The sequence below is a fragment of the Mobula hypostoma genome, chromosome 3 (assembly GCF_963921235.1).
Source record: "Mobula hypostoma chromosome 3, sMobHyp1.1, whole genome shotgun sequence".
In the NCBI taxonomy this organism is placed as follows: Eukaryota; Metazoa; Chordata; class Chondrichthyes; order Myliobatiformes; family Myliobatidae; genus Mobula; species Mobula hypostoma.
The window spans coordinates 180,533,428-180,597,269 of record NC_086099.1 but is presented as its reverse complement, the minus strand read 5'-3'; the positions used below and the strand labels follow the sequence as shown (position 1 = coordinate 180,597,269).

Below are 63,842 nucleotides of genomic sequence, written 5' to 3'. Positions count from 1 at the left end.
CCAATTAAAAGGGGGACAAAATCAAAAAGGACAATAAATACCAAACTGAAATGTTATATTTGAATGCACACAGTATACAGAATAAGGCAGATTAACATGTAGAACAGTTACAGATTGGCATCACTGAATCGTGGCTGAAAGAAGATTATTGCTGGGAGCTTAACATCCAAGAATCAGGGCCGGATTAAGCTAGTGCGGGGCCTGTAGCATATGTTATAAAGTGGCCCTAAATTTAAAAAATGCACATAAGTATTAAAACATAAATTATTCACTTGCATAGTAAAGTAATTCAATTTTTTCATTTGCTATACAGCCAGATAATACGACAAATGTCTGACACTTCAGTAATAGTATTACTTACATGTGGGTATCAATTTCAAATGTCAAAAGTAACAAAACTGCAATTTAAAAGTTAGATTTTCTAGATTTAGCATGAGCAAATTTGTTGATGATACTGGAAATGTCTATTTCACACAGAAGTTCATGTTCAATTGGAGTGAGGTTGTTCAATCTGTTTTGACCCATGGTGCTCCTTAGTTCGTTTTTTAATCCTTTTTAGTTTTGAAAATGAGCGTTCTCCACTGCAGTTGGTAACCATGAGTGACAAATAGATGCGCAAGGCATTTTCTACATTTGGGAAACATGACTCCAAAGAATTGTCTGTTATCAAGCGGTACAACTGTAACTCTACAAGGTCTTGTTTGGTGCCCATATGAGAAGCAAGATCAGTTTTCAACAGTTCAGTAAACTGCACAAATTCTTCATTCAGACTTTCTTCCAGATCTTCCAGATATGATTTAATAAGATTTAATGACCTCTTTACATCTCTTCAGGTGTAAACGACTGCAACTGATGAAGGAATCCAAAAACACCATTCACCTTTAGATAAGCTTTCTGCCTTTTTGACAGGGCAGAAAGCAAGCTCTCAATAATGGCAAGAAATGTTCGGCTTTTAAACTTCTGAGAAGGTGCTTGAGATTCAACAAGTGTATCAAGAGTGCTGGAACCACAGAAATCATCATACATGCGATTTTGCTTGTGTTTTCTTCGAGCTTGCTGTTGCTGATCTTCACACTTAGTCAGATCCTTGGCTTTTTGCTCAATGTCTGAAAATGTAGACCGCATAGCTTGAACATATCCCTCCAAGGATTCATAGAGTGCACAAGCTGTGTTCAAGTCTTGGCCAGAAGATTGCAAAGAAGCACTGGTCATTTGAAAATGCTGTAATACTTGATCCCACAATATGACCATTATTCCTGTTTCCAACTTCATCGTGGTTGAAAGTAGTCCACGAGCCTGTTGTCGACACTCTGCCTTCTGATCATTGTTATTTGAAATGTCATCCAAGACTTGTTTTATTGCAGAAAAGCTGTGTAAAAATGCTTTTGTTGCATCTGCATGAGCTGACCTCCTGGTATCTGACATTCTTTTCACAATGGGAAAATGAGCCATCAGAAAATGCAGCAGAAAGGAGATCCCACCGATAAGTAGAGGCAGAAAAAAATGTGTACAGGCTTTCTACAAATTGAAAGAAAATTAATGCTTCTTGACAACATTCAGCAGCACATTTTCCAACTAAATTTAGTGAATGTGCAAAACATGGAATGTAATCCGCAAACTCATTCAGCTCTTTAATTCATGCTTGTAATCCACTATACTTGCCACTTATGTTGCTAGCATTGTCATAACTTTGACCACGGCAGTCTTTTATAACAAAGTCATTTTCCTTTAAAAAGTCAAGTAAACTTTGAGCAACCTGTTCAGCACTATGACCTTCCATATCCAAAAACTTCACAAATCTTTCAACTGGTCTAGACGGCAAAACATAGCGCACAGTCAAAGTTGGCTGGTCCACATTAGATATATCTGGAATAGAATCCAATAAAACAGAATAATACTTGTATTTCTTCACTTCACCGATAATGTGATCCAGTATGCTGGATCCAATCAGATTGATGAATTCCTCACATGTTGTTTTAGATAGGTATGATTTATGTCCCCTTCCTTGGTTTGCATGAGCATTTATACCACGACACAGCAAGGAGCCAACACACGCCTGCCCACACATACTGTACCATGCAGCATGCAGCTATCCTGACATGAAAACAACAGCGTTGCCAGATCGTCGTTGTTGTGGTGTGGATGAAATCACAGAGCATTGCATTACTGGTAGGAACAAGACAGTTTCTTTATTCGACAAAACAAGGTTGCAGCAGGCAGAGACCCCTGGCAGAACAGGTCTAACTGCCTTGTGATTGAGGTTCAATATTTATTTGCTAAACGCAAAGGACAGTTCATAGTTACAAGTATAGCAATTCTTTGAAGTTTTCACATCTTTTGATTAAATTCATTCTACCGGCGCCAGTATGACTAAGCTGGCATTCATGGCCTTTAGGAATGCAAGTTAAAATCCATAATACATTATTTGGTATGTTACCTGCTAACATAGAGGAGAATTCATATTCAAAAAGCATAGATATGGTGTCTTCACAACTACCTGTAAACTTAGCATTCTTGCCTCAGTGGTGCCAGAGATGCATTGTTACAAATGAAACTGGGTTCACAGCTTTTAGGAAATTCATTGTTATGAACTCAATCCACAGTACTTTGTCAAAGAACAGAAGACTGATGGCTGAAGTCATTTATTTAAGTGTAAATTAATTGTCTACCCAAAGCTCACTCAAACAGTTGTGAGAATACAGTGAAATGCCGATTTCACCAGACTGCAGCTTGCAAGCATTTAGTGTGGGTGGAGCCCTAGAAAATTCGGGGCCCGTAGCATATGCTACTTTTGCTACTAGGTTAATCCGGCCCTGCCAAGAATACATTTTGTACTGAAAGTACAGGCAGGTAGGCAGGGGTGGGGAGGGTTGGAAGTGGTGGAGTGGCTCTATTGGTAAAAAATGAAATCAAATCCTTTAGAAAGAGATGATATAGGATCGGAAGGCGATGAATTGTTGTAGGTAGAGCTAAGAAAATGCAAGATTAAAAAAAGTCTGATGGGGGTTATATATAAACCTCAGAACAGTAACTAACATTAGCAATTACAAAAGAGATAGAAAATGCATGTCAAAAGGGCAAAGTTAAGATAGTGATGGTGGATTTCAATATGCAGGTAGATCGGGAAAATCAGGTTCGTGCTGCGTCACAAGAAGGAGAGTGTGTAGAATGCTTGCGAGATAGCTACTTAGAGCAGCTTGTGGTTGAGCTCACTTGGGGAACAGCTATTCTGGATTGGGGGTTGTGAATTGGAATTGATTAGAGAGCTTAAAATAACAGAACCCTGAGAGAACAGTGATCATTACATGGAGGCATTCATCCTGCAATTTAAGAAGGAGAATCTAAAGTCAGATGGATCAGTGTTACAGTGGTGTGAGTTGATTTACAGAGGTATGAGAGGATTGAAAGGCATTGATGGCTCAGGTTCTGATGGAAATGATGAGCGTTTCATGGCTCTGGGTCTGTACTCACTGGAATTTAGAAGAATGAGAGAGGATCTCATTGAGTCCTATCGAATGTTGGAATTCCTCGATAGAGTGGATGTGGAGAAGGTGTTTTCTGTGGTGCAGGAGCGTAATACCAGAGGAGCATAATACCTCAAAATAGAGGTATGTCCCTTTAGAATGGAGATGAGGAGGAATTTCTTTAGACAGATAGTGGTGAATCTGTGGAATTAATTGCAACATGTGGTTGTGTAGGCCAAGTCATTGAGTATATTTAAGGTAGAGATTGATAGATCCTTGATTAGACAGGGCATGAAAGGATTCAGGGACAAGGCATGATTTTGGGGCTGACAGAGAAATGGGTCAACCATCATGAAATGGAGCAACAGACTCGATGGGCCAAATGGTCTAATTCTGCTTGTATTGTCCTTAAGGCATTTATTTAATTTATTAAATTTCCACTTTAAATAATTCGTTTGTAACTATTGTCTAGTTAAAGTCAAAGGTTGATAAGTAAGTTACAGTTTAACAGAAGGTAAAATTTATTGTTTATGATATATCACGGCATGTGATGACGTCACTTCCGGTTTCGCCACATCTTGTCAGTAACTTCCAATTTGTAGAAAGCAACAGAAGCAAGGCTTACGCATGCAGCATGATTGTGAAAGACTCAATTTCCATCCCCAAAGAAACATTATAGAGGCAATGCAATAAGTTTATATGACAGTAGACATGTTGAAGTAAATATATTAACGCGGATTCTGTTAAAAGAAACGACGTTGATGAGGTTTTATTTACAAGTATTTACAATGCAAATGTGGTGTTCAGAATGAAACAGACAGAATATGTTTTGTATTATCTTATCAACAGTTTTCACCATACGATGTTAATATGGAAGAGTGAACAGTAAGTGGTTAACCTTACTACGTCTCTGCCTTCATTGGCTCCGGTTTAACTTGGTGTTTAGTCAGAGTTTCACACATTGCACGAGAACACAACACTGCTCCTATATCTTATGGTCAATTATCTCTGTCCTCTTTCCAAACAGAAATGTGGTGTGTTTTTTTTTAACTCAGCCGTCTTGCTGCACCAGGTAGGTAGTCATCTCAAGTTCCATAGATAATACTTTTCTTCCCACCCATTGCATCTGCTTTTGTACACTCCAATCCTCAATTAGGAATATCCTAAATCACTCTGCTTCTTTCTGTAATGAAGATCTGACCAATTTCCCACGACCAGCATTTTCAAGTATCAGGATGAACATGTTCTTATCCTGAACAAATTCTCTTGTGATTAATCCATTTCTCAGACCTGCTCTCACTCCTCCTTCCAAACAGAACTGAAATAGAATTCCCTTACTCATCACGTTTCACTCCCCATCTTGCAATCTAACATATCATCCTTTGTCATTTTTGCTTATTACAATGGGATTCTACCACGAGCCATATCTTCCCCTTCTTACCACTTTCTGCCTTTTACAGGTTCATTCCCTCTTGTGTTCCCTTGCCCACTCATCCCTCTCCACTCAACCCACCCTAACTCCTGGAAAACTTGCCTGTAATCACAGGAGGTGCAACACTTGCCCTTGCACTGTCATCGTGATCCAAAAACCCAAACAGATCTTTCAGGTAAGGTAAAGTTTTGTGGTCTCCTTGGCAATATGAAGCACAGAATTGGACACTTATTCACAGAGAGCTTACTCTCCCTCCACATTGGCCATCCCATCTGCCCAACTTCTTGTCATTTCAACTCCGCTCTCATTTCCACCTGTCTGTTCTCAGCCTTCTCCATTGCCAGAGTGAGATCCAACTAACTAGAACAACACCTCATATTCTGCCTAGTTGGTCTACAACTCAATGGAATGAGCAATGAGTTTTCCAATTTTAAGTCACCCTTATCTCCTGTATTCCCTCTCTGTCCCTTTCCCATATCCACCCTCTCTAGACATCCAAACTCTGATGCAGATCTTGATTTGAAGCATCACTAGCCCTCATCCCTCCGCCCTGACAGAAGATGTTCCACTCGGTAATTTCCTCCAGCAGTTTGTTTTATTTTGCTCCAGATTCCAGCACCTGAGGTATCTTGTGTCTCCATTTGGGTTAACCACCTATTTCTTTATTTATGAGCACATAGAAACACAAGCAATCCAGAGATGATAATACAGTAATGGATATTTTGCACTTTGATCTATAGTCTAACCCTTTAAATACTTATTGTCGGACCTCATTATTTTATTTTAAGACCTATGTCATGTTCCAATCTGAACTATAACCTCTGGATATTTATCCCTTTTTAGAATTCCTGCTGCAGCTCTGAGCCACCCTGACCTAGCACCAGGGAAGGAACATACTATTGAAGAGGGACAAGAGACTGCAGGTGTCAGAAACTGAAGCAATGCGCAAAGCACTGGGGAAGTTCAGCAGGTTGAGCTGCAGCTATGGAGGAAAATGAGCAATCAGCATCTTGGGTTGTGACCTTTCATCTGGACAGGAAAGAAAGAGAGGAGATGTATAAAAAAAGTGGATGGAAGTAAGAGCTGGTTGGTGATTGGTTGATGTTAGTGGGGAGGATAAAGGACCGTTGCCGGAAACACCTAACTGTTCCTCCTAATCTGTCCACAATGGCACTCGGAGTCTTCTCTCCTTCCCTGGAGTGCAGATTCTAACATCTGCAATCTCTTGTGTCTCTAAGGTATGAATATTCATCGATTATTTTTCCTAGCACTCGTACTTTAAAATCCAGTGCAAATTCTCTTCCCCATTTTTGTCCACTCATCGGCTCCAACTCAGCCAACTGATTTTAATTGACTTCAAGTGAAAAGATCACAATTACAAAAAGGGGTCCTCACTTTAGGTACCTTGTTCTTATACTTTTGTCCACCACGAAGTGTGGAAGACGTTGGAATACATGGTTCTGGAGTATGCAAGCATCCATGAAACAGCAGATATATTTAAAAAGGGAGGGTGTCTGGTTGTTCTATACAGTATAGGTGCAAGGAGGTGCTCTTGGTGTTAGATCAATACATAATATTTTAGATATTGAACTATAAATTTTCCGCATAGGCAATGAACAGGGTAAAGAAGGACTGACAAAATTTATGGCAAAGAATGAGGAAAATTGTTTTTTATTTGTTTTTCCAGTGGTTAATTAAAGTCAACTTGCTATTTTGCACTGTATTATAAACATGTCAAAGCACAGTCTGGAATGAGAAAAATGCATATGTAACTGATATTAGTTAAAGAAATAATATAAGAATCTATAAAAGAAATGGTCAATGGGCAAATAAAATTGTTGAATAATTGGTTTTGCCAATACAAATGTAATAAAAATGCTATATTTATTAGTACAGCACATAGAGGTAAAAACAGATTTACATAGTGCTAAAGCATATGAGGGGTGATTGATAAGTTCATGGCGTAAGGTCACGAGTTAATTTTAGAAAACCTAGCACATTTATTTTTCAACATAGTCCCCTTCTACATGTACACACTTAGTCCAGCGGTCGTGGAGCATATGGACCCCTTTGTAGAAGCGGTCCACAGCAGGGGTGATTGATAAGTTTGTGGCCTAAGGTAGAAGGAGATGAACTATTAACTTCAAACTTTTTGCATTATCACTCAGAGGTGAACTGCACAAGCATGTAATGAGAGTGTCTTGGACCTCCAGGTGGTCCACAGCAGGGGTGATTGATAAATTCGTGGCCTTAGGTAGATGGAGATGAGTTATACAGCTCTTGTTACAACTTATCAATCACCCCTTGTACTTGAAGTACACAAGCTCCCTTTACCACTGTGCAATTTAATTAATTCATGACTGAGCATGTTTCTTTATGATGGGATTTGATGTTCTGACTTCAGCCTTTGTCTCTGCTGTCGTCGGATCTGGTAAGTTTGGTGTCGGGAAGTATTTGTAGTCAGCCCTTTCATACTTGAGTTTGTTGCAAGGTTGCAATTGTGAGTTGTCTTCCCCAGGTGGACGCGATGCAATGAAGCTCCCCTGTGATTTCACACGAGATGGGACGCCAACAGGCAATTATAGAGAGGGAGAATGATTCTGCAGGTCAATTTGAGATTGGACATATTCGCTGGTGCGTTCCAATTTGGCCCTTCCTAACATAGATTTTCCAATTTCATCTAGAACGTGCATTTCTTCAGCGTTTTCCAACACTTCTGCTTCCACCACGGCCGCATCAGCTTCTCGTTGTAGCATCAGCACTTCTAACTCTGTATCTATCCTTGCCTTTTCTAACTTGTTTTGCACATCTCTTGTGATACTTTCCGCTTCTCTGGCAGCCTTTTTCATCTTCAGTTTAGCCTCTTGGTTAGCATATGACACTTGCACCTTGGGGGCTTCTGCTTTAGCTTTTGCGAAGGCAGTCACAATTGCCGATGTCCTACTGTTCTTGGTGCTAGATGCAGACGACTTGGTGTTTGATCGCGAAGCTATCGTACCACTTGTCGAAACATCTAGTGATTTTGCCTTTACATCACTCACCATTAGGGAAGATTTACCAAAGTACTTGTCAATTATAACCCCTTTCAAAAAATAAATCCTAAAAAGTGACTTCCACAGAGGATTTTTCACATTGACCAACTTGCAATTTCACAACCCCTTTCATGTGAAGCAGTAGTAGTTTGTAAAATTCATTAGGAAATGAGTGAACTGCCTTTGGCATTTTATTATCAAAGTAATGATGGAGCAACTGGTTTCCATGTACATCTTTAGAGAAGGGCCAGAACCCATATACCCAGACCTCTTCACACATTTCCAATGCTGCACTTAATATTATGAGACCAGTAGAAAGAGACATTTCTCTTATACCTTGATCTTTCCAGAATTGAATAAGTGATTTCAGGTATGATGGATTTAAAAATATCGTCTGTTGTTTTGCTCCAAAATCTTGCAGTGCGAAGGACACTTTAAATGAAATTGAAGTATTATATGAATAAGAAAATGCAGGCAGCAGAATCAATGCTTTTTCATAGATGGATACGTAGTCCATAAATGGCTTTCGCCTTGAATCCAGACTTTGAAATCTGTAATATAAATAGTATTGTTTATAGGAATACTATCAGTCTGTCAGAGTAACTTTAATAGTCAACACAACCTAAAGGAATTGCGGAGGCAGTCTGGGGCTAAATAAACTGGGTGATCTCAATACTGGCCATGAAACAGGTGTTGATAATATCATCCACAGTTTCAGAATGCAATTCCATCTTGGCAAAAATAATTCTGGAATCTATTAATTTGTATGACTTCTTGTTACTGGACGTGTGAATCCGGGGTTCTGGAATAATGAATCCAGAATGTTAACTGGGATCCCCATATCAGCCAAATTTAAATTTAAATGTAACCGGGTGACCATCGAATCTTATTCATTATCGTTAAAAGTGTACTTAGGCATCCATCCGGGTAATGCTAGAATAGTTGTCTGTGCCTTTAAGTGGAGACAGTGATGTCATTACGCATGCACGGGATAGTGGGGAGACCATTTTTGTTTTCTGCAGAAGAAGCTGGTGGGGCTTTGGGATTAAGTTCCTCCCAGAGATACTGGGCATGGTGAGGAAAGGTGAGTATTAATTGACGATATTCATGTGAATTCGTATATGCTTGTTGGTGAATCAAGAATATCGCTAATTTGACATGTTTTACATGTGGATGCTTTAGATTTTCACGGGTGAAGGCATCGGCGCTGGATAGTATGGCTTGTGCAAAGTTCCTTACCGGCCAAGTAGGTCAGTCTTCTTGTAATTTAACTACCAGGCAATAGCTTGTAAAAGTTGTGTTAAAGTGTACCTTTCATCTAACTTTATTGTATCAGGACTGATTGTGAATAACAGCGTAATGTGAATGTTTAGTCTCTGGAAGTTCAGCACGTGTGTACTAAAAGGGAGTCGACGTCTTAGATGAGATGTCTTCGCTTACATTTTTGCTGCTATATATAAGGTACAGGGTTGGTGGGATTCTAATGTTGTTTGTATTGTGTTCCTTCAGAATTACCACTACCGTATCAGTTTTGTATTTTTATACTGCATACGCAATTCGTCGACATACAAAGGTGTGGATTGAAAATTAAACTGAGATTGTAATGGCAGGAACTAGTCGTAAATTCATTCGTTTTGTTTTGGGACCCTCTTCCGGCACTAAAGCATCTAAAACAGATAAAGGAATTAAAACCCGCAAAAGTATTTGTTGTCCTGAGTATGTCCTTTTTCCCCAGACTACACAACTTGGTACCAGGAGTGGGGTTAATTCCAAGCCAGTTTAGAGTGTTTGATTGTTGTATGCAGTATAATATACAATCCCTCATAAGGCAGTGGTGAAGACAGGACCACTGTTCCCTTCGGGTGGGATTCGAATGTTGTTTGTATTGTGTTCCTTCAGTATTGCCACTACCGTGTTAGTTTTGTATTAGTTTTGTGCGGTTTGCTTTATGTATTTTTATACTGCATACGCAATTTGTCAGTAAACAAGGGTGTATCGAAAGTTAAACTGAGATTGTAATGGCAGGAACTGGTTGTAAATTCATTCGTTTGTTTTGAGACCCTCTTCCGGCACTAAAACATCTAAAACAGATAAAGGAATTAAAACCCGAAAAAGTATTTGTTGTCCTGAGTGTGTACTTTTCCCCAGCCTACAAAATAAATATTAAATTTAGTTAATTGACACAAATGCAAAGTTAACATTGACATTCAAAAATCAGGTAAAACTGAAGATGATGGATATCTGGAACAAAAACAGAAAGCATTGTAAATATTCAACAGACAAGATAGCACACTGGATAGAGAGACTATTTCCTCACTTTTCTAGTTCTGATAAAGGATGTTTGACCTGAAATGTTAATATTGTTTCTTCCTCCACAGCTGTGGCTTGACCTGTTGAGTGTTTCATGCATTAACTGTTTTGCTTTTTAACCAGTGTCAGCAGACATGGTATTGATAAAAATATTGGTTTACTAATGCCCATTAAAGAAAGATATCTACCATCCTCACCCAGAATGATCACACATCCACAGCAATGTGACCCATTCCCATCTGCCCTGTCTCCTCTTTGAAGTGGTCTTCTGCTGTTTACGATATCAAAGAGTGACCACTTTACAGCCCCAGTGGACACAAAATTACGTTCTCAAAGCAAACACATACCTTGTTGAAATGTGTGGTACTATCATTCTGTTAGCAGCAGCAAAATTGCTTCCTTACCAAAATTGGAAACATGATTAAATCCTTTACAAATTTGCCTGCATTTTTCAATTTTCCCTATCTCAGTATCGCTTCATAATTTAATGTTTCCATGATTCCAATATTCAAGATATCACCAGACTTGGATACATTCCATAATCAGTTGTAACTACAGTATTTGTGGCCCCAGCATAGCTCTCTGCAGGATACCAAAGTCAACTTGAGTATTTCTTCATTTCCTTACCCTCTGTCTCCTGATGTTCAGCGAATTTCCTCATGAAGTGAATAACATGCCTTCAATTTCAAGAGTGCCAACTTCAGCTGATGATCTCTTATGAAGAATTTCACTGAGTGCCCTCTGGAAGACTATAGATATTGCCCTGCCCATTACTCTAGCCACATCTCATCAGACATGAAGGACTCTTTCCTTATTTAAGATATCATTTGAAGACTATCATAGTGGGCAGTCACTTTGTCTTTAATTTGCTAAATTGTATTAACTCATATAAAACACCCTGATTTTCCTCTTGCACATTTTGCAATCTAAAGGAATGATTCCTAATTTAAGAGATAATAATAATTAGAGAAGCTGCAATTTCAGAATCAGAATCAGGTATCATGTCACTGGCATATTTTGTGAAATTAGTTATTGCGTGGCAGCGGTACATTGCAACACACAACAATAAAAATATAGATTACAGTAAGTATATATAGAAAAGAAAATTAAATAAGTGGTGCAAAAGAGAGGAAAGAATACTAAGGTAGTGTTCCTGGGTTTATTTTCCATTCAGAAATCTGATAGCAGAGGAGAAGATACTGTTCCTGAAACTCTGCGTGTGTGCCTTCACATCAAGGAGGCTTATGTACATCCACCTTGATGGCAGCAATGAGAAGAGGGTATGTTCTGAGTGATGGGGTGGGGGGGGGCTGGCGGTGGTCTTTGTTTTCTTAACAACTTCCTTTAAAAGATAGAACAGCACAGAATAAGAACAGGTCTTTTGGACCATTGTATCATGAGCTGACCTTGGTCTAAATCACTTCATTTTTGCCTATTCATGTGCTGTTCTCAATGCCTCTTAGGCATTGTTTTAGTAAAAGGAATGGAATATCTCTGACACCAGCATTTGTCACTGCACGAATGGTATTTACTTCTTAATGCTTATTTTGCTCTACTAGTGCTGGCTAGACCCCAAAGTTCAAAGTAAATTGATTATCAAAGTACATATATAACATGTTACCATATTCAACTCTGAGATTCAGGTACTTGCGGGCATTATCAAATCCATACTGGAATAATAACCATAATAGAATCAATGATAGATGGCAGCAACTTGGGCATTCAATCGGTGTATAAAAAGTAACAAACTGTGCAAATACAAAAATAAATTAATCACAATCATAAATAAATAAACAAAAATATCGAGAAGAGATGAAAAGTCCTTGAAAGTGAGTCCATAGGTTGTGTGAATATTTCAGTGATGGGGCAAGTGAAGTTGAGTGAAGTTATCTCCTTTGGTTCAAGAGCCTGATGGTTGAGAGATATTAACTATTCCTGAACCTGGTTGTGTCAGTCCTGAGGCTTCTGTACCTTCTTCCTGATGGCAGCAGTGAGACAAGAGCATAACCTGGGTGATGGGGGTCCCTGATGATGGATGTTGCTTCCTGTGACAACATTTCATGTAGATGTGCTCAATGGTGAGGAGGGCTTCACCCGTCATGGACTGGGCCATATCCCTGACATTTTGTAGGATTTTTCATTCAGGGGCATTGCTGTTTCATACCAGACTGTAATGCAGCCAGTCAATATATTACCCACCACACATCTATAGAAGTTTGCCAAAGTTTTAGATGTCATACCAAATCTTTGCAAACTCCTAAGTAAGTAGAGGTGCTGGGCCCAGGACAGATCGTCTGAAATGTTAACACTGAGAAATTTAAATTTGCTGATGACCCTTTCCATCTCTGATCCTCTGATGAGGACTGGCTCACGGAGCTTCTGGTTTCCTCCTCCTGAAGTCAATAATCAGCTCCTGGTTTTGCTGACATTGAATGAGAGGTTGTTGTTGTGGCACCACTCAGCCAGATTTTCAATCTCCCTCCTATATGCTCATTCATCAGCACCTTTGATTCTGCCTGGACAACAGTGGTGTCATTATCAAACTTGAACATGTCATTGGCCACACAGTCATAAGTGTAAATTGAGTCGAGCAGCGGACTAAACAAATAGCCTTGTGGTGCACCTTTGCCGATGGAGATTATGGAGGAGATGTTCTTGTCAATTCAAACTGACTGGGGTCTGCCAGTGAGGAAACTGAGGATCCAACCAAACAAGGAGGTATTGAGGCCAAGATCTTGAAGCTTATGGATTGGTTTTGGGGGATGATGGTGTTGAATGCCGAGCTGTGGTTGATAAAGAACATCCTGACATATGCACTTTCGTTGTCCAGGTGTTCTCGGGTTGAATGAAGAGCAAATGAGATGGCATCTGTTGTGTAGCTGTTGTGCCAACAGGCAAATTGGAGTGGATCCAAGATGCTTCTCAGGCGAGCATTGATATGCTTCATCACCAACCTCAAAACTCATCATCACTGTGGATGTAAATGCCAGTGGACAATAGTCATTGAGGCAGGGCACCAAGCTTTTCCCAGCCACCAGTATAAGTGAAGTTTGCTTGAAGCAGGTGGGTACTCAAGACTGCCGAAGCGAGAGGTTAAGGATCTTAGTGAACACTCCAGCCAGTTGATCAGCGCAGGTTCCTTGGCCAGGTATACCATCTGGACCGGATACTCTTTGTAGGTTCATCCTGTTGAAGAATACTCACATGTCAGCCTCAGAGACTGAAACAACAGAATTATTGGGGCTGAGTGAATTTCTGATGGTTCCTCTATGTTTTTACGGTCATAGCGAGCACAGGCATTGAGCTCTTTTGGAAGTGAAGCCCTGCTGTCACTTATGTTGCTTGATTTTACTTTATAAGAGGTGAGAGCATTCAAGCCCTACCACAACTGTCTTGTTTCTGTCATTGATTAAAGTTTGGTCCAGGAATGCTACTTTGCCCATGCAATGGCTTTCTGAAGATTGTACCTGGATCTCTTGTAACTTCATTGGTCACAAAACTTGAATGCATCTGTTCTGGTGCTCAGCAGATTGTGAATCTCATAGTTCATCCGGGGCTTCTAGTTGGGGATGACTCTGAAAGTTTTTGTGGGGACACACTCATCTACAACTGTTTTAATAATGTCCCTGACAACTACGGTGTATTCATTCAGATCCACAGATGAGTCCTTGATCAGAGCCCAGTCCACTGACTCAAAGCAATCCCATAGCTGTTCCTCTGTCCCAATGACCACCTCTTGCCCTCATCTCTGGAGCTCTCTGCTTGTACACAGGTAGGAGGACAGCCAAGTGATCAGGTTTACCAAAATACACTTCAGCATGGAATAGTAGGCATTCTTTATCTTAGTATATCTGTAGGCTAGTGTGATGGACTTCTAGTACCACAGGTTATATGCTGATTTGGCCAGGGATTTCCTCAAACGAGCTTTGTTGAAATTCTTAACAACGATTTGAAATCCATCAGAATGGGCTGATCCAGATTTAACATCAGTTTTATTTGAGAGTTAGGCATGCCATTCTCTTTCCCTACTGTAAATGTTGGCATAAAGTAACTATTCATTACTTTTTCAGGTGACCCACATTGGTTCAAGTAACTCTCTTTTGACTAATGTACTCTTAATGACATTTATTGACATTTTCTATTAGCTTTCCTTTCATAAGTATTATTACTTGTTTAATCTAGTTATGTTGTTATTTGCATTTTCAAAGATTCATAGGATCACACAACACAAAAACAGACCCCTTGCTCAATTCATCCATGCAAACCGAGATAGCTATCTAAGCTCGTCCAATTTGCCTGTATTTGGCTCATGTTCCCTTTCAGTCCACAAAACGGTCAAAACATTTGTTTTTAATGTTCTAATTGTACCTACTTCTATCACCTTAGCTGGTAGTTTATTTCATGTACCCACCAATAAAGTGTTCAGATGGTTCTATTTATTATCAGTGAATGTATGCAGTATACAACCTGAAATTTTTGCTTTGTGCAGACAGCCATGAAAAACAGAACCCAAAAAGAATGCATGACAGAAAAATGTTAGAACCCCAAAGCCCCCCGTCTCCTCCCTGCACAAGCAACAGCAAAGCATCAACTTCCCCCCAGCCCCCACTCAGTTCAGTAGAGTTAGTGCCCCCCACCCACCAAGAGACCATGATCTGCAGTCAACAACAAACTATTGTTTACCACACAGTTTGACACACTCTCTCTCACTAACAAGGGAAAGAGAGATATTTCCCATTTCACAGCAAAAGGGGAGACCAACAAACAGTCGCTGTTATGATGTTACAGCCTGCCTCGTCATTTTTTATTCCGAGATTATCTGACTCAAGAATTAGCAGCAAACTGTCTCCACCACCGAGAGAAAGTGAAAGTGATTGCGTGAGAAGAGACCTCCATCCACACCATCCGCTGCCACAAAATCCTGATGTTCCTTCTCCCATGATGCTTCAGTGTGAGAGGCATGCCCCTCAGGTCCTTCGTAAATCTTTCCCTTCTTCCCTTAAACATACATCGTCTAGTTTTCAATTCCCCTTTCCTGGGAAAAGACTGTGACTCTCTACCCTATCTATGCCACTTATAATTCTATAATCTTTGAAAAGACACTCCTCAGCTTTGTGTACTCTAGGGAAAACAGTCCTAGTCTTCCCAACTCTTCAAAGTCAAGCCCTCCAGTCCAGCAATATCCTTGTGAATTTTCTCCTTCACCTCCTCTTCCTTTAATCACACCTGTCTTATAGTGTGGAAACCATAATTACACATATTACCACAAGCATAATCTAACCAAAGATCTGTACAGCTCTATTTCTGCCAGAAGCTCATTTCAAATTTTGTACTTTTAAGAAACTGCTTTAGTCACTCACCTCACTGGATAATCTTGTTTGTTTTTGCCATTGAGCTTTTACCTACTAAGGGCATTAACCAATTCCACAAATATCATAATCTTGAAAGTTGGACACTCCTTTCAGTCACTCTCAGGAAAAAAATGATTTTAGTAATTGTTCTGGGTTACACCCCATTGACTAAATCTCATTACAAAGCCACCTGCATTTGGGTTCACCCTCTATACTAATGACATCTTCCCATCCATCAATCCCCAAACTCCCAGCTTGACACAAGTCTGAAACTCTTGCATCTTCTCACCACTATCCCAGAACAACCCCAGCAACATCCATCTGTCAATATGTTCCATACCTCTCTGAGTTCTGACCCCAGTGCCCAACATAGTAGTTTCATGTAAAAGTTCCTCACAGCATTTCATGATATGGTAACTTGCCTCGTATGGCAAATGTCAATTTGTAGGGATGGTCAATTATCCCTTTGCTTCCACAGATGCTGCTTAACCCATAGAGTTCCTCCAGTAGTTTGTCTAGAAGTTCTGGACATACAGTAGTTTCAAAGCAAAGTTTTATACAACTGTAATAGGATTTCCCACCTTTTATATTCAATGCCCCAACTGATGAAAACAAGTATTCCCTATCTTTTTTTTTAATCACCCCCCCCCCCACCTACTTGCAGGGTGGTATGGTCTAAGCCAAGATCACTGTCTATCCCAATGCTCCTACAGGAGCATTTACTGAACATTTTCCTCTTGTGTTTGACCTCTGAATCTTCAACTTGCCTGAATTGAACTCCATCTGCCATTTTTCTGTCTATTTTTCCAACTGATCTATACTCCACAATATCTTTGACTACCTTCTTCACTATCCACAATTTTCCCAAATTGCTGATCTCTTGGGATATTCACACTACAGTCTGTAGATTTGAAAGAGAATAGTGTGAAAACAAAATAAAACATTGAGTGAGTGGCAGCTCTGAAGGCAAAAATGCCTTGTTAATGAGAGAAGTCAGAGGAGAATGGCTAGACTGGTTCAAGCTGTAAATAACCATGCGTTCTAACAGTACATAGAACATAGAACATAGAAATCTACAGCACATTACAGGCCCTTCTGCCCACAATGTTGTGCCGACCATGTAACCTACTCTGGAGACTGCTTAGATTTTCCCTAGCGCATAGCCCTCTATTTTCCTAAGCTCCATGTACCTGCCTGAATGACTTCTGCCCAGTTGCACTCACCATTATCATTGCAAAGTGCTTTGCGAGACTGGTTCTATCGCTTCTGAAATCCTGTCTGCCCACTACCCTGGATCCCCATCAATTTGCCTATCACACCAACAGGTCAATAGAGGACGCCATCTCCATGGCACTTTACTCTGCCCTGACCCACCTGGATAGCCCCGACTCTTACGTCAGAATGCTGTTCATTGACTTTAGTTCGGCATTCAATACTGTAATCCCCTCCAAGCTAATCGCCAAACTTCGTCAGCTTGGTATCAGCTCTTCCCTCTGCAATTGGACCTTGTACTTTCTGACTAACAGACCCCAATCAGTTAAGTTAGACAACCTCTCCTCCTCCACTCTCACCCTGAACACCGGCGTGCCTCAAGGCTGTGTGCTGAGCCCTCTTCTGTACTCCCTTTTCACCTGTGACTGCATTCTTTTACATAGTTCTAACTCCATAATCAAGTTTGCAGAAGACGCCACGGTGGTTGGCCTGATCAGAGGGGATGACGAGACGGCCTACAGGGACAAGGTCCAGCAACTGGCCACGTGGTGTGTCGACAACAACCTGGCCCTTAACACCCAGAAGACCAAGGAGATCATTGTGGACTTCAGGCACACTAGGAGCCACACTCACGTCCCCATCTACATCAATGGAGCTGTAGTGGAGTGTATCAAGCTTCAAATTTCTTGGTGTCCACATTTCCGAGGATCTCACTTGGTCCCTGAACTCCTCCATCCTGATCAAAAAGGTGCAACAGCTGTACCATTGAGAGCATACTCACCAGTTGCATCTCAGTGTGGTATGGCAATTGTCCCATATCGGACCGCAAATCACTCCAGATTATTGGTACCCAATTGCCCATCATTGAGAACATCTACCATAAATGCTGCCTGGGCAGGGCGAAAAGCATTATCAAGGATGCATCTCACCCTAACCATGGACTTTTTACTCTCCTCCCATCTGGTAGGCGCTACAGGAGCCGCTGCTCCCACACCAGCAGGCACAGGAAGAGCTTCTTCCCTGAGGTTGTGACCCTGCTGAACCTTACATCACAGCGCTAAGCAGTATTACACGCATATTGTACTGTCTCAGTACTTTTATATTTGTGTGCTGTAGCACTTACTTTTTATTCACAGTTATTTTGTTAATAACACTATTCTTTGCATTTCTGGTCAGATGCTAACTGCATTTCATTGGCTTTGTATCTGTACTCAGCACAATGACAATAAAGTTGAATCTAATCTAATCTACTCCAAGAGGCTCTTAAAAAACCCTGTTGTATCCACTTCCACCACCACTGCTGACAGTGCATTCCATGCATCCACCACTCTGTGTGAGAAACTTACCTCTGACATCCCCTCGCTACTTATTTCCAAGCACCTTAAAACTATACCCCTTGTGTGAGCCATTTCAACCCTGGGAGAAAGCCTCTGGCTATCTACACGATCAATATCCCTCATTATTTTATACACCTCTATAAGGTAACCACTCATCCTCCGATGCTCCAAGGAGAAGAGGCCAAGTACACTCTACCTATTCTCATAAGATGCACACTCCAATCCAGGTAACATCCTTGTAAATCTCCTCTGCACCCTTTCTATGGTTTCCATATCCTTCCTGCAGTGAGGTGACCAGAATGGAACACAGTACTCCAAGTGGGGTCTGATCAAGGTCTTATATAGCTGTAACATTACCTCACTGCTCTTGAACTCAATCCCACAGTTGATGAATGCCAACACACCATACACCTTCTTAACAACATTGTCAACCTGCGCAGCAGCTTTGAGTGTCCTATGGACATGAACCCCAAGATCTCTTAGATCCTCCACACTGCCAAGGGTCTTACCATTAACATTATATTCTATCCTCAAATTAGACCTACGAAAATGATCCACTTCACACTTATCTGGGTTGAAGTCCATCTGCCACTTCTCAGCCCAGTTCTGCATTCTATCGATGTCCCACTGTAACCTCTGACAAACTTCCAGACTACCCACAACACCTCCAACCTTTGTGTCATCAGCAAACTTACTAACCCATCCTTTCTACTTCCTCATACATGTAATTTATAAAAATCACAAAGAGGAGGGGTCCCAGAACAGATCCCTGTTGAACACCACTGGTCACTGACCTCCATGCTGTATGACTCTATCTCAAACAGACGTCTCAGCACCGATCTATACTGAGCAGCTCTGGTCACAGAACTCCAACCAGAATAACATCCCTCCACCACTATAACTAATCTATCCACTCTACATAGATCTCACGTGTCTTAAACTTCTGTCTTGGCCTACAATGAGGGACCTTTTCAAATGTTTTATTAGTGTCAATGTAGGCAATGTACACTGCCCTACCCTCATCAATCATCTTTGTCATCTGTTCCAAGCATTCAATCCTGTAAGGCATTGGTAGGTTTATTCTTAATAAAGACAAACTTGGCATGGGTGTGCGTTAGAGAACTTTATAACTGAACTAATGCTCAATAGTGAGCACGTGTGACACCCCCCCCCCCCCCAGCATTGTAGCTTCCGATTCCAGGTGAATCCCATTGCCTACTGGAAACTGAAGTTCTTTATTATGTACACACATAATAACACATCTTACTTCTTTAAAGAAAAATGAACACAAGATCATGACTTCATAAACCTGCAAGGAATAATAATTCTTTTCTACAACTATATCTACATTCTGTAGCTGGGGTCTTTCCTTATCAAATTTTGAACTTCAATTGTATTGAAGTCCATTACCACTCAGCAACTTTCAATCAGTCCCTGAGATGGTTTAATGGTCCTTTTTGGTCTGCTATTTGTTTCTACCGGTATGTTGCTTTCATTTGCTGTGTTAATATCTGTGTCTTTCTGAGAACTCTGATCAACATGTTCATTTTTTACGTCTGCTGGCTCCTTTGGTTTACTGACAGGTGAGGTGTCACAGTAATAGGTTGGAGTTTGTGGCTCTAGATCCTTCTCAGAGGTGTTCATCGCTCTGTCTGGATTAGTAGAGGAACTTCCTCTTGCAGATGTCCTTGCATGAACCACGTATCAGAACCATGATCACAGATTTGCATTTGATCTCCAGGCTTCAGGACTGGTAGGCTTTCGAGTCTTGTTGTGATACTGTTTCTGTTTTTCTTTCCCTTTCACTTTTGCCCATTTGACCTTCTGTGCTCCTTTAGGTGTCAACAGGTTTTCGACCTCTGAAGCCTAGTGCATATGTATCGACCAATCAGCATTTGGGCTGGTGAAAGGCCATTCTTCAGTAGTGCACTTCTGTAGATCATTAGACTTTTGTGGAAATCCTCTCTTCCATCTTGCGCTTTCTTCAAGAGGCCCTTCACTACCTTGACCAAACTCTCTGCTCGGCCATTAGATTTTGGATGACGTGCGCTTGAAGTTCTATGTTGAAAGCCCCCAAAACATTGACAAAGGACTCAGATTCACAGCTTGAAAATTGTAGACCATTATCTGATACCATTCCACATAGTACTCCACGCCTCACAAACACAGCTTTCAGGAAGGTGATGACCACTTTGCTGGATGTTGATTGCAATGTAGCAACTCTGGGTAATTGAAAACATAATCTGTTACAAAAAAACATGACTTTTCCCATTACAATCTAACAAATGTACTCCAAACTCACATTTTCCTTTCTTTATTTTCAAATTGACATTCCATGTCGCGTCAAGCACTTGTCTCAGTCATACATCATGTTCATCCTTGACGGACCTACAGACGATGATGTCATCCATCATGGTCTCAACACCAGATAAGCCCTCAAAGATCACAGAGATCATTTTGTAGTAGACTTCTGGTGCAGACAGGATTCCACACAGTAGGCAAAGAAAGTGAGATCTTCCCTATGGTGTGCTAAAAGTCCACAGTCTCAAACTTGCCTCATCAGGCTTTATCTGGCAAAACCCAGATGATGCGTTGAGCTTGCTAAACCACTTGGTGCCTGGAGACCGAGACATTGATTTCTGCCTCTGTTGGTAATTTAAAATGCTTTCTCTTGGTGGCTTTATTTAGATCTCTTGATCTAGACATATCCATAATGGACCATTTTTCTTTTGCACAAAGACCACTCAGCTCACCTAATCTGCTGGTTCTTCAAATTTCTGTATGACATTTATATGTTCCATGCATGCTAGTTCTTGTTTAACTTTGTCTCTAAGTGGAAACAGAACTTTCCTGTATGCATGGACAACAGGAACTACTGTCTCATTTATATGAACTTTGTGTACACCAGGTAAGCATTCAGGCCCCTCAAAGACATCTGCATACTGTTCTGTGAATATTGTGCGGTCATCGTTGGTCTGTGACGCCACTGTTGAAACACTTTTCAGCAGGTTGAGCTTTTCACATGCTCATGGGCTCAACTCTCTTTCTACAATGAGTAGCCATGACTTTAGCTGCTGCACCTTGTGCTTGAAGGTCACTATACACCCCGCTTTTACTGGAATGTTCTCTCCAGTGTAGCCTGTCACATATAAGTTAATTGGGTAAATCTTGTGAAAGTCTTGTAATGATCCATAGATAACAGATTCACCTGGGTCTGGTATCAAGCTTGAAAGGAATTACTGTCTCATTCACTGGAATGGCCCATTCTGTTTTACCAGCACCAGCTGTCCCTAGAGAATTGACAAACAATCCCTCCATTTCCTCATCAACCATGTGCACCTTTCTCTTGGTAGCCCCAGCTTTGAAGCAATTTGCAAAACGTTTCTTCTTCCTACAATTATTGCAGGACTTTCCAGAAGCAGGACACACCTTTGGAATGTGACTACCTCCACAGTTGTTGCATTTGCAGTTTGAGCCCTGCTCTTTGCTTTGTGGTTGCTTTGGGAAATGCCTTGTGCGCTGCCTCTCTGTTTTCGCAAAATGTACTGCTGTGTCTGTCCTGTGCAGCTCCTTAACTTGTGCTCGTGTGGTCTCCGCTGCCCTACACATATTCACAGACTTTTCCAGTGTCAAAACTTTTTCATGCAGCAGTCTTTCTCTGAGACCTTTTTCTGGAACTCCACAAACCATTCTGTCTCTAACTAGTGAGTTTCTCAAATTTCCAAATTCTCAGGACTTGCTCAGTGTGTGAAGCTCAGCTAAGTATTGGCCAAAGCTAACACATTGTTTCTGGTCACAGAGGGATAAAGACCTGATATCTCTCAAACATGATGCTTTTAACTGGGACAAAATGCTCCACAGATTTTGTCATCAGGGTGTCCAACATAAAAGATGTCTCATCAGTTTGAAAGCTGTTATAGATGTCCAAAGCAACTTCACCAGACACATGCAGAAAAATAGACGCTCTCAATATTCCATTGGTCCCTCCTGCTCCGCTAGCAGCTCAATATGTATAGAATGGCTCTTTGAAGTGTTTCCAGTTATCAGTTGTATTGCTGGGAAACTGTGTAAGTGCGGGAGGACTTAGCTTACCCATGAGGGGAACTCTTGGCCTCTCATCTGAATCTCTCTTGGTGAATCTGGTGGCTGCTAAACTTTGGGAACAACATGCTCTCTCACCTTGCCAGGCAGCTTCTCTCCAATGTAACTAGCATCCACCCTTACTTGCTTCTAGCACCTTTTATACTCATGGAGTTTCTTTCACAGTCACGCACGGCATTTATTTACTCTCCATCTTTAGACCTCATGCCATCTTCAGACAGCATGTTATGTTTGTTTTTATTAAAGACAAACTTGGTGTGGGTTCACATTAGAACACTTTATTACTGAACTGCTGATCAACAGTGAGCGTGTGCTACCTCTCACCATCGTAGCTCCCGGTTCTGGGGGAACCGCCCGCATTGCTCATTGGGAACTGAAGTTCTTTATTATACACATGCATGACTTCTCCTCCCCCATTCAAATTAAACCATATTGACTATCCCCAATAAATACATGCTTTTCCAGATGTGTGTAAATTCTGTGCCTAATGTTCTGTAATATTTCTCTACTACTGACTGATTTAAGGATCATTGGTCAACAATTTTCTTTGTTTGCCCCTATTGCCCTTTTTAAATAAAGGTACAATATCAACCACTCTCCAGTGTTCTGGGACCTCACCAGCACCAGCACTCTTTTGCCATTCTCACAAACCTGGGATAGGTCCCATCCACTTATCCATTCGGCCTTTATTCTATTCATTCTATTTGATCTCTGTGATAACAAGTTCCGTACTCTCACCAGTTACGGGTAAAGAAGCTTCTTATAAATTCTTGACTTGAACTAAAGATGTCCACTATTGATATTCTTTGACTATGTTCTTCCTCACAACTGGAAACGTTTTCTCTGCATCCACTCCATCAAATTCTTTCAATATTTTCAACTGTTTATCTGGTTAGCTATCATAGATGAAGAAAAAAAGATTCTCTCAAAGTCATAATTCTTTTGAATTCTCTGTCCCAAGAAGCCGTGGAGACTGAATTGGACAGATTTTGAGGAGTTGTGTGTTACAAAGAACAGACAGGAAGTGGAGTTGAGGCTAAGATTCCATCAGCCATTATTTTATTGTATGATAGACTAATGTACCAAACGGCCTAATTCTGGTATTTCTTGCATTCTCATATTTAGGTTTCTTTATGTTGTTAAAGCTCGGGGTGGTAGTGGGGTCAGGCTTCACTACCTATTAAATGCTCCCAATGGAGTGTGCCTGAAGTAGCCTCTGACAGCTAAGTCCAGCTCCTGGCTGTCAAGTGTGACACAGATACGAAGGCTGGCAGAACGTCTCTTTATTTCTCATTCTCACTTCTATGCTCCCTCACATCATGTGTTGTTCTGTCTCGGAATTATGACATCATCACTGTACTTGACAAGTGTCAAACTACATTAACTGACCTTACTATTTCAATACATGACATCCCTCCTTTCCTGAGAAATGAACTTCGATGTTTTGGAATACATTCAACTCACTGATTTAACCATTTGAATTCAACACACATTGCCTGATATGCATGACTATAACTAACACATTTTCTGTTTCAAGTGGAACTGAAAATTTTTAACTTACAAACAGTTTTCATTGTTTCAAAACCCACAACTTAAAGCTCTACTTCAATATACAGTCATTAAACTTCAGAGGTTGTTCTCTAACCTTTTAAGGTCTCTCTACTGGTTTCTCTTTGCTTTCAATGTCTGGGAATGGTTTTTGCTCACTGTGAACCTGAGTTTGTCCATAACTATCCATTATATTGTCCTCCGGACCTGGTAACTTAATCTTAAATCTTTGAATTTCCTCCTGTTTGTCAAAAGTCTCACTTGTGTTGGTTGTGTTCCTTGCCTAGGGCACTCAAGATGGAGATTCAACTGCCACTTGATTTCCTGTTTTCCTCACCCTGTGTAGTTTTGTGTTGAAAGGTGTGGTGAATTTGTCCACTTTCTCTTGCTGGATAAGCACAGTGTCCCCAACTTTTACAGTCGACTCTGGTAACCTCCCCTCATTTTGTGGTTGCAGAGAAGTCCAGCAGGACTTTTCCCTGTAGAAGCATGTTCCACACATCTGTACGCAGTCACATACATCCACGGCTTACGTTTCCAGTCAAGTCCTTCTGCTTGAGCAATCCTAATCCTTTGCATCAGTGACGAATTTTGGTGCTTCACTTCACCATTTTGCCTGAGCCCACTTTGGTGTTGTTTTCGGGTGTTTGATTCCATTACTCTCACAATTTTCCTTGAACTGTTCAGATCTGAATTGAGATCCATGATCTGATTTGACAGATACAGGCAGTCCACATCTACTGAAAATGTACTCCAGATTAACTCTCCCTGTAGTCGTAGAGGTCAAATTAATTAAATCAGCTTTAGTAATCAACAACGACTAGAATGGAATGGTTTGTTGGTAATGGTCCAAGCAAATCAAAACCTCCCACCAAGGACTATCCAGTAACAGTGTCAGTTTTAGTGGTTTTGGAGGGTTGGGTCTTGATACAGTTTGACAGCTGTGACAAATTTTGCAGTATTTTTCAGCTTCTTTATCTAAAGTTCAGTTCTGAGATGTTTTGTACCAACTATTCCCAAGTGTCCTTCATGAGCTAGGGCAAGTGCCCGTGTGTGCAAGGCTTTAGGTAACACAATCTGTGCCTCTGAGGATAAGATGACCTCAGAGAGTGGTGAGTGCATGGAACGGGCTGCCGGCAGCAGTGTGGAGGTGAAAACAATAGGGTCTTTTAAGAGACTCCTGGATAGGTACATAGAGCTTAGAAAAATAGAGGGCTATGGGTAAGCCTAGGTAGTTCTAGGGTAAGGACATGTTCGGCACAGCTTTGTGGGCCGAAGGGCCTGTATTGTGCTGTAGTTTTCAATGCTTCTATGTTTCTATGACCCACAACACACAGCTTACTTGCAATGGGTGTATCTGCCTTACAGTTCTCAAGGTGTCTATTCATGATGGCTTTACACACCTCCTGCATCTCTGGATCTGTGGCTGACACTGTCTCTACCTCTCGTGTTGTCAGGGCTGTGGGCAGAGCACTCACAGCTGTGAACCTGACATATCCCTCTGAATCATGCTTGTGTCTCTCTCTTTGAGCAGTCTCTGCCAGTAGTCTCAACAGTGGGTCTGCAATGTTCTGCTTTCCTGGCCTGTGTATGACTCTATCGTCATATGGTTGCAATCTCAAGACCCACTGCTCTATACGTGCGCATGGTTTAGATATTGAGCTGTAAGTCATCTCCAGAGGTTTATGATCTGTGATCAGGTTAAATTCTCACTCATACAAATAAGGATGAAGTCTTTCATAGACCCATACTAGTGCTAATGCTTCTCGCTCTGTTTGTGATTTTTTTCGTTCACAGTCTGTGAGACCACAGCACACATAGCAGACAGGCACCATTTCTTCATTTTGTTTTTGTATGAGCACTGTCCCCAGTCTGACTGGGCTGGCATCTGCTATTAATTTACTTGGCGCATCTTTATCAAAATAGGCCACTGTACTTGCTCTGGCTAGCTCCTCCTTTTGGTCTTTGAATGCTTGTTTCTTTTCTTCTCTGAACTTGACTGTGTGTCACTTCTGTGGCGTGTTGTGGTTCACGAGCATCCATTACTGCTCGCACTCTCTCCTCAGTTGGACCGATGCCTTTCTGTGACAAGAGAATTCCTATGAAAATTAGTCTCTCCATATTGAACTGACATTTCTCCAGGTTCAGTGTCAGTGCACACTCAACAAGTCTCTTTAAGACAGCATGCAGTCTCTTATCATGCAGTTTCTGGTTAGGTGCATGTAAAATCACATCATCTGAGATGTTCTCAATTCCTTCAGTTCCAACTAAAGCATTTGCTATCTCATGCTGATACTGCTCACTGGCTGATGACACACCAAATGCCTGTCTCTTCTACCTACACATGCCATTATGCACAGTAAATGTGGTTATCCTTCTGGATTCTGGAGTTAGTTCTAGCTGGTGATAGCCCCATTTCAAGTCTCATTTGCTGAACACTGCAGTTCCATTCATACCCTGTAGCATCTCATCTACAGTTGGAATGGGATGTCTCTCCCTCACAATTGCTTCATTTCCCCTTCTCATGTCTAGGCGCATTCTGATGTCCTTGTCGGGATTTGGTCATTTCCTTTCTTTGGCCTTCCTCCCTTCTTAAAGAATGGAGTGACATTTGCAATCTTCCAGTCCTCTGGGACAATACCAGAATCAAGTGATCCTTGAAAGATCATGACCAGTGCATCAGTTATCTCTTCAGAAACCTCTCTCAGGACTCTGGGATGTAATCCATCTGGCCCAGGTGATTTATCCATCTTATGAACTTTGAGTTTGCTAAGCACTTTTTCCTTTGTAATCGCAACAGCACTCACTCCTGCTCCCTGACATTCATGGACCACTGGCACATTGCTAATGTTTTCCACAGTGAAGGTTGATGCAAAATACCCATTAATTTCATCTGCCATTTTTTGTCCCCCATTACTATCTCACCAGCATCATTTTCCAGTGGTCCAATATCAAGTCTCACCTCCCTTCTACTCTTTATATAATGGAAAAAAACTTTTGGTATCCTGCTTTATATTATTGGCTCGTTTGCCCTCTTATTTCATCTTTTCCCTTCTTATAGCTTTTCTGTTGCCTTTTGTTGCATTTTAAAAGCTTCCCAATCATCCAACTTCCCACTCACTTTTGATACCTTATGTGCCCTTTCCATGGCTTTTATGCAGTCTTTAACTTCCTTTGTCAGCCACGGTTGCCTACCACTGACAAAAATTTGAGAACGTTTTCCTCTGTGGGACATATCTACCCTGCACCTTGTGAACTTCTCCCAGAAACTTCAGCTATCTCTGCTCTGCCGTCATCCCTGGGCAGTATCCTCCTCCAATCCACCTGAACAAGCTCTTCTCTCAGGCCTCTGTAATTTCCTTTATTCCTTTGCGATACTGATACGTGAGTTATGCTTCTCCCTCTCAAACTGCAGTACAAATTCAATTATGTTCACTGTCTCATAAGGGTTTCTTTATGTTAAGCTCCCTTAAGAGATATGGGTCATTATACAATACCCAATCTAAGATAGCCTTTCCCCAAAGTAGGCTCAAGCACAAGCTGCTGTAAAAAGCTATCTCATAGCCATTCAACAAATTCTCTCTCTTGTGATCTGAAAACAATCTGCTTTTCTCAATCCCCTTGCATATTGAAGTCCCCCATTACAATTGTGTCATTACCTTTACTACATGCCTTTCCCAACTCTCTTTGAAATCTCAAACCCACATCTTAGCTACTATCTGGAGGGTTATATATGATTCCCATAATGTTTTTACACTTGCAATTTCTTAACTCCACCCACAAAGATTCAACATTCTCTGACCCTATGCCACCTCTTTCTAAAGATATAATTCCATCTCTTACCAACAGAGCCACACCACTGCCTATGCCTTCATGCCTGTCCTATTGATACAAAGTATATCCTTTGATGTTAAGCTCCCAACTATCATCTTCTTTCAGCCACGATTCAGTGATGCCCACAATGTCATACCAACCGATCTCTAATTGCGCCATGGGTTTGTTCACCTTATTCCAAATGCTACGTGCATATAAATACAGCACATTCAGTCCTGCATTTTTCGTCCATTTTAGTTTGCCTCTATGGTACAATTTAACTCTTTGCTCTGTCTGAATTTGTACCCACTCATTGACTTGTCCTTCCTTACATTCATGTTACACACATCATCTACTTGTAAACCTGCTGGCTCATACTTAGCTCTATCATCTTGGCTGCCATCCTGCTGCCGTATTAATTTAAACCAGTCCCAACAGCTCTAGTCAATCTACCCAAAAGAATATTGGTCGCCCTTGGAATCAAGTGCAAATGGTCCCTTTTGTACAGGTTCCACCTGCCCCTGAAGAGATCCCAATTATCCAAAAATCAGAATTCCTGCCCCCTGCTACAATACTGCAGCCAAGCATTTATCTGCCACCTCATTCTATTTCTGTGTTCACTGTCGCGTGGCACAGGCAGCAAACCTGAGATTATTACCTTTGAGGTCCTGGTTCTCAACTTCCTTCCTAATTCCCTATATTCTTTTATCAGGACCTCCTCCCTTCTTCTTCCTGTGTCATTGGTACCAACATGTACAATGACTTCTGGCTGCTCACCCTTCCTTTTCTGGATATCGTGGACGTGTTCAGAAACATCACGGATCCTGGCACCTGGGAGGCAAATTACCAACTGTCTTTCCTTTTTGCGTCCACAGAATTGCCTATCTATCCCCCGACTATAGATTCTCCCATAACTGCTGCCATACTCTTCAGTTCCCTGCCTTCTGAGCCACAGGGCCAGATTCAATACCAGAGGCACGGCCACTGTTGCCTCCCCCAGGTAGATTGTCCCCCCCTCCCCAGTCGTACTCAAAATGAAGTACTTATTGTTGAGGAGGACTGCCACAGGGATGCTCTCCACTATCTGATGTTCCCCCTTTCCTCTCCTGATGGTCACCTATTTATCTCTCTCCTGTATCCTTGGGGTGGCTACCTCCCTGTAACTCCTGTCTATCACTGCCTCACTTTCCCTACCAAGCTGAAGGTCATTGAGCTGCAACTCCAGTTCCCTAACACAGTCTCTAAGGAGCTGCATCTTGATGCACCTGGCACAGATGTGACCATCAGGGATGCTGGGAGTCTCCTGGAAATCCCAGATCTGATACCCAGAACACAACACTGACAGCAGGAATACCCCACTATTCATTCTAGAGTTGAATAAGAAATAGGAAACAAACTTACCTGGACTCCGCCTGTTCTCGCTGAAGCCCTGTTTGAGCCAAAGCCTTCCTACTCTGACTCAGATGACGATCACTCCCACAAGGACCGCTCCGCAAGACGGTACCTCTTTTTCATAGAGACTGTGTTTTACTGTCAGCTTAAAGTTCAAATGAGGAGAGCCACCATTTCCATCTCAGACCTAACATAGCTGGCTCATAAATCATTGGAAGTTTTGCAACCCAGATTTCTCCATTCTCATCCATTAACGTTAAACTTACTTTAAATTTCTGTATCTTTGATGCCACTGTTGTGTATTTATTACCTATCTTAATATTTAATTAGATACTACATACATCATGGTTCGATGCTTCATGCCCTGAATATGTCTTTATTTCTTATTCTCGATTCCATGCTCCCTCATATGTTCTGTCCCAGACCGATGACATCATCACAGTACTTGACAAGTCTCAAACTACATTAACTAACCTTGCAATTTCAATATATGACACCATGCAAATACAATTTGTGCTTTACATGCTCACCAGTTCTTGCTAATTCTTTTTGTTAATGGGTTCTTTTATGTTTCACATCTGCCTGTTCAGAGACAAATCCCAAGGATATAAAATGTATATATACTTTGATAATAAATGTACTTTGAACTTCTGAACTTTGAATTTAATAATTAAACCAGGATCTTGCATCATATAATAAATTCTTTCATTTGAAGCGAAGATTTCAGATTGTCTCAAGCTGATGAAAGGCTGGACTTAAGCAGAGCTCAGCAATGCAGAAAGAGGAGTGAGTTGCATTCTGGTGGACTGAAGTCAGCCATGTTACACCAGCTTCTGTTACCTGCTAGTGATGATGGATACTGATAAAGCAGCTGGGTACACTTAAGCCCTTTTAAGATTGATCCTTTGCTCAAATAGATTATTAGTTCAGGAAACGTTTGGTGGTGAGAAGATTAAATTCAAATAATTTCCAATTCTCAGGTCCCCTTGGAGAATCTTTCCACATATCAGCAATCCCAAGCAGCAACACGTCATGGTTCACCCTATCACAGGTGACCTTCTCTGAAAGATGGGTCACCCGATGTAAAGCAGCCTGTGAATGAGACAGAACTCAACTAAATTGAGATCAGAGGGTGATTAGGCAATGGATGGAAGTTCTGGCACTCAAATAGAAAGAGGAAAATCACAGCTGGCAAAGGGTGAAAGAAAATTGGTAAGATTGCTGAAAATGCATTGTTGAAAAATACATCATATACTTATTTCCTAAACCTCTTTTTTTCATTCAATATTCTTAACATTGTCTTTCTCTCTATATCTACATTTGGTTTAATTTTAAATATTTATACACAATCACCTGAGTCTAAGAATACTTGGGTTTAATATCACCATGTCTGTTTTCGTTCCCACATCATCATTATAATCCTTGATTGGTGGAATATTGCATCTGCAAATACATTTATAGAAATATTTTTCCATTTAGTAGAGCACAATAAAAACATAATCATTACCCTAATGATAAGCATTAATGAAACAAATGAACAAAACATAGCATTACTACTTATCAGCTTAAAAAGTGGTCATTTATAATTTGTAGTGTCATTTCCTACAGATCTATAATTCTGCATAATATAAATTCCTGGATGTTCTTGTTCATTGTTTCAATATTACAGGATTATTCTCTCAATGATATATTCCCTGCCAAAGACATACCTCCTTATGATCTGCAGTATGTTTAGGAAGTTAATTTGCCAATCACCAGTACATTCTGCACATGGTGAATGTGCATCATTATAGCTGCTTTGTAAAGCATCTGTGGCCTTGGCAGTGACACAAACTATAAAGCTTCATATATGCAATTATGCTGTTACACTGTTTGGAATACATTTACAATATTGTGAACCAGTTGCTGGTCTATAATATATTACTTTCTGTATTAATTGCAAAGTAACATCAATACCTAATTAATAAAGTGTATAAATGAAGCACAGAATCATAGTGTGCAAAGAGATTCACCGGGATATAGGCTGGGTTTATATTCCTTGGAATAGAGGAGAATGAGAGAGGACATGATTGGGGAGCATAGATGGAATATGTTCACAAATAATTCCCCAGAGCAGAGATGCATAAAACTGGAGGGCATCAGTTTAAAGTAAGTGTTAAGAGGTTAAGAGGGGCAGTAACTGAGACTGTTTTCACCTAGAGAATGTGGGAATCTGGACCACACTGCGTAAAGGAATAAAACACAATGCCAGGACACAGAAAGCTACAAGCAAAGCGATGGAAAATGGGATTAGTCCAGAATTGTACCTAATGAGATGCAGGAACATGGTTATCCTGTCACTAGGTCAATGAATCTCTAGGATTCATTACATTACATAAAGCTTTCTATTCAGTGCTCAGTTGGTCAGAAGGCATCTGCTTATTAATTTCTACCTATTTATCAGAAATGGTCAATTCTAGAAAATCACTTAAACCTGATGTCTTTTCCACATTAAAGTCTAGGAATGAGGCTCTGCCTATAATTACCACTCGTCCATTGATGTGAACATTTTTTTGCTCGACTAAGAATTTCTGAGGGATTCCTCTCTTACCCTTATTAATCAGAATCAGAATCAGGTTTACTATCCTTGGCATATGTTGTGAAATTTGTTAGCTTTGTGGCAACAGTCCAATGTAATACTTGACGACAGAGAGAGAAAAAAGTAAACTGTAAATTACAGTAAACATATTAAATAATTAAATTAAATAAGTAGTGCAAAAGTAGGAAATAAAAAAGGTGTGAGGGGGTGTTCATGGGCTCAATGTCCATTCAGAAATCAGATGGCAGAGGGGAAGAAGCTGGTTCTGAATTGCTGAGTGTGTGCCTTAAGACTTCTGTATCTCCTCTCTGATGGTAGCAGTGAGAAGAGGGCTTGTTCTGAGTGGTGGAGGCCCTTAATAATGGATGCCACCTTTCTGAGCCACTGCTCCTTGAAGGTGACCTGAATATTACGGAGGCTAGTGCCCATGATGGAGCTGGCTAATGTTACAACTGTCTGCAGCTTACTTCGAAGTAACAGACCCCCACCCACACCAGAAGGTGATGCAGCCATTTAGAATGCTCTCCGCAGTACCCCTGTAGAAATTATGAGTGTTTTTGGTGACATACTAAATCTCCTCAAGCTCCTAATGAAATATAGCCACTGTCTTGCCTTCTTTATAGCCACATTGATATGATTTGGATTGGAAGGTTTTGGATTGAAGTCCTATTCTGGAAACTTCAATGCAAAAAAAAAACTGGTACAGAACCAAGCAAGAGGTACATTCTTTTGAATAAACCGTTATGTGTTCTTTAAGGTGAAAATAACAACAACTCTTTAAACCACCAACATGCCTAACAATATAGGTGAACCAAGGAGGAGAAGTTTAGGTGATTTAGTTCAATCTTTTCTGAAGATCCCAGGTCAAAATTTATCCCTTCAACAAGACAAATGAAGAAGAAACAAATTGCTGGTCAAGCTGAGTGGGTCAGGCAGCATCTGTGCAGGGGAATGGACAGTTGATGTTTCCGGTGGAGAATTTTCATCTCGACCCTTTATCTCTGATCCAGATTCTGGCAGTCACAAGTGGTACAATGTAGGGGAAAGTTTGGGAGAGTGAGGTATGGTTAGTGTAAATAGGTGCTTGATGATCATCATGGACTCTTTGGCCGAAGGGCCTGATTCCAAGATGGATGAATCTGACTCTGGCAAAGCAGATTATGAAAGAATTATCACATAATAATAGCCTGTGGGTGTGTATTGTTATCAAAGTGGCTCCTACATTGAGAATGGCTAAATATATTTCTTTGGCTGTGGAACCCTTTGAGACACCTTGGAGCAGATAGTTCTTTTCATTCTTTCTTTTCTTACCTGAATACAAAGTCAGCCTCATTGATTTCAGCTCCACAGCTGCTGTTAATTAGAATTCCAGCATTTCCAACAACTGAGCAATGTTTAAGTTTGTGACATTGAAATGGATCTGTCTGAACAAAATAAACATTATTAAATTAGAAAATTAAGCTACATTCAGAGCTATTTATTGGAGTCTAGTGCTTGGAGTCATCTCTGTTTATGCAATCTCTCTCCAGCAACCACATTCAATCTTCTCTCTTCCCTCTCACTGCCCTGCTCTATCTGTTTTTCATTCCCCCCCTCTTCTCCCCCCACTCTCCCTTTCCCTCTGCCTCAGTCTATCATTCACATGCCATATTTCCCAACTCTACCCTTCTCTCCTCCCCCGCATGGCAAACTTGCCTGTCATTTTACATTTCTCTTCAGACAATCAGTCCCAGACTCCTTTCTCACCGCATCCATTCTGGCCATCTTGCCCTCCTCACTCTCAGTCCTGATGCACAATTTCAAGTCAAATCAGGTTTATTGTCATTGAACTATATACATGTATACTGTCAAACGAGGCAAAGTTTCTACAAAACAGAGTGTAAAGCACGGTAGTACACATAACACACATATAACACACAATAACTAAGGAAAGTAAGTGTAAAGCCCTGGTTAAGATTTCTACTGCTATGCTGTGAGGTTTTTTTTATTTTAGTAATTTTCTGCAAATGCAGTGTGTCCTGTTAGTGAGCTTCATAGACCATTGCTTTGGCTTCGGCTAAAGATAAGGAGCATTTGTTATAGGTCATTCCAGAGAGTTGGATGGGTCAGATTTCTGAAGGACAGTAGTCTGGATTGGGGTCTTTTCTGAGGAGGTGCAGAAGACAGTACAAGCGAGGTTGCTCGGAGGATCCCACTCGAAGAAGTGTATTGTGCAGACGAATGGTTTAAATGAGGAAGAGCCAATGCTCCTGAGTTAGCCAGTTCATTCGAGATTGTCTTCGAGGTAAGTTCAAACTGTGGGAGGAGTCCTTCACACAGAATGTGGGTTCAGCACGTGAGTAAAGCAATACCCAATTACTCCAAAAACGAGCTCCAACGTTTATGTGCACATTGGATTGGTTTAACCCTAATGGGCCCTTTTAATTTTCTTTTCTTTTTCTGTAACTGTTTGCTAACATTAAAAATTTGGTAAATATACTTTCTTTGTAATTTTATGCCATTCTCCAATCTGTCATTTCCTGGCAAATGATGATTGTGTATGGAACAGTATTTACACAGCATTTGCTACTATCAGTGTTCCTTAATCAGAACATCCTTACTTTCCTGCTTTGTTAAACCCGAATCATACCAACCCTAGACGTTTTGCTTATGAAAAGTGGCCCTCTCACCGCTGACTCACGTGGCTGTTTGCCGATTTAGCTAACGAGCCAAGTTTGGATAGTGGGTTACAAAAGGATAAAATTGAGAAATGAATTACACATAAACAAAGTACGGTGCATAAATTTAATATTGTAAGGTAGAGTGAGATCAGATTAACCAGTGACAGCCAAAATGTCAACAACTCACTTCCTCCCACAAATGCTGTTCAACATATTATTTCTGTTCTTTGCACGATTTTTAATCTATTCAATATACATTTACTGTAATTGATTTACTTATTTATTATTATTATTATTTTTCTTCTTCTCTATTATATATTGCATTGAACTGCTGCTGCTAAGTTAACAAATTTCACGACACATGCCGGTGATAATAAACCTGATTCTGATTCTGGTGCTGAATAAATTGGAATTTTCATACCTGGAGTGCAGGAGTGCAGTTGGGATCTGAAATGCACTGCTTGGAGGGAGGTGGAGGAAAGTACTCTCACAACATCTGAATGGCATATTGACCATATCAAGGAAAATATGCAATTTAACTTGTCATCATGGCCAGCAGTGACAACATGGGCTGAAGGACCTGGCTATGTACTGTACTGTCCTATATTCTATGAATCACCAAGATATGGAGAGAGTTGAACCAAGGGCTGGCATAGACACAGTGGGCCGAGGGGCCTGTTTCTGTACCTTCTGACTGTGTGGCTATAGGAAGAAAGTGTGGGGTCTGAAGGGAGCACAGTGTCATGGTCCGGTCTGTGAAGTTTGGTTTCCAGTTCACAGACCAGTCCATCGTTCCTTATTCCAGGTTTTCTGGTTTACCTTTTTGCTGTTGAGTGCTCTAATTGAGGCAGCTGATTCAGATTTCAGGCTGGCTACATAAATAGCTCCTTGGTTCAGCTTCAGTTGCTCAGTTGGCAAGATGTACCTTATGAAGTCCTTCAGTTAGTTACAAGAATTGCAAATCAGGGAGGTCAGGTAAAATTTCTATGGGTTCCAGCACATGTAGGGGTGAAGGGGAATGAGAGGGTGGATGAGTTGGCAAAGAGGGTATTAAAGAAAGAAAATGTGGAAATGCACATTAGTATCAGTAAAGCAGAGGTTAAGTGTGTAATCTGGGAAAAAGTCAACTGAATGTGGCAAGAAAGATGGGACAGGGAGGGGAAAGGGAGGCATTTATATCAAATACAAAAGACTGTTGCAGTTACTAGGGTAGGTAATGGAAACAGAAGAGAGGAAATTGTGTGGACTAGGTTAAGGCTGGGGCATTGTGCGTTAAACAAAACATTGAAAATGATAGGGAAACACCAGACAGGATTGTGTGAGGAATGTCAGGAAGAGGAGTCAGTAGAACATGTAGTTCTGAGTTGCAGGAAGTATGGGATACAGAGAGAGATGATGAGAAATAAATTAAGGGAGTTGGGGATGCAGGAATTCACATTCAAAGGGTTGCTGGGCATGGGTGAGAGAGCACGTCTGGGTATTTTTAGTGTTTTTAAGGGGTACAGGGGTTTTTATAGAATATGATGAATAAACAGGAATAGGATACTAGGATGGTCAAAGATGGGAGGGTGAAGTGTAGGTTTGTGTGTATGTGTATATAATATGTGTGTGTGTGCACGCGCGTGCGCATGTGATTGGGTAAAGGGATTTAGAATGTATGTCTAGTGCACATTCTGGAGCAGAGGGTGGCGGTAATGCACCATTAAGCTGGATGACAACTGCCGTAAAACAAGATACAGACAGCTTCAGTTGCTTAAATGGGGATCTTATCTGAAGATTTTTTACTGATGGCTCAGTGGACCCAGAGAGCAGTAGGGCAGGATTTGGGATGTATGTGTCTCAACTTGGAGATAAGATTGGTCACCGGGTTTCTGATGGTGTCTCTGTCTTTGCAACAGAATGATTAGCAATCCTCTGGGCCTTGTGGTGGATAGAAGACTCTCGACCATGTAGGGTTATCATCTGTTCAGATTCTGCTGCTGTCTTAGAGTCTATAAAAGGGAGTAAATCAAAAGCTTGTCCTGATATAGTTATTGAGATTCTCTTAGCGTTGTTTAGAATAGGGAAGATGGGTTGTGCAGTTAGATTTTCATGGATACCTGGGCATGCTGGGGTGGAGGGAAATGAAATTGTGGAAGGCATTGCAAAGTCTTCCTTACAGAGCAGGCAAATAGAAATTAGAGTTCCCTAGGCAGAGTGGAATTGAGAAGTAGGATTAAAAAAGGTATAGAGAAGAAGTGGCAGGAGGATTGGAAAAATGAATTAAAGGGCAGGCATTATTTTTCTATTCATCCACTAGTTTATAATGTCTCAGACTGTTACCTTTTAAGTCGTAGAGATATGGTGAAATTTACAAGACTTAGGTTGGGGCATTGTGGGCTAAACTATTATTTAAAGATAATAGGAAAACATCTTACTGGATTATGTGACTGGTAGTCCAGAGACAGTCCAGCATGTTTTGCTGAGCTGTAATTGATACAAAATTGAAAGAAGCTTGCTGTTCAAGAGGCTAGCTGGCTTAAATTTATTTTGGCTTTCTATTCAATCTTTGTTTGGCCGTCAAGAGAATCAAAATCTGATTGAAGAGTCTATCATTCAGTTTATACGTGAGACTAGGTTGTATTTGAGAAATGGAGTTCCTTGAAGTTCTATAATTAATTATACATCCAGCAGAGGGCTGTAATACGCCTAGATGCGTCTAAACAGCCAGAAAAAGAAGAAGCTTCAGTTGCTGGAATCTGTTGCCCTTTTATATCATGATATTAAAAAAGTGTTTCAAAATAGAGAAGTAATGGTAAGTGTATTTCTAGATATTGAAAGAGCATATGACTCACTATGGAAGGATGGCTTATTAATTAAACACTATGATGTGGGAATTAGAGGTAGAATGTTTAATTGGATCAAAGATTTCCTTAAGGAAAGGAGAATTCAAGTAAAAATAGGCGGAACAAGCTCCAAGTCCGTTAAAATAGGTAATGGTACCCCTCAAGCAAGTGTCATTGGTCCAGTTATTTTTAACGTCATGATAAATGATATCTTTGATCAGGTAGGGACAGGATTTGGCAAATCATTGTGTGCAGATGATGGTGCAATCTGGAAAAGAGGAAGAAACATCAAGTATATCTTAAGGCAGGTACAAAAGGCTGCTGTTAAGTTAACAAACTTCACGACACATGCCAATGATAATAAACCTGATTCTGGTTCTGATGCTGAATTAATTGGAATTTTCATACCAGGAGTGCAGCTGGAATCTGAAATGCACTGCTTGGAGGGAGGTGGAGGAAAGTACTCTCACAACATCTGAATGGCATATTGACCATGTCAAGGAAAATACGCAACTTAACTTGTCATCATGGCCAGCAGTGACAACATGGGCTGAAGGACCTGGCTATTTACTGTACTGTCCTATATTCTATGAATCACCAAGATATGGAGTGAATCGAACCAAGGGCTGGCACAGACATAGTGGGCCCAGGGGCCTGTTTCTGTCCCCTCTGACTGTATGGCTTAGGTAGAAAGTGTAGGGTCTGAAGGGAGCACAGTAGGGATTTAAAAGAATGATGACACAATTGAAGGATGTCAGTTACAAGATTGCATCAGAGAAGTCAAAGTAATGAAAAGGGAGAGGAGGTTTCTTAAGGGTGTACAAAATATGTGCAGGTAGGATAGAATGGACTAATGTGAAGGGGAACATATTTCCATTTGCTATAAGGAAATATGGAGGAAGAGATTTCAAAAAAATTATACTGGAGATTGGTTGCAATCTGGAACTCATTTCCTTTAAGAATAAATACAATTGATTAGTGTTTTCAAAAGGTAATTGAAAAAAGTTTACAGGGTAAGAGTGGGAGGAGCATCTGAATACTGTTAGGACTCAAAATATTGGTATCATTAGTGAGTGAGGCAGCATCGGAGGAAGGAGAAACAGGTGACATTTCAAGTTACAAACTGGTTTGTCACATCTATTAGAACAAACATTCTTAGTTTTCTGTTGTAGTGATGGTAGGCAAGGGATTAATGGGACGGGTTAAAACCAAAGGGATAAACTGTAAACAAGGTCATTCAGTTTACTAATTGATGGGGGCATTAAAGTGGAAAAAAGCTAAAGTATTGTGTACACATGACAGATCTAAATTCATAGGTTTCATGTTACCTTGCTTGTACTCTTTCTACTGTTGTCATTAAACTGTTAATGGCTTTCTTCAATGCTAATCACCGTAGCAAACCTGGAATTCTATTCATATATTCCCTTTGCCCTTTCTAATCTTTCTTGTTTTCTCACTTTCTCAGTTCTGAGCAGTTGGAAGTATGAAGGTTATTGCTATTTCAACAGATGCCACCTGGCCTGCTGAGAATATGCATTTAGGATCTATTGAATTTAAAAATCCCATTGATTATCTTAATAGGCATTTATATGTATGGCAGTTTTAAATAAGGAGATATTTGACGTGGGGAGCCTTTCAGCCCATTGGATCGATGCCAAACAGTAAGCACCCATCAGCATTAACCAAATTTTCTAAGATTTGGTGTGTATCGTTCAATGCCTGGGCAATTCAGATAGTTACATGTCAATTCAAATAGTTACATGTCATCTCAAATGCTGTCAATAACTCTGCTTCCACCCCTCTCTCTGGCATTGTATTTTGGGTACTCATTATTCTCTGAGTGTAAGGAATCCCGCCCCCCCAAAATTTATTGTCTATCCTTTAGTTTCCTTTACAGAACATCAGAGTTGCTGTCATAGTCTGGTCTGTGAAGTCCGCATTCCGGTTCACGATCCGGTCTATCGATCCTTATTCCAGGTTTTCTGGTTCTCCCTTGTCCTGTGTGTGCCTTAATTGAGTCACATGATTCTCATCTTGGGCTGGCTACATAAACAGCTTCTGGGTTCAGCTTCAGTTGCTGGACTGTTCCCTTCCCCTTCTGCCTGGAGCCTTGCCTGCAACCTTGTCAAGTTCAACCACCGAAGCAAGACCAGAGCCTTGCTGTCAAGATGAGGAACTGTCTATCGTTGAGTTGGAACTGCCTCTGTGTCCACACCTTCACTAGGTAGGTCCGGCCGTTTGCTGCTACCTAGTGTTCGGAATTGTCTCTGTGTCCAGGCTTTCGCTAGGTAGGTCCTGTCTCTGTGTTCCCATGCCCTAGACCAAGGCTCTGTGTTCCTGTCCTGTCTCCCAGGACCATGTCATGTCTTCAACTAGTTCCGGAGTCTGAGCCTGAGTCAAGACCCATGTTCTGGGTCCTTGTCCAGTCTCTGGTTTGGAGACCGAGCCCAAGCCTCATCATGTCCTGGCCTTGAGGAGCCCAAGCCTCGTCATGTTCTCATCTCGAGGAGCCCAAGCCACGAAGAACCCAAGCCACGTCCAGTCCTGTAGCCACGCCATGTCTTCGTCCAGTTCTGGAGTCTGAGTCAAGATCCAGGTTCCGAGTCCCAACCATGACCCAGGTTTTGGATCCTTATCCAGGCTCTGGTTCCGGAGTTCCGTGTCACTTGTCCAGACTCCTTCTCGTCCAGGGCCTGTGTCAATGTCCAGCGTCCTTTCTTCCCCACTTCCCTTGCTTGCTAGTCATGTCCCTAACTCTAGTCTCTAGTCCTGTCCTGTTCCTAGTACTTCAGTGTCTGTGTCTTGCATTTTGGTCCCTCTCCCAGTGCGCCCACCTTATGACAGTTGCACTTATCACTCCCTGTGCAGAAAATACCGTCTCTCCTGTGCTTTCTTCCAATTGCTGAAGAAGTGTTTTGCCATTGCCGCCCTGGGATAAAGGTGCTGAATGTCCACTCTATTTATGCCTCTTCACGTCTTACACACCTACATCAAGTTGCCTCTTATCTTTCATTCCAAAGAGAAAAGCCCCAGCTTCCTCATATTTTCTCGAATCCAGGCAGAATCCTGGTAAATCACCTTTGCGCTCTCTCAAAAGCTTCTATATCCTTTATGTAATAAGATGAGCAGAACTGAACACAATACTGAAAGTGTGGCCTAGCCAGAGTTTTGTAGAGCAGCAACATTACCTCACAGCACTTGAACTGAGTCACCTGCTAAAGAAGATCAACACACTGTACTCTTTCTTAGCCACCCTATTAACTCAAACAGCAACTTTTAGTGATCTATGGACTTGGACCCCAAGATCCCTGTATTCCTCCACACTGTTAAGAATCCTCCTCTTACCCTTGTATTTGACTTTCAATGTCAACCTTCCAAAGAGAATCACTTCTTACTTTTCTGGATTGAACTCCACCTGCCACACCTCAGTGCAGCTCTGCATCCTGTTAATGTCCCATGTAATGCACACAAAATCCTGGACACTCAGCACGTCCGTTATTCCAATGGAGAGGAATAAGCAGTCGATGTTTAGGGCTGAGATCCTTCATTATGACTGGAAAGGAGGGGAAAGGAGCCAGAATAAGTGGATTGGCGGGGGGGGGGGGGTGCGGAAGGAGTACAGGCTGGAGGTGATAGGTGAAGTCAGCTGAGCAGAAGTTGGGTGGGTGGAGGGGGAATGAAGTGAGAAGGTGAAAATGTAAAAGTTGAAGAAGCAGAAATCTGATAGGAGAGGAGAGTGGACAATGGGTGAAAGATAAGGAGGAGGTACACCAGGGGGAGGTGATAGATAAGTGAGCAGAAGAGAAGGGAAGAGTCAGAATGGTGAATAAAAAAGGGAGAAGGGGAGGGGGAGAAATTATCGGACAGCAGAGGAATCAATGTTTATACTGTCAGGTTGGAGGCTACTCAAACCGAATATGAGGTGTTGCTCCCTCAACATGCTCCATCGTGGCACAAATGGAGGCCATGGCCCAACATGTCAGAATGGGAGTGGGAAGTAGAATAAAATTAGGTGTCCACCAGGAAATTCTGCCCCTTGAGGGAGATGGAGCAAAGATGCTCAACAAAGCTGTCCCTCAATCAATGTCGGGTCTCACCAATGTAGAGGAGACCACACCAGCAGCATCAGATATAGTAGATGACCCCACCTGCCTCACCTGGAAGAACTGTTTGGGGACCTGAATAATGTTGAGAGAAGAGGTGAAGGGGTAGGTGTTGTATTTGTCCTGCTTGCCGGAATCAGTGGGGAGGGAGGAATGGACAAGGAAGTCAGGGAGAGAACAATCCCTATGGAAAGTGGAGAGTTGTGGGGGTGTGCAGAGGGAAAAATGTGTTCAGTGGTCAGATCCTGTTGAAAATGGTGGAAGTTATGGAGAATAATGTGCTGAATGTAGAGGCTTGTGAACTGTGAGGTAAGGACAAAGGTTAATCTCTCCTAATAATGATAGTTAGAAGATAGGGTGAGGGCAGATGAATGCGAAATGGAGGTGTGGGTGAGAGCAACACCAGTGGTAGAGGAAGGGAAACCCCACTCTATGAAGAAGGAAGACAACTTGATGTTCTGTAAAGGAAAGCCATATACTGGGAATTGATACAATGGAGACAGTGGAACTAAGAATAGAGAACATTTTTACAAGTGACAGATTGGGGAAGAAGTATAGTCAAGATAGCAGTGAGAGTCAGTAGGTTTAAAACATATCAGGTAGATACAATAAAAGATAGTATTAAAGGGAACATGCTATGTTGGCACAGGAAGTGTGGTAACACTTCTGGGTTGGCCCCCAGCACCATCCTTCAACTGTGTTGGTCGTTGATGCAAACAAGTTGGAGGCAAAGTTGATGACAAGCTCAGCATCTTCAGACATGCCACTCAGGAACTTGTGCTTTTGACAGGTCATTAATGTAGCGAAGAAAGAGTTGGAAAGCATTACCAGGAAAGGCTTGGAATATGGACTGTTCCACGCACCAACAAAAGAGCAGACATAGCTGAAACTGATGCAGGTGCCATTGGCTATACCTTCAAGTTCCATTTCAAGTTCAAAGTTATTGGCATTCAGCCATACACATGTATATAGATAAATGCAACATTGTTCCACTGGGGCCAAGGTGCAAAAAACAATATATATAGTTAGACACAGCACATATAGTTATGAACCAGCACATACTGTACAGTCACAAAATAATATTAACACAAGTCCTTGCATGGTATGACCTGAAGATTGACATGTTGACATAAAGTGGGAGGTGTATGTTTATCTTAGACTGATGGGGGATAGAGGTGTATAGGGACTGGAATTAGGTGATCAGGGCCAGGGAACTGAAGGTGCTTAAATAGATCAAGAGCATGTGAAGTGTCACGGGTGTAGGTGGGAAGGGACTGAACCAAAGGCAATACAACAGTGTTGAGATATTCAGACATGAGTTCAGTGGTGAAGAAGCAAACAGAAACAACGAGCCTACCTGAAGAGTCAGATTTGTGGATCTTGGTTATGAGGTAAGAACGAGTAGTGTGGGGTTTGTGAACTATGAGGTTGGTGGCAGAGGATGGAAGCTCTCCTCTTGTAATCCTCCGGAAGGAGAAGCAAAACATAACATAGAATAGTACAGCACAGTACAGACCCTTCGGCCCACAATGTTGTGCTGACCCTCAAACCCTGCCTCCCATATAACCACCCACCATAAATTCCTCTATATACCTGTCTAGTAGTCTCTTAAATTTCACTAGTGTATCTGCCTCCACCGCTGACCCAGACAGTGCATTCCATGCACCAACCACTCTCTGAGTAATAAACCTTCCTCTAATATCCCCCTTGAACTTTCCACCCCTTACCTTAAAGCCATGTCCTCTTGTATTAAGCAGTGGTGTCCTGGGGAAGAGGCACTGGCTATCCAGTCTATCTATTCCTCTTAATATCTTGTATACCTCTGTCAAGTCTCCTCTTATCCTCCTTCTCTCCAACGAGTAAAGCCTAGCTCCCTTAATCTCTGATCATAATCCATGCTCTCTAAACCAGGCAGCATCCTGGTAAACCTCCTCTGTACCCTTTCCAATGCTTCCACATCCTTCCTACAGTGAGGCGACCAGAACTGGACACAGTACTCCAAGTGTGACCTAAGCAGAGTTTTATAGAGCTGTATCATTACCTTGTGACTCTTAAACTCTATCATAGAAACATAGAAACATAGAAACATAGAAAATAGGTGCAGGAGTAGGCCATTCGGCCCTTCGAGCCTGCACCGCCATTTATTATGATCATGGCTGATCATCCAACTCAGAACCCAGCCTTCCCTCCATACCCCCTGACCCCTGTAGCCACAAGGGCCATATCTAACTTCCTTTTAAACATAGCTAATGAACTGGCCTCAACAGTTTGCTGTGGCAGAGAATTCCACAGATTCACCACTCTCTGTGTGAAGAAGTTTTTCCTAACCTCGGTCCTAAAAGGCTTCCCCTCTATCCTCAAACTGTGACCCCTCGTTCTAGACCTCCCCAACATCGGGAACAATCTTCCTGCATCTAGCCTGTCCAATCCCTTTAGGATCTTATACGTTTCAATCAGATCCCCCCTCAATCTTCTAAATTCCAACGAGTACAAGCCCAGTTCATCCAGTCTTTCTTCATATGAAAGACCTGCCATCCCAGGAATCAATCTGGTGAACCTTCTTTGTACTCCCTCTATGGCAAAGATGTCTTTCCTCAGATTAGGGGACCAAAACTGCACACAATACTCCAGGTGTGGTCTCACCAAGGCCTTGTACAACTGCAGTAGTACCTCCCTGCTCCTGTACTCGAATCCTCTCGCTATAAATGCCAGCATACCGTTCGCCTTTTTCACCGCCTGCTGTACCTGCATGCCCACTTTCAATGACTGGTGTATAATGACACCCAGGTCTCGTTGCACCTCCCCTTTTCCTAATCGGCCACCATTCAGATAATAATCTGTTTTCCTATTTTTGCCACCAAAGTGGATAACTTCACATTTATCCACATTAAATTGCATCTGCCATGAGTTTGCCCACTCACCCAACCTATCCAAGTCACCCTGCATCCTCTTAGCATCCTCCTCACTGCTAACACTGCCACCCAGCTTCGTGTCATCCGCAAACTTGGAGATGCTGCATCCCTTGACTTATGAAAGCTCACACGCCATAGGCTTTCTTAACTACCCTATCTACCTGTGAGGCAACTTTCAGGAATCTGTGGACATGTACCCCCAGATCCCTCTGCTCCTCCACACTTGCAAATATCCTGCCATTTACTTTGTACTCTGCCTTGGAGTTTGCCCATCCAAAATGTACCACCTCACACATCTCCGGGTTGCACTCCATCTGCCACTTCTCAGCACACTTCTGCATCCTATCAATGACTCTCTGCAATCTTTGACAATCCTCTACACTATCTACAACACCACCAACCTTTGTGTTGTCTGCAAACTTGCCAATGCACCCTCCTACCCCCACATCCAGGTTGTTAATAAAAATCACGAAAAGTAGAGGTCCCAGAACCGATCCTTGTGGGACACTAGTCACAACCCTCCAATCCGAATGTACTCCCTCCACCACGACCCTCTGCCTTCTGCAGGCAAGCCAATTCTGAATCCACCTGGCCAAACTTCCCTGGATCCCATGCCTTCTGACTTTCTGAATAAGCCTATCATGTGGAACCTTGTCAAATGCCTTACTAAAATCCATGTGGATCACATCCACTGCAATACCCTCATCTATATGCATGGTCACCCGGGGACTTATCCGTCCTAATGTATTTTAGCAATTCCAACACCTCCTCTCCCTTAATATCAACATGCTCCAGAACATCAACCTCACTCATATTGTCCTCATCGTCATCAGGTTCCTTCTCATTGGTGAATACTGAAGAAAAGTATTCATTGAGAACCTCACTCACTTCCACAGCCTCTAAGCACATCTTCCCACTTTTATCTCTAATTGGTCCTACCTTCACTCCTGTCATCCTTTTCTTCTTCACATTATTGAAGATTGCCTTGGGGTTTTCCTTTACCCTACTCTCCAAGGCCTTCTCATACCCCCTTCTTGCTCTTCTCAGCCCCTTCTTAAGCTCTTTCTTGCTACCCTATATTCCTCAATAGATCCATCTGATCCTTGCTTCCTAAACCTCATGTATGCTGCCTTCTTACACCTGACTAGATTTTCCACCTCACTTGTCACCCATGGTTCCTTCACCCTACCATTCTTTATCTTCACCAGGACAAATTTATCCCTAACATCCTGAAAGAGATCCCTAAACATCAACCACATGTCCATAGTACATTTCCCTGCAAAAACATCATCCCAATTCACACCCACAAGTTCTAGCCTTATTGCCTCATAATTTGCACTTCCCCAATTACAAAAAATTCCCTGTTGTCTCTGATTCTGTCCTTTTCCATGATAATGTTAAAGGCCAGGGAGCCGTGGTCACTGTCCCCCAGATGCTCACCCACTGAGAGATCTGTGACCTGACCCGGTTCGTTAACTAATACGAGATCTAGTATGGCAGTCCCCCGAGTTGGCCTGTCAACATACTGTGACAGGAATCCGTCCTGGACACACTTAACAAACTCTGCCCCATCTAAACCCTTGGAACTAATCAGGTGCCAATCAATATTAGGGAAGTTAAAGTCACCCATGGTAACAACTCTGTAGAGGAGGCCATGTATGGACATATCTGAATGGGAGTGGGAAGCAGAGTTGAAGTGGGTGGCTACTGGGAGATCCTGTCTGTATTGGCGGATGGAGCGGAAGTGCTCGACGAAGCGGTCCCCCAATCTGCGTCGGGTTTCACCGGTGTAGAGGAGGCCACACCGGGAGCACCGGATGCAATAGATGACCCAAATAGAATCTCAAGTGAAGTGTTGCCTCACTTGGAAGGACTGTTTGGGGCCCTGAATGGTGGCAAGAGAGGAGGTGTAGGGACAGGTGTAGCACTTGTGCTTACAGGGATAAGTGCCAGGTGGGAGATCCGTGGGGAGGGACGTGTGGACCAGGGAGTTGCGGAGCGACCGATCCCTGCGGAAAGCAGAGAGGGGTGGAGAGGGAAAGGTGTGCTTAGTATGTCCATACATGGCCTCCTCTACTGCCATGATGAGGCTAAACTCAGGTTGGAGGAGCAACACCTCATATACCGTCTAGGTAGTCTCCAGCCCCTTGGTATGAACATAGAATTCTCCAACTTCAGGTAATTCCCTCCCCCTCCCTTCCCCCATCCCTATGTCACTCTGCCCCCTCCCGCAGCTGCCTATCACCGCCCTCATGGTCCCGCCTCCTTCTACTACCCATTGTGTTTTCCTTCATCTTTCCTGCCTATCACCTCCCTGCTTCCCCTCCCCCACCCCTTTATCTTTCCCCTTACTGGTTTTTCACCTGGAACCTACCAGCCTTCTCCTTCCCACCCTCCCCCCACCTTCTTTATAGGGCCTCTGCCCCTTCCCCCTACTGTCCTGACAAAGGGTTCCAGCCCGAAATCTCGACCGATCTTTTCCACTGATGCTGCCCGATCCGCTGAGTTCCTCCAGTGTGTTGTGGACTATATACATGTTTATTTCAGTGAAAGTGCTTCTTTGCTCACTATTTTGAATTACGTTACTGGCTATTTTTAATTTTGCTTGCTATTTTGTATGTTTTGCACCTTGGTACTAGAAGAATGCTCTCTCGCTCAGCTGTATCTATGTCTGGTTTAACTGATAATTAAACTTGATTTGATCAGTTACTTAAGAGGTAAGTTAAGAAAAGAAACACTTGCCTTCTTTTGCATAGTCTTTTTCTTTTCACTATCTTGCATAATTTATGTCTAATTTATGTTTTGTGTATTGTTTTAACATACCTGTAATGCTGCAAGTGAGTGTTTCATTGTTCTGGTTTCTTGCTGTACTGGAGACACTTGATCAGTAGTAGATCCTAATCCAGCTGAGGCAGTTCCATATTGGACTCTACCTTGTTCTCAACAAATCCAAACAAGACTGAGGTAATGTATTTTCCCAGGCCTCTGAAAGGATGCATTATATATTAAGTATATACCCAATTGTTTTGGAGAATGTCAGACCAAAATTATTCTGTAGATTTGGGAGATCCAATTTATCTGGGTATTCATGGAACAATTGCATCTATCATGCTGGGGAATTATCAGAGACACTGGCATGGATCCCAACAGAAGTAACAACTCAAATTGCAACAGTCACCAAATTTGACACAAATGATCAGAAATGAAAGGATATTAAAATTTTACATTAGGAACATTGACTTGACAACATTAGGAACCATGAATATGTTTTTTTTCCCTCATCCTCAGATTTAACTTATCTACAGCCTCCATGCACCACTGAGCAAACCAAAACTTACCTTCGGAATCAGGTCAAAGATGTCTTTGGTAACTGTAATTTTTGTTTTGTTTTCTGCTGCATAACTGATGCTTGTACCCAGTGGATAATTGACTTGTGTAATAATGAAATTTTTTGATGCATTGCAGCATTTCTGTAGCTGTGATCTGGAAGGCAAAACATTTTGTGACAATGACTGTTAAGTATCATATATTTAGGTGATTCATCACTACTCATTCAGGAGGCTGTAGGTGCCTTCCCTCAATAAGGGATCAAGACAGCAATTTTCAGATCCAAGTGACACTATTGAAGAACAGCAGCCTTAGATATACCTAAAGTCTTGATCAACATAATCATCTGTCATCCAACAGTATACTAAACAAATGAGGTGTCCTCATATTCTGTCTGGCTAGCCTCGAACCCGACCACATGAACATCAACTTCTGGTAATTTCTCTCCTTCTCTCTTTTCCATTCTCCATTCTAGCTCTCCTCTTACTCTTTCTCTTCTTCTCACCTCCCTCTGGTGCCCCTCCTCCTTCCCGTTCTCCCATGGTACACTCTCCTCCCTTATCCAATACCTTCTTCAGCCCTTTACCTTTTCCACCTATCACCTTCCACCTTCTCACCCTCATCCCACCCCCCGTGACCCATCTACTTTTCCCTACACCTAGCTTCACCTATCATCTGCCAGCTTGTGCTCTTTCCCATACCCCTACCTTCTTATTCTGGTTCTTCCCCCTTCCTTTCAAGTCCTGATGAAGAGACTTGGCCTGAAGTGTCAACTGTTTATTCCTCTCCATACATGCTGCCTGATCTGTTGTGTTCCTTTAGCATTTTGTGTGTTCTGCCTTTAAACTTGACCTTCCAAAATGAATCACTTCACATTTTCCACATTAAACTCTATCTTCCAGCTCTGTATCCGATCAATGTCCTGTTTTAACTTTCAACGATATTGTACTCTGTCCACAACATTACCAACCTTCATGTCATCTGCAAAGTTACTAAACCACCCTTCCACATCCTTATTCAAGTCAATTTTAAGAATCACAAAGAGCAGAGGTCCAACAATAGATCGCTGTGGAACACCACTGGTCATCGACTTCCATACAGAATATGCTCCACATGCAATCACCAGCTGCTTCTATAGGAAAGCCAATTCTGAATCCACACAGCCAATTCCTCCCTGATTTTCTGAATGAGCTTACCAGGAACCCTGTCAAATACATTACATCCTCTGTTCTGCCTTTATCAATGCATTTTGTTACTCCCTCAAAGAATTCATTCAGGGTTATGGGATATAACCTGCCTCTCTAAGTCATGCTGACTCTCCCAAATCAGACTATGCTTCTCTAAATGCTCGTAAATCCTGTCTCCAAGAATCTTCTTCATAATTGGCCCACTACTGATGTAAGACTTCTTCTTCATGTGCCTTGCGTGTTACACGCTTGGGCGATCATGGCTTTCCACATCGAACGATCCCATGCAGTGTCAATGATATCTCGCACACTTAGATCTGTTAGTTCTTTCAGTGTCCATATATTTTCTTCTTTGCCTTCCACTTCCATGTTTCCCAGGCATACGGCCTTGTAATGTAAGGCATTCTACTTCTCCCTTTCTGATGACATGGCCCAGGAATTTAAGTTTCCTCTCATTTAATGTTCTCATTAAAGATCTTTCTGTATGGGCACGTTGGAGTACTGTCTCATTAGTTACCCTATCTCTGTATGATACTTCCAGCATTCTTCTGAGAAACCACATTTCTGTTGCTTCTAAGGTTCTTTAGAGTTCTGGTGTTATAGACTATGTTTCGGAAGCATACAGCAAGATTGATAAGATGTAACATTTTAGTAGCCTAAGCTTTGTTGTCATAGAAATCTGTCTGTTGGTAAAGATGGGTTTCATTTTTTTGGAAGTTGATTTTGCAATGGCAATTCTTCTTTTTATTTCTACTTTACTTCTAGCATCTTGTGGTATAAAGTTACCAAGGAAATTAAAGCTGGTCTTTTGTTCAAGCTCTTGGTTACTGATGTACAATTGGCAGTTGGAAGTATCCTGCTCTTTTGATATTACCATAAATTTGTTTTTTTTTACAGTTAATAGTTAGACCAAAATCTGCACTTGTTTGTACTACTTTGTCTGGAAGGATTTGTAGGTCTTCTGCAGCACTTGCTATTAGGGTGGTATCATCTGCATATCTTATATTGTTGATATTAACACCTCCAATTTTTATCCCATCTAGGTCTTCTATTTCTCTGAGAATCATTACACTATAGATATTAAACAATTCCGGTGGGGCAACGCATTCTTGTCTAACTCTTTCAATTTTAGTCCAACTGCTTATATTATCATCAATTTTTACCACCGCTGTTTGGTTCCAATATAAATTTTGAAGCAGTTGTTGGTCCCTTCCGTCAATGTTTAGTTTAGCGAGAATTTGAAATAATTTTTCATGATGCACTTTGTGAAATGCTTTAATGAAATCAATAAAACATAAAAAGACATCATTTTGATATTCAATTGCCTTTCTGAAAGCATTCGTCTCACTAGTTATCCCTAGGGTTATCCCTACCCCTTTTCTTGAATAAAGAAATAACATTTGCCACCCTCCAATCATCTGGAACTACTCTTGTTGCCAGTAAGGATACAAAGATAATTGTCAAAGGTTCCCTTGCTTCCTGTCTACCTTGTGACTCTCTAAAAGCCTGTCTGACCATTGCTTACTAAACCCTAAGTAAGTTTTTTTTTCTTCCTCCTGACTAGAGGCTCCGCATGTTTTATCAGCCATGGTTCCTCCAACCTCCCAGCCTTTCCCTGCCTCAATGGGACAAACCTATCCAGAACCCATGCAAGCACTCCTTAAACAACCACCGCATTTCTGTTGTCCACTTCCCTGAGAATATCTGTTCCTAATTACGGTCCCAAGTTCCTGCCCAGTGGATTCATAATTCTGCCTCCACCGTTTAAATACTGTCCCATACTGTGTGTTCCTATCCCTGTCGAAGGCTATGTTAGAGGTCAGGGAGTCGTGGTCACTGTCTCCAAAATGCTCACCCACCAAGAGATCTGTCACCTGACCAGGTTCACTGCCTAGTACTAGATTCAGTATAGCCTCTCTCATTGACCTGCTTGCATATTGTGTCAGAAATTCTTGGACACACCTAACAAATTCCACCCCTCAAAACCTTCAGTACTCAGGAAGTGTTATTCAGTATTGGGGTAACTGCTTCCATCGGTACTCAAAATTTTTCACCAAGAAGGCTTGCATACAAAATACCTTCCTAATCTGTTGTCACATCTCATTTTCTTAGTTACTTTCATATTGCTATACACAGCTAGCTGGTATTTATCTCACATTGCAACAAATGATCAGATTTCACAGATTATTTAATAGGCCGTTATAACCGTTGGTGTTGTCAACAGATGTAAGTGATACTACTTAAGAATTAGGAGTACAGTAAATAAATTTTGCAACCCAATATCTGATTTATCCCTTTACTGTTCACAGTATGATTCCTTTGTAAACTTCCTGGATTCTATGGATAATTTGAAGGTACAGAGTTTAGGTTGATAAGGTTACACAAAAAAATCTCTTATTAAAAGCTTGTGGTAGCTGTTGAATATACACAAAACCAGTTAAATAATCTGGAAATTAAAGAACAAAACTAGACGTTAATAATGACAGCCACAGAACTGTTGGGCTGTTGTTAAAATCCTACTGAAACCCATTTTAGGTGAGGAATTCTGCCATCCTTTCCCAACCTGGCCAAAGAATTCCTGCAGACTGAGCAACAGTTTTCATGGCGGGCCAGTAGTTAGTGCTGCTGCCTCACAGTGCTAGGGTGACAGATTTGATTCTGCCCTTGCTCCATCCTTTTCCCCACATCCCACATGCATTCAGCTATGTTAACAGATTTCTCTTTCACACAAGTTGATGGGAAACAGTATCAGAAGAGTTGCTGTACATGTGTGAGGAAGTAAGTTACAATGCTACTATTATAAGATGACAGGAAATGTGACCAATGATGTTGTTTTATGCAAGGAGCTAGCCCAGACCCAATGGGCCCAATGGCCACCTTGTGCATCATACAAGTAAGCTATTTAGTTCCACCAAAAACGCTATGTGGAAAAAGCAATTATCAAATGGGATGAACCATCTTACGTTGGCTTAGGGGCTAAATTTGGACATGGCACAGTCACTTCCCAGTCTAGGCAACTTTGCAAAACTGAACTCCTCATTTGTCGTCACTTTCCATTCAGATCATAATCTCCCTTTCTGTTTATCCTTCTGAAGTACATAACCTCACAATTCCCCAAAATGAATTTTGTTTGCCAAGTTTTTGTCCACTCTATCTGTAGTCCATTATAGGGTCACGGCAAGCTGATTACAACAAGCCTTTCTATCTTTGTATCATCAGCAACCAGGATACCTCATGTTTTGCTTCATCATCCAAATCATAAATAACTGAGGGCCAAGAACTATTTTCTGGGGCACTCTACCAACTGCACCCTACAAAATAAAAAAAGAAACTGCTTAGAGGCACCTTCCACTTCACACCTTGATGTTTAGAAATTAAAAGATCAGCACTTTTATAGATAGCCCCAACAGTGAAAAACCCGGTCAAAGAGCACAGCTAATGGAAACCTTGATCTCAGGGGAAATGGCCTCCTGGCATAATGGTTTTGAAGCATATTGCTACTGTTCCTTTACAATATTTTTTCTTTATCAAACTCTAAGTATCAGCAATACTATAATTCTTTAAAAATGCTGATCTTTAACACTAGGAAATTACCGGATCTTTCTGTGCTCTGTAGAATTTTTCACCCATCCGCAATTCTGAACTTTCTTGAATAGTTTGATAAAATCATCCTCAGTAAACCTAAGATGATAAATCAAATAATGAAGAGGTAAATATGAAGGAAAACCCATGCATTATTTAAAATTCAGTATACAAGTGAAATACAGGTTTATTCCAAAGGATGGATTTTAACATGCATTTTCCATGAATGCAAGCTGCCATGTAGTCTGTGATACGGACAGGCTTACCGTTTACCTCCTGATGAATACTCCTTTGCCCAGAAGTGGCGGAGGAGGTGCATTGGTATCTGTCCTGGCTCACACCTAGCAGCTCTACAAAGTGTTGCTTTGATTGCATCTTGATGTTACTATCACATAAACCAAAAAGACCATTGAACTCAGTCAAACACACCTTATTATCTGCTCAAAACACATGAAACATGGGAAAATACTAGCAGGAGTAAGCCACATAGCCCTCAGAATTGCACTGCCATTTAAACCTGCCAGATTTCCAGTTGAAAGAGCTGTCCGTGATCAAGTGCTACAGTCTAGTGGAGTCTAAGAATGTGTGCTGAGAGGTCCTATTAATTGAATTGCATCCTTCTCAAAAACCCATGCATGGTTACTGACAGATCATTTGCAATATATTAGAGTTATCTGTGTTAAGTTGCTATTGAAGAAGAATTCAGGCTGTTCATATTCAAAAATGTATTTTTAGTAGCATTGTGGTCTTTAACTTCATTTTTTTTTGCATTCCTTTTGTTTTAATGTATCTATTTTCATAGAATCTATTTTTAGAAAAGTTTTATATAAGACGATTTCTGCATGACACGGGCTGATTTTCCTTTCTACTGGCCGTCCTCCTCTGATTACCAGCAACATATCTTGGTCTGCAGCCCTCGCTCATTTTTACAGTCTGGTTTTGTTGTAAGTGAGCTGCCTCATGTCGGTGAGCAACTGGATTTTAGTAGACAGAAGAACAGGAATTCCTTCAATATTTACTGCATTACAACTTGTAAACTAGAAAACAGCACCTTGCATGATTGTTATAGAGACAAAGTGTTGTAAAACTCCACACCACAGAAATAAGCCTTTGGCCCATTTAGTTCATGTCAAACCATCAATCTGCCCAGTCCCATTCACCGGCACCTGGGCAATAGCCTTGCATAGGCCTCTCATCCATGTACCTGTTAAAATTTCTCTTAAATGTTGAAATGCACCACTTCCGCTGGCAGTTCATTCCACACTCTCACCACCCTCTGAGTGAAGAAGTTCTCCCTCATGTTCCCCTTGACCATTTCACCTTTCACCCTTAACACATGGCCACTAGATGTAGTCTCACCAACCCCAGTGGATAAAGCCTGGTGGAAGTTACTCTATCTATAATTTTGTATACCCCTAACAATTCTCCTCTCAATCTTCTACATTCTAGGGAATAAAGTCCTAAAGATCTGCAGTGTCGGGTAGCTGTATTGTTCTATAGAAGGGGGAAATTAATAACCTGTTAATCAGTATGTAGATGATAATGAGACTCTCACAAAGTGGTGACTGTCTCCAATTACTGCAGGGCTGTGGGCCACAACTGCTGTCAAGTTATTGTAACTGTGATATTCCTCGTTCTATCAGTGTGGAGTTGTCAGACAATTATGATAGATCTGAGGCAACCATACTTTGCCATGATTGTCCATAGGCCTTCATGACATACATGACTCAGGAGACTCTGCAGATGCTGGGAAATCGTGAGTAACACACAGAGGAGCTCAACAGGTCAGGCAGCATCTATGGAGGGAAATAAACGTTCAATGTTTCGGGTCAAATTCCTTCACAATCTTAGCCTGAAACGTCAACTGTTTTCTTCACTCCATAAATGCTCCCTGACCTGCAGAGTTTGGCCAGAATTTTGTGTGTGTTGCTTAGATACAGGATGGATAATACTCTTTTTAATCTGGAGAGATTAGTCAGACAAAAGCAAAGTATAAGAAACCTGATCTTATCCGGGAACCTGATCTTTGCAAATGAGTGTCCACTGAATCAGGCTCAAAAGCTGATGTGCAGAAAAGTCCAGGCAAATTTGCCAGTGACTGTGGCAAGTTTGCTCTCATAATTAGCTCAAAGAAAAATGAAATTATGCATCTACCTTCAGCAAACACCCCACACATAGACCAAATATTCCTGTAAATGGTGAGTTTTTCAGCAGTGGGCTAGTTCACATATCATGGCTGGTCTCTCTCTCAATCAGTCAATATTGATGACAAAGTCAACAAGACAGTAAGAGTCAGCTTTACTTTCAGAGGACCGAGAAATGTGAGAGCAAAGAGAAATTAGCCTAATGACAAAGTGGAGATGTATTATGCTATTGTCACTCATACTTTTATGTTTGCGAAACAAGGACAGTGTACAGTAAACTTGTCGGACAGAATAGACAATTCCACATCATTTGTCTGTGCACAATAGTTTACATTAATTAGCCAGGCAGATTCCAGACACACAGATTCCTTCTCAAACAAATCTCTAAAGCAGTTACACATGCTGAAATGTGAGGAGGACATGTCAGAAGCATGCTGTGATGATAAAATATCAAAGCAGCTACTTTATGGAGAGCTTACTGAGGGCAGAAGTAGTTGACAGAAAAATGTATTTCAAAGACTCCCTGAAGAGCTTCAAAACTGATGCTGGGAACAGCAAGACAAAAGATTCTGCAGATGCTAAGAATCTTGAGCAACACACACAAAATGCTGGAAAAACTCAGCAGGTCAGGCAGCATCTAGCGAGAGGAATAAACAGTCAATGTTTCAATTCTGATGAAGGGTCGACTATTTTTCCCTTCCATAGATGCCGAGTTCTACCAACATTCACACACATTGGTCATCTGTGGGAAAGAAACTATCAAGCCAATATTGGTATAGTCAGCCATCTCTGTACACGCCACATTATAGACTAGTTATCATGGTGTTACTCCAGAATGAGTGAGGAACAACAGCAACAAGAGCACCGAGAACAAACCTACATGGGGTCCCACTGAGCAATGTCTTTGAGTTTATTTCAATGGTATCTAAATTGGCGACTTTCAGGAAACCATAAACTTGTATTCCTTGTTGCAATTATGCTCCTCAGGGCCCGACTGTTGACTGTGAATCCCCTAACTTGATTTATCTTTCCAAGGTACAAATCCACATGCTCATCAATCAAACTCCTTTTCCCATTTCTCAGCGCACTTACCCAGCTGATCAGCAGCTCTGTATTCCTAATAACTATCTTCACCGTCAATAACACCATCAGTTTTAGTGATATCTGAAATCTTATTCTGCATGCCTTGTACGTTCTCATCCAAATCACCAACTACTGTATAACAACTAGTAATGAGCCTTGCACTGACACCTGTGGAATGGCACGAGCCTCCAATCCAAAAACAATCTTCCACCATCACCCATGGTTCCTCTCATCAAGGCAACTGTGTATCCATTTGGCCAGCTGTCCTTAGATTCCATGTGATCTACTTCGCATAACAGTCTACCATGCAGGACTTTATCAAACCCCTTCCTAAAGTCCATGTAGACTACATTTATTTCACTGCCCTTATCCTCCTCCTTGTTTACTTCTTCAAAAACAAACAACTAAATCAAATATGTGAGACAGGATTTCCCACGCACAAAGCCATACTGATTATCTTTAATCAACTCCTCTGGGAATTCCATGTGATGTGAAATAGATAAATTGTTATTGAAGCTAATGCCCCCCTGCCCTTTATCCCAACGTCCAAAGCCTTGCTTTGGCCACATCCTGACTTGTACACTGTTATCCAGATTGTGATTCATACCATTGCTTCTCTCAGCAATTACACTGGGGTTTTTCGTACCCAGATTACAGCTCCCTGATAGGTTATCCTATCATCCTAAGACATTAGACTCTGTGTTTAATTGGATTTCAATCTTGATGATTCTATCTCAGTTCCAGAGGAGTACTCAAACTTCACCTGACATGAGAATGCTATCAATACACCAAAAGCTTGTTTCACCCCTTTGCAACAATTAGTAAAGATAGCAAATCTTACAGAATAGGAACTGTCTCAAAATGATGGTGGAATGCAGCAGGCCAGGCAACATCTATAGGATGAGGTACAGTCGACGTTTCGGGCAGAGACCCTTCATCAGGATTAACTGCAAGAAGAGATAGTAAGAGATTTGAAAGTGGGAGGGGGAGATCCGAAATGATAGGAGAAGACAGGAGGGGGAGGGATGGAGCTAAGAGCTGGAAAGTTGATTGGCAAAAGAGATACAAGGTTGGAGAAGGGAGAGGATCAAGGAACGGGAGGCGTAGGGAGAAAGAAATGGGGAGGGGAGCACCAGAGGAAGATGGAGAGTAGGCAAGGAGTTATTGTGAGAAGGATAGAGGGAGAAAAAGAGAAAGAAAAGGTGAAGAATAATAAATAAGGGATGGGGTAAGAAGGGGAAGAGGGGCATTAATGGAAGTTAAAGAAGTCAATGTTTATGCCATCAGGTTGGAGGCTATCAGACAGAATATAAGGTGTTCTTCCCCCAACCTGAGTGTGGCTTCATCTTGACAGTAGAGGAGGCCATGGATTGACATATCAGAATGGGAAAGGGACGTGGAATTAAAATGTGTGGCCACTGGGAGATCCTGCTTTTTCTGGTGGACAGAGCGTAGGTGTTCAGTGAAATGGTCTCCCAGACTGCGTTAGGTCTCGCCAATATGTAGAATGCCGCACTGGAAGCACCAGACGCAGTATATCACCCCAGCCGACTCACAGGTGAAGTGTTGCCTCACCTGGAAGGACTGTCTGGGGCCCTGAATGGTGGTGAGGGAGGAAGTGCAAGGGCATGTGTAGCACTTGCTCCGCTTACAAGGATATGTGCCAGGACGGAGATCGGTGGGAAGGGATGGGGGGGGGAACGAATGGACAAAGGAGTCGTGTAGGGAGCAATCCCTGTGGAAAGAAGGGGGGGGGGAAGAGTGAAAGATGTGCTTGGTGGTGGGATCCCGTTGGAGGTGGCGGAAGTTACGGAGAATTATATGTTGGTCCCGGAGTCTGGTGGCAGAATGCTCTGTCCTCAGTAAGGACAGAGTCCCCCTTCGCCCACAACGCAGCAAGTTTCGCGTGTGCCATGACACTAAACTCTTGTTCCCCTGGCTCCGTCTTCGAGCCCACTTCTTCGGCAGGGACTCTCCCACCCCCGCCAATGACCCCTTCTCCTATCTTCAACCCTCCTCCTCTTCATGGACACCCCACTCTGGTCTTCTGCCTGCTCTGGATCTCTTTATTGCTAACTGCTGATGGGACATCAACTGTCTCGACTTCACCACACCTTGTTCCCATTCCAACCTCACTCCTCCTGAACGCTCTGCTCTCCACTCCCTCCGCACTAATCCTAACCTTACTATTAAACCCGCCGATAAGGGGGGGTGCTGCTGTAGTCTGGAGTACTGACCTCTACCATTTTTTAAATTTTTTATATATTTTATTTAATTTTTAGAGAGGAAATATAAGGACCTAATTAATACAACAATTAATACATATTGAAAAAAATAATTCAAATACATTATTAAGTCTAAGAGAAAAAAAACACCTATCCCAACACCATTTCCCCTCATTAGAAAAAAGGAGGGAGAAAGAAAACCATAAAAGACAGGAAAGAAAGGAGAGAAGAAAAAAAAAGAGATTAAAAGAAAAGGAAGAGTAGGCATCCAGCTCTCAGAGTCAGTTTAAAATACAAATTAAAGAAACTAACTTATAATAAGGGATATATTAATTTAAAAAAAATTTTTTAAACAATCTGGGCATTTAAGTAATCCAAGTATGGTTGCCAAATCTCCATGAACATAGCGTATCCATTCCTAAGGGTATAAGTAATCTTCTCAAGGGGTATACAACTTTGCATTTCTTTATTCCAATGATCAATATGTAAATGGGAATTGGATTTCCATGTTACTGCTATGCATTTCCTGGCCACTGACAATGCAATTTTAATAAATTTGGATTTATTCCTGGGGAATTGTTCTGTGAGACAAACTCACCCTCTACTGCCAATAATTTCTTATTATGGGACATATTAAAAACATACTTAAGAGGACAAATAATTGGATATGTTAAGGGTATAAAAAATAAATATGTAACAAAATTAAATGAATTGGAGAAAGAAATAACACAATTAGAAAAAGATTGTCAGAATTTAACAACAGAAGAAAATTATAAAAAATTAATAAATGAAAAATAGAGTATAACACAACCTATAGAATAGAAAAAATGATACTAAAATCAAAACAACAATATTATGAATTAGGAGAGAACCCATAAAGTACTATCTCAGCAACTGAGGGTGGAAGAAACCTCCAGAACAATAAATGCGATTCAAACAGGGGAAGGTAAGGTTTCATATAAGCCAAAAGAAATAAATGATACTTTTAAGCAGTTCTATTCGGAACTATATAAATCAGAATCAGTGGGTGACTCACTGAAAATTGATGATTTCTTTTCTAATTTACAGCTTCCCAAATTGAGTCAACAAGATCAGGAAGAATTGAATGCCCCTTTTTCTAGGAATGAAATTGAAAGAGCCCCAGGCTTATTACAGGCTAATAAATTGCTGGGAGATGATGGTCTTCCCCCTTAATTTTATTGAGAATTTAAGAATCAATTAATGCCCTTTTTATGAGGGTTGTGACTCAGGCTGAGGAGACCCATACTCTACCGGAATCCTTTTCAACAGCAATTATTATGTTAATTCTTAAGAAGAATAAGGATCCGCTAAAACCAGCATCTTATAGGCCGATCTCACTTTTAAATGCGGACTATAAAATTATAGCAAAGGCATTGGCGAATAGACTAGCTCGATATCTGCCAAAATTGATTAAACCCGGTCAAAGAGGATTTATTAAAAATAGACAATTATCTGATAATATTGGCAGACTATCGACTATATTACATTTAGCTAGGACGAAGGTGGACCCAACTGTAGCAGTGGCTTTAGATGCTGAAAAGGTCTTTGATAGACTAGAATGGGATTTTTTATTTAAAACAATGGAAAAATTTGGTCTAGGCCAAATATCCATAAATTGGATAAAGGCACTATACCATCAGTCTAAGGCCAAAATAATTACGAACGGGCAGATTTCACCAGTTTTCTCTCTACATAGATCTAGTAGACAAGGTTGCCCGCTATCTCCAGCTCTATTTGTTCTGGCAATAGAGCCATTGGCTGAGGCTGTTAGACAGAATCCAGACATAAAGGGGTTTAAAGTGCCCCAGGAAGAATATAAAATTAATTTATTTGCTGATGACACTTTAGTATATTTGGCTGACCCGGCCGGCTCTTTGGTGGGACTTAGGGCCTTGCTGGACAATTATGGTATAGTCTCAGGATATAAAATAAATTGGAATAAAAGTGAAATTTTACCTTTAGGTAAAGACTATGCCCAATATCAATATGGCACTCAGTTTAGATGGGTTAAATTCAACATGAAATATCTGGGGATTAAGTTTAGTCGTAATTTGGAAGATATTTATAAACTTATTTATCTCCCCTTGCTGTGGAATGTCGAGGAGGACCTACGTAGGTGGATAAACCTTCCCATCACACTGATGGGCAGGGTAAACTGTATAAAAATGAAGATAATGCCAAGACTTCAGTATTTTTTTCAGTCTTTACCTATCCCATTACCCAATAAATTTTTTTAAGATTCTCAATGGACATATTCATTTATTTTCATGGTCGGGTAAAATACCTAGAATCTCCATGGAAAAATCGACCTGGGACTATAAATTGGGAGGGTTAAAATTACCAGATTATAAAAAATATTATTTAGCTGCACAAGCATGTTTCATTGCTTCTTTTTTTGATGAGACAACTATTCCTTCTTGGGTTACAATTGGCTTACATATGGTAGGAGAAGAGATGGCAGAAGAATTTATATATAAATGGGACTCTAAATTAATTAAAAAGAAAATAAATAATCCTCTACTGAGACACGTAATTTACGTCTGGGAAAAAATTAAACAGTTTATGGGTCTAAAAAAATGAATATCCTCAAAGATGCCTCTATCTCAGAACAGATTAATACCCATGACTCTGGGTCATAAATTTCTAGTCACCTGGCATCAACACGGTATCAGGCGCATTGAAGGTTGTTATAATCAGCAGAAGCAATTTATGTCTTTTGAGGGACTTACACATAATTTATCTAATAACACATTCTTCTGCTATCTCCAATTACGATCTTTTTTGACGGACTGTTTGGGTCCATCACTGGCCCTACCTAGGTGCTCAGACATGGAGGTTCAAATTCGAAAGGGGAATACAACTAAATTTATTTCTAATATGTATTCTTTATTCCAGGACCAATGCAGAAAGCTTGGTATATACGGATCGAGGGAGAGATGGGAGTCGGATTTGGGCATTGTAATTGATCATCAATTTTGGTCACATCTATGTTTGGATAGTGTTACCACTCTTATCAACTCTAGGTACAGAATAATACTACTGATGTAAAAAATTAAAATGTATCTCACACCTGAAAAAATACATAAAATAAAGCAGAAAATTCTGACAAGTATTTCAGGTGTGGCATAGATGTTGGTACCTTTTTGCATTCCACCTGGCTATGCACAAAATTGAGATCTTTTTGGATAGATCTAGGGGAGGTACTGGGAAAGATTCTGGGGATAGATTTCCCTCTAGACCCAGAATTGTTTCTTCTGGGGAACTTAGCAGTTTTGAAAGTTAACCCCCCCAGGAATAAATCCAAAATTACTGACCTCTACCTTGCTGAGGCACAGTGTCAACTCGCTGATACCTCCTCTTATTTACCCCTCGATCATGACCCCACTAAGGAGCACCAGGCCATTGTCACTCACATCGTCACCAACCTTAGCAGCTCTGGGGATCTCCCATCCACTGCCACCAACCTTATATTTCCCACACTCCGCACTTTCCATTTCTACCTCCAACCCAAGATCCACAAACCTGCCTGTCCAGGTACTCCCATTATTTCAGCTTGCTCCTGCCCCACTGAACTCATTTCTGCATACCTCGACACTGTTTTATCCCCCCCTTGTTCAATCCCTAGAGGAATTAGTCCTTACCCTTAATAATTTCTCCTTTGGCTCCTCCTACTTCCTCCAAACTAAAGGTGTAGCCATGGGCACCCGTATGGGTCCCAGCTATGCCTGTCTTTTTGTTAGCTTTGTGGAACAATCCATATTCCAAGCCTATACTGGTATCCGTCCCCCACCACTTTTCCTTCGCTACATCGACGACTGCATTGGCTCTACTTCCTGTACGCATGCTGAGCTCATTGACTTCATTAACTTTGCCTCCAACTTTCACCCTGCCCTCAAATTTACCTGGTCCATTTCTGACACCTCCCTCCCCTTTTCTGATCTTTCTGTCTTTATCTCTGGAGACAGTTCACCTACTGATGTCTACTATAAGCCTATAGACTCACAGCTACCTGGACTATTCCTCTTCCTACCCACTCTCTTGCAAAAACGCCAACCCCTTCTCACAATTCCTCCGTCTCCGCCACATCTGCTCTCAGGATGAGGCTTTTCATTCCAGGACGAAGGAGATGCCCTCCTTTTTTTTTAAGAAAGGGGCTTCCCTTCTTCCACCATCAACTCTGCTCTCAAACGCATCTCCCCCATTTCACACACATCTGCTCTCACTCCATCCTCCAGCCACCCCACTAGGAATAGGGTTCCCCTTGTCCTCACCTATCACCCCACCAGCCTCCGGGTCCAACATATAATTCTCCGTAACTTCTGCCACCTCCAACAGGATCCCACCACCAAGCATATCCTTCCCTCCCCCCATCTCTGCTTTCCGCAGGGATCGCTCCCTAAGCGACTCCCTTGTCCATTCATCCCCCCCATCCCTCCCCATTGATCTCCCTCCTGGCACTTATCCTTGTAAGCGGAACAAGTGCTACACATGCCCTTACACTTCCTCCCTCACTACCATTCAGGGCCCAATACATATGTATTTATTTATTTATTTATTTATTTATTATTTGTTTATTTATCGTTTTTTATGTATTATTTTATTTATTATTTATTTATTATTTTTCCCCTTTCTTTCTCTATCTAGTTTTTCTCCCTCTGCCCTTTTCACTATAACTCCTTTTAGATTTGATCAGAAGGATTTCCCCCCTTTTTTTAACCTTATCCTCCAAATGGACTGCCCAGTCCCCTTGTTTTTTGTTTTAGGTTAGTTTGGTGTTTTTTTTTTCTCTAATAATAGAAAATTTTGAATCTTTTTTTCATGAACTGTTAAGAGGAGAGGTGGTTCTCTTTTCTCTTTATATTAGCTTAATACTACATGATTTTGACAGTGTATACTTCTTTCTGTGTTTGTATTATTATTGAATTATGTATTTGAGATAACCTCTCCTCTGGTTTGTATCTACCCTTATTCTTTTATATCAATACAAAAAAGATTGAAAGTAACTCCTTGCCTACTTTCCATCTTCCTCTGGTGCTCCCCTCCCCCTTTCTTTCTCCCTAGGCCTCCTGTCCTATGATCCTCTCCCTTCTCCAGCCTTGTATCCCTTTTGCCAATCAACTTTCCAGCTTTTAGCTCCATCCCTTCCCCTCCTGTCTTCTCCTATCATTTCAGATCTCCCCCTCGCCCTCCCACTTTCAAATCTCTTACTACCTCTTCTTTCAGTTAGTCCTGACAAAGGGTCTCGGCCCAAAACATCGACTGTACCTCTTCCTATAGATGCTGCCTGACCTGCTGTGTTCACCAGCAACTTTGATGTATGTTGCTTGAATTTCAAGCATCTGCAGATTTCCTTGTGTTTGCGAGAATAAGAACTGTTACCTGTTTGCTTTTAGAGTAAAGATTTTGCTCAGTTCCATACATTCTGGTGAAATATGCTTCTGTTGGTCCTTTCTTGTCTCTTTTGCAATTCTACAAAAATCTGGTTAAGAAAAATAGAGATAAAGAGTCAAACAATAAAAAACCTACTTGCAGAGCTTTTAGGATTATATTTTACATTATTATGGACATTAATGTTGACTCTTACTGCAATTATACTGAGCAAAACTCTAAATTTGTTTTGCAATATTTATAAAGAAACTAGGTTTCCGGGTGAAAACATGGCTTGCTGGTTCAGTTGTCCAAGGCATTGAATAATAGACAATGAACATATTATTATTTATTGACATATAACATACAATCGTATATGCTACTTATTACCAATTACTATAAATTGCACATTTAGACGGAGATGAAACATAAAATTTTACTCATGTATGTGTAAGATGTAATAAAGTTAATTCAATTCATATTTCTAGCTCATTTAGTCTCGTATCTGTCTTTTAGCTAGTCATTAAGGAATTTTTACTAACTCGCGCTATCTTCCGACATTGCACACACCTTTGTGTACGTTTAAAACGGATGTGGGTCGTCCAACACCATGCCCACAACTTTTTTTTAATCGACAGTGAAAGCTATATTTTGTATTCCGAAAAATCATCTTGAATGTCTCCCGCTTATTTTAATTTGCCAATGCTCTACTTAATTTTGGCCGACTGGTGGCGTCCAACCTGCTCCCTTGAGCGTCGAGCTCGCAAATCGACCTCGTAAAAATAAGAAAGCCTGCTTAAAAAAATGCCGTCATGACGGCGTCCAGATGACTCCAC

At 41.3% G+C, this 63,842-nt stretch overlaps 1 protein-coding gene across 1 annotated transcript; it reads right to left on the bottom strand.

Moving 5' to 3' along the window:
* Positions 1-7,995: 7,995 nt before the first annotated feature.
* LOC134343766 (alpha-2,8-sialyltransferase 8F-like) lies at positions 7,996-63,567 on the bottom strand. Its single transcript, XM_063042505.1, has 7 exons — positions 63,549-63,567; positions 63,019-63,118; positions 52,179-52,265; positions 47,409-47,553; positions 32,882-32,994; positions 30,346-30,435; positions 7,996-8,479 (listed from the first exon to the last, which is right to left on the bottom strand). The coding sequence occupies exons 1-7, from the start codon at positions 63,565-63,567 to the stop codon at positions 7,996-7,998; spliced, it is 1,038 nt and encodes a 345-aa protein (XP_062898575.1).
* Between the last annotated feature and the right edge of the window lie 275 nt (positions 63,568-63,842).

What these genes read in the sequence shown, in the direction of transcription:
- LOC134343766 (XM_063042505.1), bottom strand. An exon ending in ACAGAGCACAGAAAGATCCG is followed by an intron (nt 47,554 to 52,178) that starts GTAATTTCCTAG and finishes TTTGCCTTCCAG; the next exon opens with ATCACAGCTACAGAAATGCT. An exon ending in CCAAGTATTCTTAGACTCAG is followed by an intron (nt 8,480 to 30,345) that starts GTGATTGTGTAT and finishes TTTATATTACAG; the next exon opens with ATTTCAAAGTCTGGATTCAA.